Below are 72089 nucleotides of genomic sequence, written 5' to 3' on the forward strand. Positions count from 1 at the left end.
GGTATTCTTGCCATTGCTTATATGGACAAACTCGAAAGACACACCCTTAGTACCTGCTATTCTTATCTCCTTTTTACTAGATATATCGATGACATTTTAATTATCACATACTCCCGCGAAGAAGCTATTAACATTTTCCACAAATTCAATAACGCCGACCCAAACTTAAAATTTACTATAGAACACCCAGACTCTTCGGAATCTCTTTCTCTACTTGATTTTAAAATACAAATAAAAAAAAAATGGTGCCATATGCACTGAATTCTACAGAAAACCCGCCAGCAAACGCCTTTTCGTACATTTCAAATCTGCGCTACCTCTCAAGGACAAACTAAACTACGCACATGCCGAAATCTCACGCATACAAGACAAATGCACTAACATCTCCGACAAACATACACACACTAACAATTTCCTACAGACCCTCTCACTAAACGGCTACCCTAATACGATCCTATCCTCACTTAAAAAGAAAAAACGCAACACCCGACCCTTCTCTAACAATTGTTTTCTAAAACTACCCTTCCTCAGTGACAAAATCTCATCTTCAATCCGAAAAGCCATCCGCAGCGAGGGGCTCAACATTCAACTCATCCACACTGGATCTACTTTAAGACAACAGCTCAACCGAAAACATCCATCGCATACACCTTCCCCTTGTTCACTCTCTAATTGCCCAATATCACACACAGGTTTATGCTTTAAGAACCACGTTGTTTACGACCTACAATGCGCTAAATGCAGTGCATCTTACATCGGAAGCACTACCAGATTGCTTCATCACCGCATTAAAGAGCACTTAAACACTACTGCTTCGTCGTTCTATAAACATATTCGCACTTGCATTACTTCAGAACCAGATTTTCACATCAACATTCTTGCTTCTTCAAGAAACGTAGGTCAACTTCGTATCCTCGAATCTTTAATTATTTCAAAAAATACTCGCACACTAAACAATAGACTGGAATTGAGCTCCGCTTTTATAATATAAGTTTAAAACATAAGAAAAACAATAATTAAAAAAAAATTTAAAAAAAAAGAAAAAACCTTGCTTGAATAGTCATCTCCCTTGATTCACAAACGCAACAAGTATTTCAAACATCAACTGATTTATTTTAACGTTCTCCTAACGTCATTTTTTGTTCTATATTTCGCGGTATCACGTGGCAAACTCTGCGGCTACTTTTCCAATTTTGAACACTCTTCCGCTGTCTTCTCTTGAAAATGGACTAATAAGTCTGAAATATATTGAGATTTATATCACCATTGAATACAACAGAAAAAAAAATTACTGTTGCTTAGAGTTAAAATTTGTGTGAAAAAGAAAAAACAAACAACAAAAAAAAGAACTTTATTTCTTTTGTTTGCATTTAATTTTACTCTATATAAAAAAAAAAATCTCGCATTGTTCTTGGCTTTTAATTTTACCTTATAATATATATATATATATATATATATATATATATATATATATATATATGAATTATATTTCTTTTGTATATAATAGTTTGATTGCAGAAATTCCCAGTGTACCAAAATACTGTAGGTTTTCTATAACAGATGCCATATGCATGTGTATTATGTCTAAACTATTACCAATCATGTTATGTAACTTGTGCACACCTTTACAGGTACATTCAGTCGTGATATTAAAATACTACATACCATCCGTGGAGAACAGCCATCGCAATCGCAACATTGTAAGAGGAAGGCATACCCGCTTTTCTCTATATATTTAGTCCTAGCACTGCTGCCAGTTGTCACCCGGTACTATTCTGCATTTTTTACTACAGTGAAGTTACACCTTCCATAACTGGATGCTTACATACATGGTACTGGAATATTCCTTCCGATTATCCGAATCGAAATTAATAACTTCTCCCTGACAATGTTCCGGCGATTACTATTAGCTGAAATCGGATATTCTCATATTCCAGAATGAACCGAATTCCTACATAAACGAACACTTCTAAAAGTAGCCAAACATGGAGTCTCCCTCCACACGAGACACTAATGCTAAAAAGAACAACACTTAACCAATACTAACCACTCAGAAACCGACATTTACATATTGTTTGCCTCATATAACGTAACAGTCAATCGCGTGTAATAACTTACATAACTACGGTCTGACTTTCCTACATAGAATACCTTCGCTTCTGTCGCTTTCCACAGGACACACTAGCGAGCGCTAAAAAAAATAAAACTATTAACCGTTCATAAAACATTCATCAACTCCTGATAACCTTGTTACATTGAACTGACGCGCGCAAGTAAAATTATTTATATACACTCACAGTCTTTTCTGTCTATGCTTCAATGTCAGGAAATCTCGAAACAAATTTGCATGGTTTACAAATGTAAACATGTAAAAGTATCCTGGACCGGTGCATCTATCACTTGTCTCTCCCTCTTGTATAGCGCCCAAAAAAGATTCTTCAATCTAATAGGTCCCACTTAGTCAACTAATAATAGAGTGTGTTCTGGGAAACTTTATGCACGTTTGCCCAATATTCCTGACAAACGTGCATGACTGAAAATATTGTTAGAAGAACGCAGTCACATATGAAACTGATAAGACAAATTTATTTGAATTTGAGTGTAAATGTGTGTGCATATGTATATGTATACATATGCATACGTCAATTATGTACGATCATGTTAAATGAATTCTGCATAGAGTCTTAACCAGTTATTAATTTGTGAGTTGAGTCTTACTATAAGTATCACCTCTTTAATTCTTAGATTACCAATGGTTGATATTCAACTCAGATACTTAATTCTGTCTTCCTTTACATTTGAATGTTTCCTAAAAGAGGATGTTTATGCATTAGGATGTTGTTTTATATAGTCGTGGAATAATTTAACAGTGCTATGAATGAAGATTTTTACTTGTTGCACTGCATGCAGTATATTGAATATGTATGCAGGTTGTATGCGCCTTGGATTTAGATAGCTTAGTTTTCCTTTATGCAGATGCTGTTGAGGTCTCTTTCTATTTAATAATTTCTTCCTTCGAACAGCCAAACTTTGGAATTCCTTTCTTGCTACTGGCTTTCCTGACTGTACTGGTATGCAGAAGTTTAAATGTAATGTAAACCAACATCTTGTTTTTTCTAGGCATGGTCTCAAATAGGAGGCTCTTACGTCTAAGTGGCGATATGTCTTTTTGGAGGCAAACGTGTATAAATTGTAAAAAAAAAAAAACTTGACAGATAGATAAAAAGATTTAAAATTAAACCACTTCTTTGAATTTGCGCATGCGTAAAATTAATAGAAATATCTCGGCAAGTTCAAATGAACATTTTTCATTTCAACTTGACATATTATTGTTATTCATTCGTTTAAGCAAGGATTTTATTTGTTATAAACCTTCCTCTGTGTATGATTCTTATTTTCTGTTAATTGCAGAGTTATATGACCAGTAGTTTAAGCGCTTGTCGGTTAAATATTTTCACACACATATACTGTTTTATTTATATAGATATAGTAACAAACATAACGCAAAATAAAAAGGATAAGATTAATGTTGCAATTGCTATAGATTAACTACAACAATTGCAACATTAATGCTGTTCTATTAATTTTGCGTTGGCTTTTTTTAATTATTCATTAAGAGCAAGACGATCGATACATTTTCTCATTGATCTGTATGATTTAATTATTATTGAAATAATTCAATAAAAGGCTTTAATTTTATACAATCATATTATGAATGAAATTAATGATTAGCTGTATTCAATAATAATAATAATAATAATAATAATAATAATAATAATAATAATAATAATAATAATTAAAAGGAAGAGTAGGAGGAAGAGGAAGATTGAACTACTAAAAAAGGAAACATTTAAACCTACGGAAACTAAGATTTAAACCTAAGAGCCTGAAAGTTGTTGCGATAATGCAAATATTATAGAAAAAAAACTTTCCGCCATGACCTTCATCGGAATAGTGCGTTGATTATTAATCACATAAAATACCTATACTCGTTGCCAGAAAGAAATTAATGGTAACGGCTGTTGCGATAAAGAAAAATAATTTTCAATGTTTATTGAATGAGGTGGAGAATGCTAGAAATTTTAGGAGATCGTCACTCGGGCTCTAGGCTTACACTATTGGCTATTGTCAATGGGTAAGCATTGATAATAACCTGTGTGTATGCTTGTAGTGAATACTACTACTACTACTACTACTACTACTACTAATACTACTACTACTACTAATAATAATAATAATAACGTGAACGGAGGAAAAACAAAAAACGGAACGAACAAACGCAACAGAATCGAAACTCTATTGAGAAGAGCTCTATAAGAAGAGCTACAACACATCGAAGAAGAAACAGTGAATGAAATCAACAACGAAGCCATAAAGAAAACAATAGGAAAAATGGCAAACTGAAGAGCACCAAAACACATCGGTTCAAGAAATTCACAACACTACACGAAAGACTAGCCCAAAACCTGAGAAGATGTATACAGGAAACAAACGTGCCAGCTTGGAGGATAAAAGGCAAAACTAGACTGATACAGAAGGAAACGAGAGAAAGGAATCCCTCCAACAATTCATTACGTGCTTACCAACTGTGGAAAATATTAACAGCACAACTGAGGAAACAAATCTACCACTCCCTAAATAATCGTGGATTTCTCCCCGGGGAACAGAAAGGACGCCAGAAAGGAAAGAGAAGAACACATGATCTGCTATATATAAATCAAAAGATCCAAAAAGGCGTACGAGAGGATCCCACAAACATGAATAATAGAATGTTTAAAAATGTATAAAATACCAAGCAGGACCATCAACGTAATAGAAAATGCAATGAGAACGCGGAGACTGCAATTGACAGCTGATGGACAACACATAGCAGAAATAAACATACAAAGAGACATCTTCCAAGAAGATTCACTATCACCATTGCTGTTTATAATAGCTATGATTCCCTTGAACAATATACTGGTAATTCTGGGAGCAGAAACTATCAAAGCCACAGGAATGAAATGGAGAATTGGAATGCAATACTTCAGGAGAACAAGAAAACTTCTAGAAGCTAAATTATATGGCAGAAACCTAATAAAAGATAGTAAATACATGGGCAGTATCACTAAGATACTCAGGACCGATCATGCAACTGAGACAGCTCGATCAGAAGACCAGGAAACTCATGACCATGCACAATGCACTGCACTCAAAGGACGATGTTGAACGACTCTACGTGAAAAGAAAAGAATGCGGGAGAGGACTAGTTTGCATAGAAGACTGTGTGCATGACATCCAAAAAGAATTTGAAAACTACATTACACAAAACACGAAAAGGATAATCATAGCAGTGAAGGACACTAAGAAAATCGATTAAACAGAAAACAGATAGATAAAGAATAAGACGAGAAAATAAAAATGGAGAGAAAAACGTCATAAGGATGATAAAAGATGAGAATAACGAAAACACTTGGACATGGATGCGAAATGACACATGAGCTGAGAAACTGAATCCCCAATGACCGCAACACAAGATAACTCGATTAGAACCAACCACATCAAAGCAAAGATCGATAAACCACGAGAAAACAGTAAATGCATACTCTGTAGACAAAGAAACGAAACGATAAACCATATAATAAATGAATGCAGCAAACTGGCCCAAAAGGAATACAAGAACAGACACGATCAAGTGGGAAAGGAAGTACACTGGGAATTATGCAAACAATTGCATCTCGAACGCACAGACAAGTGGTAAAAACATAAGCCGGCAAAAGTACTTGAAAACGAGAATCACAAAATCCTATGAGACATGGACATGCAAACTGATAAAATCATCCAAGCAAGAAGACCAGATGTCGTAATAATTAGGGCTATGAGAACAGAATATTCTTATCGTTGTTTTGATACTCGAGTATATATCCGACACAGTTAGACACAGTTAATCGACCGAAAACCACATCACTCTACATAAAAGTATATAAGATATAAACAGATACACACTCGAGAGTCAAAACAATGAAACGCGTATGCTGTTGTCCTAGCCCTAGTAATAATTAACAAGAAACCCCCTGTCAAATCGTAGACTTTGCTGTTCCAGCTGACCACGGGGTGAATATAAAAGAAAAGAAGAAAGTGAGAAATACACAGAGCTAGCCAGAGAGTTGAAAGGAATATGGAAGATAAAGAAAATTAAAATAATACCTATAATAGTAGGAGCACTAGGAACAATACCGAAAAAAATTGAAAAAAATGGGAGAAATTGGAATCAGAGGAATGATTGGAAAATTGCAACGAACAAGAATAATAAAAACAGCTGAAATATTAAGGAAAATCTTTGAATGTGGAAACTAACACACACGAACCACAAGCGCAAACCAGACAAACTGCTACAAAGACAAAATATTAAGCGCTATATGAAACCAAGAACATTGAAACTGCATAACTATAGGTTCTATAACCCCACCCCCATTACCACATCACTGTCCCCCCCAAAGAGTGAGACCGAATAGCCAAGTAGTCAAAGAGGAAGGAAAGACCGAGAAGTGAGCACTGACCAGACCTCCACTATATAAGTGCAAAAACAACCGGGACCTTGGGGAGGTTTATTGCCACTCAAATTCCTGTAAAGACCAATGACCGCTGCCAAGGAGAAATCAATGGGAAGCAGCTGTTGCGATCATGCAAATTTATTTGCAAATGTTATCGAAAGAGGTGGAGAGTACTGGAAAATCTGAGAAGACTTGTTGTCACTCGGCTTCGAGGGAACACCACAGCTTCGTGTGAGCTAATCTAAGGATCGACAATACACAAAAGACAGCAAATGCAGACTCTTTCGACAAAGAGACGAAACAATAAACTACATAATTAGCGAATGCAGCAAACTAGTTCCAAAAGAATATAAAAATAAACATGATCATATAGAGAAGACAGTAAACTGGATATTATGAAGTCAACTGCATTTTCAACATTCAGACATATGATACAAGCACAATCCAGTAGAAGTACTTGAAAACTACATTTACAGAATGCTATAGGACATGGATATACAAACAGATAAATCCATCCAAGCAAAACGGATGCCATAATAGTTAACAAGAAGGAAAAGTCCTGCCAGATCACAGAGTTTGCCGTCCCAGCAGTCAACAGAGTGTAGATCACAAAGACGGAAATGGGACAAATATCCGGAACTGCGCAGAGAGTTAAAAGAGATATAGGAGAAGAAAGCCAAGAAAACATCAATAGTAGTAGGAGCACTAGGAACAATCCCACAAAAAAAATTGAAAAAAATAATGGGAGAGATTGAAATTAGAGGGATGGCTGAGACGGTACAACGGATAACACTAATGAAAACAACTAAAATATTAAGAAAAACCCTAGAATGTAGACTACAACGCATGAGCTACATGCGCAAGCTGGACATATACAAACTGCTACAAATGTAAAACAAAAAAAATATTACCTATAATCATAGTTGTAGGACTTCCTACCGTCAACTAGAGTAGTAGTAGGTTCGATCCCTGACCTGTGATACAACGGATATATATATATATATATATATATATATATATATATATATATATATATATATGTGTGTGTGTGTGTGTGTGTGTGTGTGTGTGTGTGTGTGTGTGTATTAAATAAAGCTAAAAAGAATATATATTTAACAAAGCACACCGATCAAGATACAAAAAGCTCAGCACGGTTAAGAGGAGCTATTAAATATATTTAACCTAGAGCTAAAAAATAAAAGGTACAAATAATAAGTTTTTTTTTTTAAATATTTCTTTCTATTCGGTTTTCTTTTTCATTAAAGGACTGGCCTCGATTAAAGCTTACGTTTCTCGCCTGACGATGTCTTTTTAGACTGAAAAAGTAGATTTATTGTAACGACTTATGGTAATTTCGTTTGCCTAAATAATATTCCGCTTTTTATTGAACAATATCAACAATCTCATTGAAATTTAATAGTTTTCACTTTTTAATATGCTGATCCCCGACAATATATATATATATATATATATATATATATATATATATATATATATATATATATATATATATATATAACACTCGGTAACACGTAAAACATTCGGTAACACGTAATCAATATATGTATACTTAATGTTAAGTGTTGCTAATATATGGCAAGGCTTCTCTCAAACAAAAGTTGGGCTGACCTTTTCCTTTTGTTTGTATAGAATGATGCACCCTTTTGTGTATCTATTGAATTAATAGATAATCTTATTTTAATACGTTTTTTTTTTCAATTAAGTTACCACATATCAAAGCCCGAAGCCCACTCGAGGATACCTATAACTGAGTGATGATCAGGACAACAGTGGATGTTTCAAGTAGTTTTTCTATTTCTATTATATTATATTATTTATTTATTTATTTTGTTGTTGCATTTTTCTAATACATTGTTAACCGTAAAGTTTAATGTATGAACACAATTTTTTGCTATTTTACTTCTATAGTTAGTAATTTGTGAGGGTCTTTAAAATTAAAAATATCGAATTTCTCATTTAAACATAATCTACATAGTTTGTCAGAATGTCTACATGTACTGGCCTGCCATACTATTTTCCAATCGATTTTGGTCGAACGTTCGCTTTTGTTGAGCTTCTAGGAATTAGTTGTTGATACTAATGTATACGGAGATGAAACACGGACATCTCCGTGTAGCTTGATTGAAATATATATTTTCATAAGTTTCTACATATTGAGCACTATTGAATTCACGTATTGAGCACTATTGAAGTAAAAATTGAAATTATATAAGTAAAATATTATATCGCCTCAGAAAAATTCATGTGGATACATAAAACAATATATACGTGTGTGGGAGGGTTGTGTGGGGGGGCGTACAGGAATTTTCTGAAACAGAGGACTTTTAGAATAGATATTCTCGGTAATCCAGACAGCAACATATTTTATTTATTTATTTTATTACTTATGTTATATATGTATTTTTTTAAAACGCGACTATTTAGGAGACGTGCCCACTCAAACTAGAACCTTAAATAATTTTTTTTTAAATTTAATTGTTTGGATAAAGAGTTCCTCTACATCAAATGTGGAGCCATATAAAGACTTATATTGTTTTTAAACGATTATAACGTTAAAAAGTATGTGCTTAGTAAAAGCTTATGTTTTCATTGTGTATTATTGATAATAGATCGCAGGCAACAGGATGAGTAACGTGTGCATATTATTATTATTATTATTATTATTATTAGTAGTAGTAGTAGTAGTAGTAGTAGTAGTTTATTTTTGTAAACTTTATAATTGAGAAAGAAAAATATCATTAAATAAGTATATAATGCTATATTTATTGCTTCGGCTCAATATATATATATATATATATATATATATATATATATATATATATATATATATATATATATATATACTAGCAAAAGTACCCGTCGTTGACTGGGTTCAAAAACAGCCTACAGAAAATGGAGTCTGATTTATGAAAGTATGATAGGTTATGAAAAGGAAGGGTAGTAATGAGATAGCTTCGAATTTGGGGGTATCAAAACCAAAGCAAAATATGATGAAAGTAAAAATAAAATAGATAAACCCAATAATTTATTATACCATACCTATTCACACTGAAACACTTATCACAATATTCTGTTGATCTATATTAAAAAACCTTGTTAAACTTTGTGACATATTTCCATTTTATGGAGGTCAGGTGTGAACGAACATCCCATAATTTTATTATACCATATTTCTTTAAACTGAAACATAATTATCAAAGTATACTTACGCAGATAGATATGAAAAGTTTTTATTAAAGTTTGTGCCTATTTCCATTCTATGGAAGCCAGTCGCGAACGCAGACCCCACAATTTTATTATACCATCCTTATTTAAATTAAAACATACTTACCAAAGTATTCTTATGTACATCTATATCAAAAACACTTGTAAACGTTTTTTTTTTTTTTTTAATTTTTAAATTTTTTATTTCCATACTTTGTGGACCAGGCACGTACGCAGACCCCGCAATTTTGATAAATCATCATTATGCCAGATCAAACATACCCATTCCTGTGTCTCGACACATCTTCTATCATTATATGTAATCAGTTTTTTAAAATAGTCAACCATATAGGAAACTATTCGTGACCAAACACACACACACACACACATACACACACAGACATTCAGTTTTATATTATATGTATATATATATATATATATATATATATATATATATATATATATATATATATATATATATATATATATATATTAGACTAGCCGTGACCCTTGGGTTAGTGTATGTTATAGATAGCTCTGGAATAGTGAATATACAGAATTAATGTTTAAAAGTACGAGTGAGTATACATGATGTATAAACGCGCAAAAATTGAATCCACGCACGCGCGAAAACAAACATGGCGACCAGTGAAAACAATGTGTAATTAATTTGATAACGGTCTTAACATCATTTCCCTTAGATTAAATAAAAAATCCTTTATATAAGGGAGGTGTAATCTGTTGAAAAAATTGGAAAAGAAAAACGAAAAGAAAAATATAAGGAGAGAGTGTGCATTGTACAGCTTCACCCTAGTTTGTGTGTGTGTGTGTGTGTGTGTGTGTGTGTGTGTGTGTGTGTGTGTGTGTGTGTGTGTGTTAAAAATAGCAGCAAATAATAATTAACTAATTAAGTAAAAGGGTCGCCTTTTTTCTTTCTTGGTCTTCGCGCCAAGATCAAAGTGTAGTATCCGTTTGATGCTGCACTTCATTTTTTGGTCTCGGTTAATGGAGGAGAAATCCTTCATGACTGATAGATTTTTTTTTAAATTTTTGAGTGCCCCTTTTTTGAGATTTGACCCCCCCCCCCACAAAGAAAGGCGATCTTGTGTCTAACTCTGCCCTCGTAGGGAGGCAAGTAAACAAAAATAAATAAATAATATATTTAACGGTGAGACATTTTCAAAGCAAATCTTTAAAAAAAAAAAAATGAAAAGTCACCCACGGACACGTTTTGAAATGTTTCTACAAATTTGAAACATAACCCCCCCTCCCACCTTCCGCCACCAAACTTGAAAAACATGCTAACGATTACATGTCTTGTTACAGCTTGTTGGTCAAAACTGGGCGCTCATTTTACGTTAAATTAATATAGGAAAATGATACCTATCTTTTAAATGTAAAATTTTTTACAAATTCCTTTTTTTAGATAATCTTTGACGGCCGTTAAGCCTTATTAGCAAAAAAACAGATTTTGATTCGTTATTTTTTTTTTTAAAGAGGTAAACTCCGCTGGGTTAGGGTTATAAAAAAACAAATATATATTTTTTAAATGTAAATTGACCAAGTAGGTTTTTTTTTACATTGGAAAACATATTTGCATTGATTTTTGTTGTTGTTGTTGTTGTTGTTGTGTGTGTGTGTGTGTGTGTGTGTGTGTTTTATTATTTTAAATAAAAAAAAGTAAAACACTTAAACAGAACTACTTTTTTTATTTGTAACGCAAGCAAACTAGAAATAAAAATTATTTTGCGTTATAGGAGTGTAGAAAAATAAAATGTATGAATCTATTTTTAAAAAATAAAATAAAATAAGACAATTTTGTAAACTGTCAACTTAAAAACGCTTTTATGACTTTGTTTTCATTAAAACGGGAAGTCATAAACCGGAACCAGTTTCGACGCGCAAACAAAACTATCTGAGTTATATATATATAATTTAAAGGGGGTTATAACAGTAGTCTAAAGAGCAGAGTGTATTTTATTGTGATAGTAAAATTACTAATTTAATTAAAATACAAGAAAAGAACAGTGCTCGTTGTAATTCAGATATATAATAAGCTTGATCCTAGAGCTACTTTAATATTTAGTAATGTGATTGATAATTTAAAATTCAAATTACTATATATATATATATATATATATATATATATATATATATATATATATGTATATTTATGTACATGTATATATATATATATATATATATATATATATACATGTATATATATATATATATATGCATAGATCATCGTATAACGATTAGATCACTCTCTGACTGCCGTAAATGAACATTTAAAATTAAAATGTTTAAATTCAACGTTACTTCACGCGGTTAATGATAGCCGAATGGATTAGGTCTTCGCTAAACAGAGCCAGAAATGTCTCGTGATGCGGGGTTCGAATCGTCCGACTGGTATTAATCGTGACACCCTCCTGCACTGAAGATTCCCACAAGGATGAAACACTAGTGTCTGTAGGTATTTAATTATTATAGTAAAAAAATAATTATATATATTTATATGTATGGAACTCTGTGTGTGTGTGAACGTGCGAGTTTGTTCACTATTGATTTCTAAACGGATAGGCCGATTTTTTTTGAAATTTCACGCAAATGTACTTTATGTATCTGGCAGTGTTCTTAGATAAGTTTAGTATCGTAATATCTTCGATAAGTATCGATAATCGATAAAAGCCGATGAAAAACAGGAACATGCGATTTTCACTGAAGTTAACGCCTTATACAACCTTAGATCTCAAGTGCACTGGCGAAGTTTTATAACCGCATTAGCAGAAAGGTTCAGCGCATGAAATCAACAGCAGGTTCTTTGATATGACAGAGGCGCGTTCGAAATAAGCGTTACTGTTCAGAGCACAATTGAACCATGGCAATTGGTATTTGCATTTTAAACTCATTCAAGCCGTTATTTTAACATAATTTTATAAAATCACCAGTAGGTTCTCTATAGTGCAATGTATACTACAATGTATTGTGGATTAAGTAACTCCGATGAGGATTGAAAGTAGACGATTTCACCGATTTCGATTCGTTGAGCTTCATTAACTCCTGGCTAACATCGGGTCTACCCTCTCATATAGTTCCACATTTCCAATACCCACTACCTCTTTCGATATCCTTTGCAAATTAGTTTGCGTTATCGCAGTAGCCGTTTACCACGTTTACATAATAAGTGTAATTATTAGACTATCAAAATATAGATGAAAACTAGGCAACTTCTGGCATCTTTAGCTCTGCGGGCTGTATTCTAAGTGGTTCTCGGAAACCGAAAGTATCGATGGATGAGCAAACTACTGCATGGATTTCTTATTACCGTCATCATTGCTTTTCTTTCTTATTGGAGGTTTTCGAAAAACTACTTTATTTAAAAAAAAAAAAAATTTTCCACCGGAAAACAATAACAACCCCTTTCATTCATTTATGTATTTTTTCCCGTTCTGTAAAAGCATTCACTTAAAAATTTACAAATGGACGTCTTTCTTTCTCGCGCTCTCTTTTTCTTTTGTGCATCTTTATTGTGAACGTCCGTCACTTTCTTTTCGGTCAAAACAAGCCTCAACATATTCGGTTTCATTTGAACGTTTCCAAAAGCTGAAGATGACGCAAGCCCCGCCCATCCGTCAAGCATCTACGACTCAGCCCCGCCTCTTTTATCAGATTTCCTCGTGTTTTCATCCATTTTATTCAACCTCCATTTTCGTCGCTACAGCAGATTCGTGTTCTTTTTTTTTTCTTTTTTTTTTTTTTTTTTTTTACAAGGCATATTACCACTGTAAGATTCTACTGTAATGAGGGGTCGGATTTGTAAGGGCCATACTTAGTGAGAAATTGTGCGTCCACATAAGATTTATATTTTTACATGTTGGTACAGTTGTGGAAACGGGTAACAGGGAGGAAATTTCAAGCGGCTCACGGACAAAAACTATTACAGTGGAAAGTTTTCCGGCATCTGAAGACTTTACAGTGAGGAGGTGGGATTTTGCTAGGATCTTCTTATTTACTCGCTCCCTCGCAAGGAAAAAGTTGTTAATGTAGAAGTTATCTATCTAGAAACTCCGGATGGTATAAAAATAAAAATTGCCTTAGTCAAGAACAAACTGTTTATGAATTAAGAGAACAGATACTACACTTTGTTCCTCGCCCGAAGACCAAGATATTTTTTAGGTTAAGACAAAAATAATGACTTCTCGGTTATATTTGTCATTATTTTCATAAATAGAAATTATGTCCGTGTGTTACGGAGTCATAATACTTAATCTAATTTATAAAAAAAAAACACCTATGTCTGTCTGTCTGTCTGTCTGTCTCTATATTTTCAAACTCTATCTCTTCCGAAACTAAAAGTTGCAGAGCAGCGCTAAGGGGCCTCAAATTATTGGATTTTTTTTTTAACGTTCCTTTATGAGTTTTAGCTGATTAAAATAGTTTTTAAGGGGGTCAAAAAGGGGTTAAAAATTTTTTAAATCCTTATCATTTTGTACATTCATTTATAATTTTTAATCAGTTCATATGCGTGTCACGTTGGTATAGTGGTAACGTCACCAGCTTTGAATGCTAGTTTTTATTTCGTTTTCAATTCTAGCTGATGGCACCCAAATACGTTTTCTTTTCTTTTTCCTTTTTTTTTTCTTTTTTTCTTTTTTACACTTTTGACATCACGACTATAATAATATATTCGATATCTGGACAAATTAAGATATTGTATTTAAGCATATTTTACGACCGGGCAAAGCCAGCCCCCCCCTAGCTAGTGTTACAGAATGTTTCATTTCTAAATATCAGATTTTAACTAGTTTTAGAAATGAAAAATATTACATTAATCTGTGTAATTTTGTTGCGCATTCCTTCCTCCGTGCGTTAATCTTTGGAAAAAGCCAAATACAATTTTTGAAGGCCAAAATGCTTTCTTTTTTTTTTTTTTTTTAAAGGCCAAATGCACGAAATTTGGGTTTAAAAAGGCCAAAATCGGTCAACACTGGACAAGAAATCGAAATTAAAGTTCGTAAGTTTAGAAAGCTAAAACAATGCAGAGTTTTTTGTTGTTTTTTTCATTGTTTTGTTGTTTTTTCATTGTTTTGTTGTTTTTAATTGTTTTGTTGTTTTTAATTGTTTTGTTATTTTTATTCTTTTGTTGTTTTTAATTCTTTTGTTGTTTTTAATTGTTTTGTTGTTTTTTAATTGTTTTGTTGTTTTTTAATTGTTTTATTATTTTTAATTGTTTTGTTGTTTTTAATTGTTTTTTTTTTTTTTTTAATTGTTTTTTGTTTTTTAATTGTTTTGTTGTTTTTAATTGTTTTGTTGTTTTTAATTGTTTTTTTTGTTTTTTAATTGTTTTTTGTTTTTATTGTTTTTTTGTTTTTTAATTGATTTTGTTTTTATTGTTTTGTTGTTTTTTAATTGTTTTGTCCTTTTTAATTGTTTTTTTTTTTGCTTTAATTGTTTTGCTGTTTTTAATTGTTTTGCTGTTTTTAATTGTTTTGTTGTTTTTTAATTGTTTTGTTGTTTTTAATGATTTTGTTGTTTTTAATTGTTTTGTTCTTTTTTAATTGTTTTTAATTGTTTTGTTCTTTTTTAATTGTTTTTAATTGTTTTGTTCTTTTTAAATTGTATTTTGGTTTTAATTGTTTTGTTGTTTTTTAATAAGCACACATTTATTTGTTTATCACGTGTGGCACTTCATGTTATTGCAACGACATAAACATTATTTTCTTCAGAAATATTATTTATTGTATCCTACGCCAATAAAAAATAATCAATAAAACAATCACTATAATGAATAAAAAATTAAAATTATACAGTCCTACTTACATATCTAGATTGAAACAACATTGGGTTGCCTCAGTCTATAACGATTTCCCCCTTCACGGATCCTTCTAATTTATATTATTTGAATTACTCTAACTACTCTTCTCACCTTGCGTGATTTTTTTTTCACAACGTTTTCGTCAAAGTAAACTCGGATTTTCATCAGGTTCTTCTTTTCGAACTCGGGAATTTTTACGTCGACCTCTGAAAACTGTTTAGAAATTCGAACGGCCCCAGTAGTTCCTATTTACAATGCCTCTCACGGGACAGAGTTAGACACCAGGGTCGTTTTTTTTTTTAACGTGGAGAAAAGGAACAAAAATAAAAATTGTCTCAGTCATGAAGGATTTCTCCTCCACTGACAGAGAACAAGAAATTGAAGTGTAGCATCTGAAGAACAGATCCTACATTTTGATCTTGATCCGAACCGTGTTAGCCTGTCTTCTGATCTCTCAGTAGGGACCCGTTGCGAAACGAAGGACAATGCTAATTTATATTCAGTCTTAGTGACAGTTTTCTGATGTTTCAGGTTCAGTCCTTAGCGGGCGATACTAATGATACAGTTACGTATTATTTAAACTTTCTTTCGGCTCATAGCTGGCGGGATGAGAAGAATCTTCCCCTTGATTGAATAAAAGGTTTAATTAGAAATTTCATGATTCGAAACACGTCTTAATATTTCATTTATTCGAGATGACGAATCTCCTTGACTACCCTTGATGCTATTTTTCTTGCTTGTTTCCCTTTGCAAAACTCAATCATGTTCTGCAATTTTCAAAACAGAACAACCGTTATATTTTGTGTCTTTAAAATTCTTTGGAATAAGGTTTTATAATTTGTGTATTGATCTTTATTTTCCGGACGGTTATCCTCTTTATTTTTGTTGGTATTTCACCACCACAATAATAAGTATAAAGATGAGGGTAACAATCTGCAAAAAAAAAAAAAAATATGAATACGAAAATCATAAAACATTATCTCAAATGATTCCATATATATATATATATATATATATATATATATATATATATATATATATATATATATATATATATAGATATATTTAGTGGAGATGGTAATTAATAAAAACTGAAGAAAGTGCTCAATACTGTTGTAGAGCAAATATGCGTTTTATTTTTTATTACCGTATCTTTCTGTTAAGTTACATTATTGTTTCAGCTACTCGGTCGTTTTTATGGCCGTCTGTAGCTTCCTCAGACTTCTGTAAAAGTCAGAGGAAGCTACAGACGGCAAAAAAAAAACGGCCGAGTAGTTGAAATAATAATGTAACTAAACAGAAAGATATGGTAATAAAAAATAAAACGTATATATATATATATATATATATATATATATATATATATATATATATATATAAAGCTGAACGTCTGTGTGTGTATCTGGTCACGAATAGGCGCCTATATGGTTGACTATTATAGAAAACTGATCACATATAATGATAGAAGATGTATCGGGACACGGGAATGGGTATGTTTGATCTGGCATAATGATGATTCATTAAAATTGTGGGGTCTGCGTTCGCTCCTGGTCCACAAAGTAAGGAAATAAAAAAGTTAAAAATTAAAAAAAAAACGTTTACAAGTGTTTTTGATATAGATGTACATAATAATACTTTGATAAGTATGTTTTAACTTAAATAGGGATGGTATAATAAAATTGTGGGGTCTGCGTGCGCGACTGGCCTCCATAGAATGGAAATAGGCACACATTTTAATAAAGACTTTTCATATCTATCTGCGTAAGTATACTTTGATAATTATGTTTCAGTTTGAAGAAATATGGTATAATAAAATTATGGGATGTTCGTTCGCACCTGACCGCCATAGAATGGAAATATGTCACAAAGTTTAACAAGGTTTTTTTAATATAGATCCACAGAATATTGTGATAAGTGTTTCAGTGTGAACAGGTATGGTATAATAAATTATGGGATTTATCTATTTTATTTTTACTTTTATCATATTTTGCTTTGGTTTTGATACTCCCAAATTCGAAGTTATCTCTTTACAACCTTTTCTTTTCATAACCTATCATACTTTCATAAATCAGAGTCCATTTTCTGTAGGCTGTTTTTGAACCCAGTAAACGACGGGTACTTTTGCTAGTATATATATATATATACACTTGTGCCCGATATTATTCATACCCCTCGGATCTTTGAGATTTCTATAAGAATATTGCTCAAACCAGAAGGTAGACAATATTAAAGGGATTTCAAACAATAAATCAAGCATAAGCATTTAATTTAAACTCAACAAATAAATAAATTATGCAAGTTTGAAACATTATACAAAGAAAAACAATAATGGCACTAGTTCAAAATTATTCATACCTCTCTTACTAATAGTCAATAGCATGCCCTTTATTCTTAATAACTGCCTGTAACCGTTTTGGATATTTATCAACACGGTTTTTACAAGCATCAACACTGATTTTTGACCATTCTTCAATGCAGTAGTTCTCCAAATCCCTCAAATTTCTAGGTTTCCGCTTTTTAACCTCAGTTTTCAATATGTGCCAGAGGTTTTCGATAGGGTTCAGGTCGGGACTCTGGCTAGGCCATTCCAAAACATTAATTTGATTATCCTCAAACCATTTCTTGACTATTTTGGCAGTATGTTTTGGATTATTATCCTGTTGAAGGACCCAGTTTGGTCCCAAATGGAGCTTCTCTGCATCCTGTCTAATGTTTTTCTGGAGTATCTCCAAATATTGCTCCTTCTTCATGGTTCCATCTATCTTGACCAAACTACCTGGACCACTAGCCGAAAAGGAGCCCCAAAACATTAGGCTACCACCACCATGTTTCACCGTGGGCATGGTGTTCTTTGGGTTGTAAGCTTCTCCTTTCTTCCTCCAAACGTAAGAAGCATCCATATGGCCAAACAATTCAATTTTTGTTGCGTCAGTCCACAAAATACTTGAGAAAATGGACTCTGAAGAATTCACATGGGTCCTAGCAAACTTTAGACGTGCTGCAAGGTGTTTTCCTGTGTGCAATGGAGTCCTTCTTGGTCTTCTTCCTTTCAGACCATTTTCATGCAGAGTCCTTTGCAATGTTTGCCTTGATATTTTTATGCCAGAAGACTCCAGATTTTCTAAAATGTCCTTAGTAGTGGTGGTTGGATTTGCATTAACACTTCTTACAATATTCCGGGTGGCTCTAGCAGACAGTTTCCTTTTCCTTCCTCTACCAATCAAGTTGTTTGTTGTGTGGTGGCTCTGGAATTTTTTGATGATGCTCTGTACTGTTGCTGTAGGGACCTCAAATTTCTTGGAAATTGACTTGTAACCTAAACCATCCTTATGTGAATTCACAATTTTAGTCCTAAGATCATTACTAAGCTCTTTTTTCTTCCCCATTCTAATAATTTTTATTCTTTTATTGGTTTTCAGTTGATATCATTTTAATTTCTGAAAAAATGCAAAAAACGCAATGAAATTAATCAAAGGTTGTATAAAAGCATTCAAAATAAGAATCAAACAGGAAACAAACAGTCAGAAACTCGATTAATACTGAAAAAATAAGGGGGTATGATTATTTTTTAACATTGCAGATTTTATAAATAGCTGTATATTTCTTTTATTACAAGTATCCCGAGATTTTAAAATGACGAAAATGATCAAAAGAGGTTTATTAAGAATATGTATCAATATGGACGTGAACAATAAATTCTTACAAAGTTACACCTAATAAACTCAATTTTCAAGGGGGGGTATGAATAATATCGGGCACAAGTGTATATATATATATATATATATATATATATATATATATATAATAGCGTCCAAAAGTTAAGGAACGGTCGATCATTTTTTTATGACTTCTAACTTTATCTAAGAAAAAGGAAAACAAAATTTGGTGAATTTTCCAATGTTTAATAATGGTAGTTAATAAAAAAAATTTTTATTTGAATACATATAGTTTTTTTACATATAAATAAATTTAATTAAATTACAGTCGTCCAAAAGTTAAGGAACGCGGAAAAATGAATACATACTTTAACAATGTTAATAACAACTTTAAAAAATGTCGACTCCGAATATTCGGAAAAAAAAACTACACAAGAAACACAGCTTATTTATGACCATTATGATGAGAAAAAAAGAGATTGCTTAAATATCGAAAAGGTCTAAAAGCGTTGTTTTTCGAGTTATTGAAAATAGAAAAAAAGGTTTACTATTGACTGAAAAGAAACAACTAAGAGGGGGGATAGAAAAATCACTCGATCATCTCGTTCTGATCGCTATAAAACTGTGACTTCAATATCCCGGGATTTTATATCTAAAACTGGACAAAAAATTCATGAAAATTAAACGAAGTTGGATTATTTTCAAAAAGTCCACGCTCCAAACCTTTAATTTCTATTAAAAAAATAAAAAGGTCAGCTTGTTATTCGCCGAAAAACATTTGTTTTTGGGAAGAAAACAAATGAGAAAATGTTCATTTTAGTGTGGATATAAATTCAATCTTTTTGGGGATCCAACAAAAGACCACATGTTAGAAGAAAAAATGGAAAAGGCCTGTTAAAAGTAAAGTAAAATTTGGAGGGTGCAGTATCATGGTATGGGGCATGCCATCTTCAAAAGGAACTGACCCCCTTGTGATGATTCTTGGAAAATTTAATGCCCGAATGTACAGAGAATTGATTAGAAAACATGTGGTTCCTAATCTGTCTGATTCTGATATCTTTATGCAAGACAACGCACCGTGCCATAAAGACAAAAATAGTTTTAGAAGAGCTAAATAGATTTGCGTTATGGATTGGCCAGCTCAGAGCCCCGACCTGAATCCAAAGTGAAACAATGTCTGTGGATGACTATTTAAGCCTCACCTTCTCTGGTTGATCCAATGAAACTAGGGTGTTCATAAAATAATGCTCAAGAATACAAATAGCTCTGTATTTTTGTATAATTTCCTTTGTTTATACAAACATTTTTGGCTACATATGTGCATATATTTTTCATTTGTCGTTTCTTTCGAGCGTAATCATTTAAACCCAGTTCAGACCAGTGGCTGTATGACGATGTATTTCGAAAGAATTCAAAGCTGGAACATATATGCACATGTGTAATTTTTAGTGCTTGTACAAGCAAAGAAAATTAAACAACTATATATAGAAATGAAAAGTTCAAGTTAAAGAATTCTTCTTTTTTTTTAAATTCAATTTTCACCCCAAACAAGGCACAGTGCCACTTTGAAGCAGGGGGCTACTATCAGGGACTTAATTAGCGGGGTCATTATGAAGGGAGATGAGTAGAAAGATGATTGTTAACATTACACTTGAACTTCTGCATACCAGTGCAGTTGGGAAAGCAGAATCCCGGAAGGGAGTTCCAAAGACCCGCAGTTCTGGGGAAGAAACTATTGGAGTAAAAGACTTTCTTGCATCTAGGGATTTCTACTGTAAAGGGATGAGACTTAGTAGCTTGTCGGGTTTGTCGGGGGTAGTTACGTCGGGGAGGTACAAGTGTTTGCCGTTCGTCAGAGCATTCACCATTAAAGTATTTGTAGAACAGGCAGAGGGATGCAACATCTCGTCGATGGGATAGAGGCTGAAGCCTAGATGACAGTTCAGGACCTATCAGGTTGGCGACTCTCTTTTGAACCCTGTCCAGGACCGAGAGACAAGCAGCAGATGCACCAGCCCAGATGTGACAACAGTATACCATACATGGGCGAATGGTGGCCTTATAGAGGTATAGGATACTGGCAGGCGTAAGTAGTTTTCTAGCACGGTAGAGGGAGCCAACCTTCATTTCAGCAGCCTTGGCAATGCTCTCAATGTATCTATTCCAGTTCATATGCCCTGTAAACGTTAGGCCGAGGAGTTTAAAAGAAGTACTTTCAGGCAGTGTGTTCTTGGCCATTGCTATTGGTGGTAGAGAAGGTTTCTTGTAGTTATTGAAGGAAACAAGCTTAGTCTTAGCAGCATTGAATGTGACCAACCATTTTTGTCCCCATTCCACTACAGATTGGAGGTCATCCTCTAGTGTTTCTGCCATTTCCTTGGATATGTGTTCATTTGTTTTCCCCTTATATCTGTTATAGAGAGTGGTGTCATCGGCAAATATACCCATCTCCGAAACAATTTTATCAGGGAGGTCATTTATGAATATCAGGAATAATAGAGGTCCAAGGATAGACCCCTGAGGTACTCCCCTCATTTATGTCATATTGTTTAGATGTACGACCGTCGAGGACAATTTTGATTCTTCTATTACTTAAGAAGGATTTAATTACATTATGAATTCTTCTAAAGATTCCATATGATATATCAAGGGCCACCGCTCTACCCTCCCCTGTTTTGTCCAATGAACGGTATATACGTTCAGAAACTACAGTTAAGATATCTGCTATTGAACGGGCTTGCCTGAATCCATATTGTTTGTCAGTCAGGAGTTTAGCAGCTGTTAGGTGCTGGACTAGGGCTTCAAATGAAGTAATTCGACTTGTTAATATTCTATCTAATTTATATGCATGTTTGTATTGTGTACAAACACGCTTTATAAAATAGATTTTTCTATCGTTATTTTCGGGCAAATACTCATATGAGGTGAAATTTATTATCCCACTTGCCAAACTTTCACAAAACACACTAGTCTTCCTACCACGACCATCAACAGTAGCCCCCACTCTTTATCTATGCCTAAATCTAAACGCAAATTTCATGTATAAAGCTTCTTTCCTAGAACTGCCCGCTAGTGGAACTAATCGCTGGCTTGCTTTCCTGCTGACTACATTATGGGTGTGTTCAAGTCACATGTAAACAAGTTCTTCTGTAGCCGTCCCTCTTAAATAATCCATTTCTACCTCATTTCCACGACTAACTATTAATGCGCTGTTGTCTCAGTACTACCGTACACTTATAAACCCGTATCCTCGAGTGGCGTTCAGGCCTTGATAAATGGTGACTTCCATGTAAAAGAAATGGCAAAAAATGCACTTAAGAGGCAATGAGGAAGAAGCGAGTCACTCTTTATCTAAATGCTCGGCGATTTAAAAATGACTATTAGAGATTTGTTGTATCAATATAATAGTGAGAGAAGATGGCAGAATGTCAATGAAAAGAAGGTAAATTATGAATGGAATAAAAGTTATTCATCTTTGGGCAAAACTGGCGGAGAATTCTCTGTTTTACGGTTGTTTTAAAAATGGAACGGAAATTTAAATTTCGTTCCGTTATAATTTTAGTTCAACTCACTGTTCACATTCAACAAGTAAAATTTTATAGGTTTTCGGGTATGCTGACAAGGTTGGGGTGTCTATTCCGAAAGCCGTTCTTAACATGGGGAGCTTGGAGGTGTTTAATCGTTGTAAGCATACCAAAAAAAAAAAACGTTAAAAGTCGACATTTCCAATGTGAACGGTGAGTTGGACTTATATAAAAAAAAAATTGACTTTTTTCGTTTAGAAATTAAACTATTTTGTTTTGTTAATAATTTTATTTTTAAATACATATATATATATATATAAAAGAAATCTTCCGTTTTTTATTTAAAAATAACAAATGGAACGAAATTTAAAGTTCCGTTGCATTTTTAAAACAACCGTAAAACATGGCGTTCTCCGCAAGTTTTACCATTTTTTTTTTAATATATAACTAGGGGAAGTCACCGCTTATCAAGACCCGGATGTTAGTGTAGGATAAGAGTTAAATGTTAAGTCGATGGTGAGACAATATGATCAGTAATGGTGTAAGATGATCATGCTATAGTCAGTCAGGAAGCAGCCACACGGTATTATGGAATTTTCGTTTGGTTTTATAGAGAGTAAAGGGATTTGGTGACATTTGTTGTAGCTAAACGAGTATTTGTTGCAAACATTTTACAATGTGGATTGGAACTCAGTCGATCATCTTTCTATAATATAAATCTCACCTGTCTGTTTAAATGTATGTATGTATGTATGTATGTATGTATGTATGCCTAGTCTGGTGGGGGAACCAGTTTAGTCTTGTTTGGTGAGGAGGGTGGCTAGTCTCCCTGAAGGATAAAAAACATGACCTTCCAAAGGGCGAATGAACTCTTTCTCTTGGTAAACGGCCAACTAGCACCGTGTATATTTGTGTGTGTGTGTGTGTGTGTGTGTGTGTGTGTGTGTGTGTGTGTGTGTGTGTGTGTGTGTGTGTATTGGGGTGGAGAGGGCTCCCGTAAGCCGTGGTGAAGGCAACCTTTCTTGGAGAAGCAAATCTCTGATTTAAAAAACCATAAAGCGGAAGACCATTACCCGCATTAAGCTGATCTGCAGTTTAATTTGTTGCTGGCTATCTTGCTCTTGCTTGTTGCTGGATCTCAACACTTTTAACCGAGAGAGAAACTTAGCTGTCGTACAAAGCTAAGACCTGTAACATCATATTTGTATAGATACTCCCTCAGGCATTTGGGTTCATGAATTTTAAATGTGTGAGGGAGTGGCACTCGTCTGACAAGACGTTGCAATCATCATCATGTATGCCTATGACTTTCGACAGAGGCGACGGATTTTCACGATTCGATATCATTTTGAAGCTCGAATCTTCGGACGATAAATATCGAAAAATTCGCCCAAAACATTTATCCCTTCATCCTAAACCGGACACTTTTCTACAAGGAGGGGTCGCTTGTTTCGCTGATGTTTTCGAAAGTCATCCCCCTCTTTTCGATTGTCTAGCCTTAATTTAGACCTACGTCACTTCCAGTCTGGCGATGGACGCAACAGCAAACACATTCTTTTCCTCCTTCACGGTACGGGTTCGAGCCTGCCTGCCTACTACAACGTTTTTTTGCACTCAACATACACCTCCAAACACCTGGGCAACGCCGGACACCCAGGCTAGTCTATGATATAAATCTCACCTTTCTGTTTCAGTGTGTGTATGTATGTATGTATGTATGTATGTATGTATGTATGTATGCCTGAAACTTTCGACAGCGGCAACGGATTTTCACAATATCCGTATCGTTTTGAAGCGCCGCCCTTCGGACGATAAATATCGAAAAATTTGCCCAAACCATTAATTCCTTCACAGTCAAGTGAGCATATTTCTACAAGGAGGAGTCGCTTTTTTTTCGCTGATATTTTCGAAAGCCATCCCCTTTTCGATTGACAATCCTTAATTAAACCTTCGCCACTTCCGGTTTGGCGATAGGCGCAACAGCAAAGACGTCAGTTTTTTTCACATTCTTTTCCTCCTTCGCCGTACGGGTTCGAGTCTGCCTGCCTACTACGATTTTTTTTTTTTGCTCAACACACACCTCCAAACACCCGGGCAACGCCGGGCACCCAGGCTTGTCTATGATATAAATCTTACCTGTCTGTTTAAATGTATGTACGTATGTATGTATGTATGTATGTATGTCTGCTTAAACTTTTACAGAGGCGACGGATTTTTACGAGATCGGTATCGTTTTGAAGCTCAACCCTTTGGACGACAAATATCGAAATTGGCTAAAAACATTCATTCCTTCACCAGCAACTGGGCACTTTTCTTTAAGGAGGGATCGCTTTTTCGCCGATATTTTCGAAAGTTATTCCCTTCTTTTCGATTGACTAGCCTTAATTTAAAACTTCGCCACTTCAAGTTTGGCGATGGATGCAACAGCAAAGACGTCACGTTTATTTTCACATTCTTTTCCTATTTCCTACTACAACTTTTTTTTCCAAACACCCGGTCTACGCCGGACACCCAGGCTAGCATATCAAAAAAGTAACGATAGTGCCAGTTTTGCAACGTATTTTCTGTAAAAAAGGGAAGATAGGAAGGCGAAAAGTTCTCGCCCAATAGATTTCGAAGACTGTTTTGTACCCTATCAAGGCAGGAAACGTATCCTTAGGGGCTCCTCTCCAAATTCGGCAACAATACTCCATCTTATGACGTATTTGAATTGTTTTACAGAAGTAGAGGATTGCGTTGGAATTGACATACTTTCTGGGGCGGTAGAACGATCCTACAATTTTTCCAGTAATTTTGGCAATAGGTCTAATGTAGGTATCCCATTTAAGGTCAGGGATGATGGTCAGTCCCGGAAATTTGTGGAAGCCGGATGTTTCCCCAAAACATGAGCCGTGCATTTCAGTTGGGGCCAAGTGAGAATACAAGTGTTGATGGCGAAAAGATAGTTTGGATTTAGATGCATTAAAGGTAAACTAGCCATTTTGTACGTCATTGTGCAACACATCCGAGGTCGGAAAGGTTTATCAGTGTTTATTGACATAGTGCTTTAAAATGACTATGTTGTAATCGTTATGGAAGCAATCTTGAAGCAACGTGTTCCACAGGTGGAACAAATCTTTGTTCAAGGAAATTTCGTTTGATGTACGGCACCCGGAAGTAAAAGAAAAGGATCGTTTTTAATGTAAAATATTTACACGGAAGAAATCAGACATTGGAGCTCGGTCGAGCACCTTCCATGGAAATAAGGACAGAATAGAGAACTACTAAAGCCATATATCGTGTGTTTTATATTTGTGTGTTTTTCTCGCTCCTACGTAATTTATTTGTTTGGTTTCTTTAGCTCACTGAAAGCAAGACATATTGCCACTGAAACATAGAGGAGCTACTATTGATAGGGGTATCCTAGTTATGGAAGTGTTTTACAATATAGTTGTTTACATTACATTTAAATGTCTGCATGTAGATACAGTTGGGGGAAACGGAAAATGATTCGAGGAAAGAAGTTATTAGAGTAAAAAGTTTTTCCTGAATCTGATGACGTCTAAACTGATGGGGTGTAATTTTGCTGCTAGTCTGATTCATCGGGAATATTCACGTTGAGGGAGTAAAAGTGCACCAAGTTCATTGAAGTACATTTCGTGAAAATCTTTCTAAAACAAGCAGAGGGTAGACAGTCTGTGGCCTTCTTTTTGTCTTGCACAAAAGGTAGAGACTATCACAGACTTTATTTTATTTTTCTTATTTCATTGAAATAAAATAGGTGATAGCCTAAAATACTACAACGAACTTTTTAAAAATCCATATTTAGAAAGGCAGTTTAATTATGAAATTAAAACACACCAGAAGTAATTTACTTTGTTCGTAAATAAGTTAGTTATTTGAATTTGTTAGGTTGGTCGGTTGGTTGTTTTTGTTTTACGGCATATCAACCCTTTTCGGGTTATTTAATGCCGAATCCAAAGATTTTGAAGAAATTTTTTTTTTAATAGAATATATTTGTTGTTTACAAGTCGGGTTCTATTTAACCCATAGTTGGGACCCTAACAAGTACTACCACTCCAGGTCAGAGTGGACCTGGGAGCAATGGCAATAAAAGGGTGGCTCCACACTCCCCAAAGCCCGCAAGCTGGCGCCTGACCTCCATAGAATGGAAATATGTCACAAAGTTTAGCAAGGTTTTTTAATATAGATCCACAGACTATTGTGGTAAGTGTTTCAGTGTGAACAGGTGTGGTATAATAAATTATGGGGGTTATCTATTTTATTTTTACTTTCATCATATTTTGCTTTGATTTTGATACCCCCAAATTCGAAGCTATCTCTTTACAACCCTTCCTTTTCATAACCTATCATACTTTCATAAATCAGCGTCCATTTTCTGTAGGCTGTTTTTGAACCCAGTCAAAGACGAGTACTTTTTCTAGTATATATATATATATATATATATATATATATATATATATATATATATATATATATATATATATCCCACTCTTTATATGTGCCCAACTCTAAACGTAGATTCCATGAAAAAAGCTTAATTCTTAGAACTGCCCACCTTTCGAACACTGTTCCATTGGTTTGCTTTCCGGCCAACTACAGCATGGTAACCTTCAAGTCTAATGTAAACATATTCCTGTTGAACCGCCTCTTTAATTTAAACGATTTACGATTATTACACTACCACCTTACATTCATTAATCCTTAACCTAAAGTGGCTTTCGGACCTTGATAAGTGGTGTCTCCCTTTGTATATATATATATATATATATATATATATATATATATATATATATATATATATATATATATATATTAGTGTGAATATGTACGTGTGAGTAATAGACCATTTGGCAGTGTATAAGTATGCGTTGTGTTGTCTTGTTTTTTTTTTAGTGCGTCAGTACATCTGCGCGACAGAATGTAGTTGCGTGTGAGTTTTGGAGTGTGAGTTTTGATTTCGCTTTCCTGGAAAAAGATTCGCTAATTAATACCAATTATCAATTTTTATATACAAAAACGATCTAGCTCGGAAAAGGAAGAGAATGATAAGGGAAGACAGAAAAAGAGAAAGAGAGAGAGAGAGGAGAGAGAGAGAAGAGAGAAGAGAGAGACAGAAAGAGCTTGATCACCAGGTTACTAAGATTAATGTATTTTACAAGCAATAGTCAGAGAATTTCCACATGGCTCGTTATTAATTGCAAAGATATTTGTTACAAATAAATTGATAAACATCAAAAAGATCGCTATTTTTTTATGAAGCGTTCGTGTCCCTGAATTCAGGTAATTGTCTGAAAGTTCAAAGGTAATTTATACAAAGATCGACTTCAACCGCGAATGTGTTCCCAATTAGTGACCATCCTTATTATACACTAAGAATGAAAGGGCCAGTCAGTGGTTGGCGCCGTCGACACTTGAGGTTGTGTGACATGAGACATTCATTCATCATTAATTCATCCCTGTGATCAACTCGACGCTGACTGGAAGCGATCCCACGTTCGTTGGTTTGACATTTGAACTTTATGTGTTTGCTAGTGGGGGGGGGGAATTGCCTTTTCAATCGAAATTTAGAAACAAATCGCAACTTGTTGAAAAGTAAGAAAAAGCTTCTGAAAATATATTGAAAAAAAAAACACTGATTTGCGTATTCATTATTTTGCCGACAGTTATCCTCATTCTTATAGTCGTTGTTGTTTTACCAATGTTTCCGTCAACTATTTCTCTGGCCTTTTTCAGGTGATTAACCGCGACTGGATGGGAATGCTGAGTCTTGTGACCTATCTCCAGTAATTACTGCCACAGCAATTATGAAAATGAGAATAACAATCTAACTGAAACAACTATCAATAATTTTCCCCACTCTTTACCTATGCCCAAACCTAAACGTAGATTCCATGAACAAAGTTTCTTTCTTAGAACTGAACGCTTGTGGAACTCTCTTCCGTTTCCCTGCTTTCCAGCTGACAAAAATTTGACCGTCTTCAAGTCCAATGTAAACAAATTCTTGATGAGCCGTCCCCGTAAGTAACCCAATTTACCAAATTTCCACTAGCAACGATTACTACGATATTGACTACTGTTAATTCATTAACCCTTATCCTCGAGTCGCCTTTGGGCCTAGATAAGTTGTGACTCCTATGTAATAAAAAATCTGCAAACAGAATGAATGCATAAATTACGAAGCCCCATCGCAAATGATTCTAAAAACAAATATTTTTAAAAATATATAACTATTAAGTATCTATCCAGGAAATAAAACGATATTCCCAAATAAAATAATTTACTGTTTAAAATCAAACGAATCATTAAATGTTTAAAAAAATAACAAATAATAATTCATAAAATTTCTGTTATAATAAATTTATTATTTTAAAGAACAAAAAAAACAATTATTAAATTAAAACCCAACAATAAATAATAGTCCTTTGTGGGAATCGCTCTAGACAATGTATTAAGCCACCTAATGTAAAGTAAAACTATGATTAATTCAGGTTAAAAACTAGTCAACAATACGTGTTTGATAGATTTTTTGCCAGGCAAACAGCAATTCTTCTTTCTTTGTCAGAATCATCACTTCTGCAGTATGGGGACTAAAGCACAGAATAAGCAAAGCGAGGTTGCCGGACCCCCCCCCCCAAAAAAAAAAAACAATCTTTTATTCTTTTGACATTGATTAATTAATAGAATGTTCTTTTTCAAAATTAATATGCAAATTAGTTAATATTTTAAGGAATTAATTTTAACCTTTTTAGTCTCTCTCCTTGTTAACAAACTTTCCTCTCCAATAAATCCTTTAAAACCGCAAACAGTTTTCATTGTTCCATGGGTGAGTTTTATTCGCCTGTGTTACAAAATCAGTTAACAGTGACTAGACAATGCAACTATGCAGGGAACGTCACACATGGAAAAGCAACAAAAAATGAAGACCACGCACGTATGTAAAAAAAAAAAACGACTTTTATTAATTGATTTGTTTCTTAATAGATAACACGCATATGCACAAGTCGGACCAAGATTACAGTGTAGTATCTGTTCTGATGCTACACTTTACCTTTTCTGTCCTTGGTTAGTGGATTACAAATCCTCCATGATTGAGACAATTTTTATTTTTGTTCATATCCAGAGTGCCCCTTTTGGGCGGAGCTGGATTTCCCCCACATTAAAAACCGACGTTGTGTCTAACTCTGCCCTCGTGGGGAGGCAAGTAAATTGGAACGCGCATATACACAAGTACGCGTTTATTATAAAAGATACGCGCGAGCTGTCCGTTTAATGTTCGGTGGACATTTTATTTGTTAATGAAATGTTACAACAATTACAAGTAAAACTGCACATATAAAAAAGGAACAAATTCTTACTATAGTTAAGACTGATATCGCATATACACAGGCAGGAAATTAAAAAAAAGATGGCACGTATTTTATTTAAAGCTGAATTAACTTGAATTAAAACGTTCTGATTTTATTGGTTAATGCGAGAAATGGGATCAACTTTAGAATCTATATATTTCGATTAAAATTCACAACTTTGGAGTTTAGTTGTCATTCATGACAAACCCAACAATCAGCAAAATCCCACCCCTACACAGTAGATATCTTCAGATGTAAGAAGGCCTTCTACTCTAATAGTTTCTTCGCCAGAGCTGCAAAACTCTGGAACTCCCTTCCGGGTACCTATTTTCTCAACTGTACTAACTTGCAGAAATTCAAGTGTAATGTGAACAGATATCTTGCTGCTCAACTCCCTACATAGCATCGCTGCAACTTATATCCCCGATGGTAGCCCTCTGCTTCAAAGTGGCTCTGTGCCTTGCTTGGGGTGAAAATCGAATTAAAAAAAAATATGAAGTCGACGGCATGTTATCGACAATCATTCCATTAGTGGACTTGCTTCTATTTGAGAAAAGGTTATCTTATTTTTAATCGCCTGGGGTTCCCCTACCAGCAAACACTAACCGGATTAGTCACAATTTTTTTTTTTGTAGACCAAAGTGAGCTTCCTCTAGTGAGCTGTTTTATCTCATGTCTAACTTTTTTAAGATAAAGAAGAATGAAATTTCGGTAAACAATTTTTTTTTCTGTATTTTTAAGATGACGCTTACTGACTTATATTATTTTGCATTATTTCAATTACTGCTCTCACCTTTGCGTGTTATCCATACAACGTTTCGGTCGATGTAACCTCTTCAGGTATATCTTGTCGAACACAGACCTCTTTCTGTATAACTCGAGAATATACACGGTATTGCATGCTACCCCATGAATTAAAAATCAAGGGTCTCGTTCGAAATTCGATTCAAATTCACAAGTTTGAGAAAGATTCTTTTGTTCGACAAGATACACCTGAAGAAGGTCGGAGGTTAAATAGTTCTAAACATTGCGAAAATTACAATCAAGTAGTCCAAATAATCCAAATAATATGCGAATCGAATATACGTCCTCGACAATCAGTTTCGCAGTGACCTTTCATCTGCTCATTCTTAGGAGGTTAATCCTTACAGGAATTACCTTCCGCTTTTCAGAAGACGTAATTTTATGAACAATCGCCTGATATACCATAACGTTCACGGAATCTCGAATGGGATTCGTTATTTTATAGAGGTAGCTTGCTCCCGCTCCGTTATCCCTAAGTAATTCATAATTATATTATAATATATTATTATTACCCGTACTGAGGACTGAACCTACAATTTCCGGATAACAGCCACTTACAACTGATTATTAATTAGCACTTATATATGCTGCAGACAATTCTAGTAAGAATTTGTGGAACCAATAAACTTATTTCTTTTGTACATGTGTACCCTTGCTGTTTATTCCTTTAAAATTTCTTTAACGAATAAAATGTTTAACGAACATTAAACGAACCGCTCACACACGTCTTTTGAACAAACGCACACTTATGCATACGTGCGTTATCGCTAGTGATAGAGCCAAAAAAAAAAAAATTAATGAAAGTCTCTTTTTACATACGTGCGTAGTCGGGGCAACATTTTTTTTTCATGTGTGACGTTTCGGTATAGTTGCACGTGGTGTTGATCGTTTGTTTAACTTAAGCGAATAAAACTCGAACATGAAACAATAAAGACGTTGCAGATTCAAAGGGTTTATTGTGGAGAGACGTTTTCCGTAAGGGGAAAGACTTAAAAGGCTAAAATAAATATATTTTTTTACTTAATATTCTTACTTCGCTATAAAAATGGTTGCCGAACGGATAGGTATTGAGGAAATTTGGATTTCAAAATTTTAGACACGTCTTGTCTGGCCACTTTATCGCCTCTGTCTCGTAACTACCTCGAAAACGTGATGTAAACTTTATCTAACGATTCGACATCTGCTTCTAGCATGTTTTACCTCGGAAGCTAATCTTTGACCCCGTTGGACTTACTAAAACTAGGTGCACTGGATCTATTCTGTTTGCTGCCGAGTTGTCATAACAAGTACTGAATGCAACACCCACCTCCCCAAATCCGTACTAGTTAGCATATAATCTCTACTTTCAAGCGTAGGGGGGGGGGGGCAATATATAACATAAACACTTATTACTATGCATACTCACTCGAATAAAGTCAGAATTTTCAATAAAATTCAAGTTAAGAACGGCAAAGCGCAAAAGCTAAATTTTGTAAATTTTAAAAATATTACAATACATCGCAAAATTTAGAGTTTTTTTTTAAATTGCGGATGATTCTAAAAGTTTTCTTCGGAATTTAATAAGATTTCAAAAGAAGAAAGCAGCTATAACTATATGCGACGAGGTGGATTTTTCAGTCCAATTGGTTACAGTGTCTGGCTTGATTAACCGTTTGGCTGCGCTGGTCGGTTTCATCTTTTACCTTTTTTTCATACTGATTCATTCAAATTTAATTGTACCCTACCATGCTTTGAACCAATGAAGGAATTGATAGAAACTTAAACTGTTTTTTATGCTAGAAATAGATTTGTGATTTACCTGGTTGTCATCTGAATATATCTGCACATTCTATAAATATCCATCTATTTTAAAGCATATATATATATATATATATATATATATATATATATATATATATTAGAGATTAAAGTAGTTTGCTTGAAGCATTGTTTAATGTGTATATGGTTGTCATCTGAATATATCTGCACATTCTATAAATATCCATCTATTTTAAAGCATATATATATATGTATATATATATATATACATACATATTAGAGATTAAAGTAGTTTGCTTGAAGCATTGTTTAATGTGTATATGAAAGAAATTTAGGTGTATAGAAGGTAGAACAATGCAGAGATGGGGGGCTTAATCTAAAGCAGCTTAAGATATAATGATGAAACAAGTTTTGCAGTTTCACCTTTGCCGACTCAATAATGTGTTTGTATATGTATAATTACACATATTTTTTATATACATATATATATATATATATGTTTGAAAGTCGAACACATGCCTGACGAAGGGAAGACGTCCTGAAATATAGCATCACAGATATGCCCCATGACCACTCGATGCAAGTAATATATTATATCTGAAATAAAATCTATAATATAAATCGCACCTGTCTGTTTAAATGTATATATGTATGTATGTTTGTATGTCTGCCCAAAACTCATGTTTAGGCTAGTAAGTCCTAAACAACAGTTGTATGGTGTTTCTGAAATAATGATTGAAGGGTCATTAGTAAGTGCTTAGCCATTTCTTTTCAGTTCAGGATTAATGGTTACAATTTGAAGTGTAGTAGGGCGAAAAGCATAATGTCCTATTTTACCTTTGTTCTTGTTTTTAGATGCCTAGATTTTATCAGAAAGTATTTACTTCCAAAAAGAGAAGATACAATGCTTTTTCAGAAGAATATATGGCCTGGGCAAAAACCGAAGTTGAAGCTGGAATGTCTCTTCAAAAAGCAACTGATAAGTATGCTGTAAAAAAGTCAACTTTGGAACGAGCCTTGCGTGGGAAACAGTCTTTACTGGGTTTGAAGAAAATACCTTCTGCAAATCTTTTACAGCAACCCGAGATTGGGGGTTTCCCTTCAGCCTTCTAGACTTGCGGCTTGTTGTGAAATCCTACTTGAAAAGAACTGGTAAAAATGTGACTCGGTTTAAAGACAATGTACCAGGAGGGGAATGCGCTATTAGCTTTGTCCGTCGAAACAAAGATCAAATTGGTAGACGTAGTTGCCAAAACATCAAATCATCTAGAGCAGGAGTGCCGAATGAGGAATTTATCAAGTAATTTGAGAATCTCAAAGATGTTGTTTATCTCATTTCTCCCCAAAACATCAAAAAATGATGAAACAAGCCTCTCGGATGATCCGGAAACAGAAAAATTGATTTTTAAGAGAGGGACTAAATATCCGGAACGCCTTCTAAATTATACGAAAGGAGCAACAAGCATTATGTTTGCTGGTACAACTGCAGGAGAATTGCTGCCGGTATGTGTTGTATACAGAGCAATAATATGTGGAACACTTGGACGAGAGGTGGACCTCAACGTGCACGATATAACCGTTCAAAAAGTGGTTTCGAACAGTGGTTATGCCATGGGCATTTAGTCGGGATGGCCCGAAAGTTGTTAGGGGAGATAATTTGTCAAGTCACTTTGACACAGATGTCTTAAAACTTTGTGAAGACAATAAAATTTCGTTTGTTTGTCTTGTACTTAACAGTATCCATATATCACAGCCGCTGGATGTAGCGTTTTATTGAAGAACAACATGGAGAAAGATCTTGAAGGAGTGGAAGCTAAAGAACTACACTATCAAAGCACATTTTTCCTGCCTTACTGAAACAGCTTGGAAGTCTGTTGGATACAGATAATCTGAAAACTAGCTTCAAGACCTGTGGAATGTATCCATTAAACCCAGAAGCGCTGTATTCAAAGTTGCCCGAGAATATCGATTCCACAGCAGAAAACGAGCACAACACGTTTGATTCTGTTCTTGAATATCTAAAAAAAAAAAAAAAATGCGCGGAGTCAGTTCAAAATCATCTAAGCTAAAGAGAAAGCGCATGTCAGTGGTCCCATTCAGTGGGGAAGAACGTGTCTCAGTCGATTTTGACAGCTCTTCAGGTGAAGGCCTTCGAAACTTAGTGGTACAGAAGGTTGGAATTGTCAGCAAAATTTTGGGGCAGTGGGTTATTCTGGAATACGAACAAGAGGTTTTTTTCACGGCATCGTCGATGTTGTGTCAGGAGGTGAAGCAAAAGTGTGCTGCCTGCAAAAGCCGCTAAAAGTTGGAGAGCCGTTGGAAATCGAGCCTAAAACCCATGCGGTGTTTTACGAGAAGGTGTTTAAATGTGAGAAGGCATCTTCTTCGCGTAAAATCGGATGGAAGTGGCTTTATGTAGTGGACTGGAGGGACTAAATGAAAAAGAAGAAAAACGGACAGGACTGACAGTAAAACTTGTGTGTTTTGATAAAATTGTTGGGCTCAGCATATTGTGCTCTTGTGTTTTAAAAGGCCTCAAATGCACCAATATACCCCTAATCCTTGTTAATTGGTAAAAAAGTAAAATGCTGAGGGAAATAAAATAAAAAAAATGCGCACTATCGCAAATAAACCCGAACCTGGGTGAATTGGGGCAACACAGGTTAAAAAAAAACAAAAAAAAACAACTCAAAACTGAAATTATACAGCAAACTCTTGCATTTGACATTTTAAAGTAACTACCCAGAAGGGATTTCCCACATATATTTTTAAGACACAGCACAAACAGTTTTTCGTAAAAATTCTACTTTGTCACAAAACTGTCCCAATTCACCCCATTCTATGGTATAATATTTATGCATTACACGTTAATATTTATTTGGTAAAAATGTTATTGTTAACAATGCATTGCTTTTTAAGTAATACACATATTTATGACTTGGTTTCCGTTCCTAATATTATAATTGCTACTGTATATCATTCGCTCGTGTATAAAGTATTTGAACCTGGTTACAAATTTCTAACTTTTTTTCTCTCTCTTGGGCAGGGCACAAAAAGAATATTGGACTGAATAGCTACCGTATTGTCTACGAGATTACATCCACCGCCGCATCGCTGCGGTGTTGTATCTCTGTGCTTGTTTTACAGGCACTTCTCCGGAATATGGTCCGATTAATTACAACTCTTTTTACACCACCCTCAACGTAAATACTTTTTAACTTAACTGACTAGCAGCAAGATCCCGCCCCTGACATTGGAGAGGTCTCTAGATACCGGAAGTTCCATAATCCTCGGACTGCTTGCTTTTAAAATCACCTCTTGGGCATTCTAATCGTATTTGCGTACATGCAAAAATGTTAGTGCGACGTGCGAACTTTTTGCTGTACAACTCTTCATCTAAATTGTCCTTTCTCATAAATCTGAGCCTCATCACAGTAGCTAATTTATGTTTCGGTAGCAATCAACCTTATTTGGGATAAACAAAAAGTAAAAGTTGAAGAGTAAAAGAAGAAGAAAAGATTAGTTTACAAACAGTAAATCATATACACTTAAACACATACAAGTAGCCCTCTATGGGGGGAGGCGGTAAGCCGCTAAGTAAATCCATTTAGGTTCAAAATTTGAAAATCAATAGATTGTCTTTAACTTGCCGCTTCGCTTTCTAAAGCTATTGATAATTGTTTAGGGAGATTTCAATAAAGAAATACGAATGTCACGATCAATGTCGCCCGATTAAAAAGTCGCTGGTTTATATATCGTTCTTCCTGTCCGTCTCCTGAATTCCCTAGCAGTATTCAGGTAAGGTGGTCTATTTTTCTCTTAAATTGTTAGGATTTCAATAGAAAAAGGGGTAAATTGTTAGTTTGGTCTTTCACTGAGGTTGCTAAATTTCACGGGTCACCGAATTCAAGCCGCCGTAATCGACCACCCTTTTGTGGGCGTCAAAAATGTTCATGGTTAAAATTAAATCCCCTGTTCGGTCAGTGAGCGTCAAACAAGTTGAAACGAAATAGTTGTATTCAACTATGTTTTATAACATCAAAGGAAATTTCTTTTTTCTAACAGTTTCAAAACTGGCGGTGAAACCGAAACTTTATATTCTTTTTTATTTTTATTTATTCATGCCGCCATCGACACATTATTCGAAAGATAAAGAAAATAAATATATTAAACAATTTCAACATTCAAAGAAAAGAGATTGAAAACTTTAATATTTTTATTTATAAAATAAACATTTCTGGTTCTTTCTCCATAGAATTGGGAAAAAGTTTATTATATTCAAGTGCGATTAAATATCTCTTCTATATATTTGAACCCTAGCAATATAAAAAACATTTTCCAAATTTACACGCGTATGATATATCTATCTATAAATATATATAAATAAACATATATAAATATATTTTTAAATTATTTTTTACTATATTAATTAAATACCTACAGACACTAGTGTTTCATCCTTTCGGGAATCTTCAGTGCAGGGTGTCACGATTAATACCAGTCGAACGATTCGAACCCCGCATCCCGAGACATCTCTGACTCGATTAGCGAAGACCTAATCCATTCGGCTACTCTATCTATCTATCTATCTATCTATATATATATATATGTGTATATATATATATATATATATATATATATATATATATATATATATATATATATATATATATATATATATATATAACAGATACAAAATAGATAATATACATAAAAAATACATAACATATATAATATATATATATACATAAATAGAAAAATAATATACATAGGATATACATGATATATAATATATATGTAAATAGATAGATAATATATATATGTACATAATATATAAATATAACTATATATATATATATATATATATATATATATATATATATATATATATATATATATTAATCCCGAAAAGAATAAACACTAGCGCCTGTAATTACTTAATAATTATTATAGTAAATATATATGATAAAATATGGTATTTTTGCCCTAAAACAGTTTGTAAAAGACACTGCAACAAAGCGAGGAAATATGGAAAATTCTTGATAATGAGTAAAATCTAATAACTTCGTAAATATCGTATGATTTGAATAACGTTTTGGGAAATAACTAACCTTAACCAGTCCTTTGATGATACAATTAAAGTGTTTGTGAAATATTTTGTGAAATATTGATATTTTACTAATCTGCTATAAAGCGATTGGCACAGTTTATATAAATATATATATATATATATATATATATATATATATATATATATATATATATATATATATGAACAAGTAGTTAATAAAATATGTTACAAACACTTTGAACAAGAGTTAAAAAAACATGTAATTTTAAAAAGGAAACACTTAATAAGTGGATGGTCTTTAATCCGTGGAATTTTGAAGAAATACTTTGCTTCTCATCAGAGGGTAGGGCTAGCAAAATGCGGGATCGGATTTTGCTTGCAAAAGTATTTAATGAAACTACAAGTAATCTTACTTGATCTTACTTGGTAACAAATAGCGAAGCAGAGGGAATAGGGTAAATGGATAATCTGGTGAAAGGTAAAATATCCAATACCACTAATAGCAATGGCCAACATGTATATATAGATACATGCATATGCATCTATATATATACATGCAGTACATGTATATATATATAATGCCCTACATGTACATATATACACATAAACATGTATATATACACATAAACATGTATATATATACATATACATGTATATATATAGAATATACATGTATATATATACACATATACATGTATATATAAAAGCATATATATATATATATACATAAGCATGTATATACATGTATACACATGCATATACATGTATATATACACATGCATATAAATGCATATATATACACATGTGTGTACATGTATATATATACATGTATATACATGCATATACGTGCATATATATGTATATACATGTATGTATATATATATATATATATATATATATATATATATATATATATGTATTCATCTACGTCTTATATATGTATGTACATGATCTCTTTAATCTTTCTCTAATCATTTTTTTATAGCGGCCACTTAAAAGTAGTCCGATCTCTCTAAACTTTTCTTTTAACGACCAACTGACACCACAAGACAAAATGCAATTTTTGTTTCAACAAGATGGCGCTGCATGCAACACGTCTCACAGATCTCTGACAGAAGTTTACGACATGTTTACGGAAGAGAGAACAATAAGCAAAGAGTTATGGTGACCTCGTTCCCCGGATTTTTCATCATGTGATTTTTATCGTTGTGGGGACTTTAAAACAAAATGTTTATGCAAATAATTCTCACATTCGAAATCAATTAAAAGAGAACATTACTAACGCTATCAGGAAAATCACAACAGAAGATCTACAGGGAGCATCTGCAAACGTTATTAAACGTTATTAAACGTGTCCAGGAATGCATAGATGTCAACGGGGGGGGGAGCACTTCCATCATCTTTTTTAACGCTACATGTAATTTAAACAATAAAAGAATGTTCTTCATCTCTACTACATTTTCTGGGCTACTTTTAAGTGGGACACCCTGTATCATTTGTAATTTTTCTCCGAGGCACCGCTGCTAGTTTTATTTAAACTATTTTGAAAATACAATGGCTTTTTATTTTTTTTAATTTTTTATTTTTTGCTCTTTGATGAATTAAATAACATTAAACAGAACACAATCGGAAATACAACAAACAAATAAAACGGAAACAAAGTTTAATTTTCAGTATTTTTTTAAACGTCTGATTTACATTATGATGGCGACAGGATTTGCCCTTTTTTTCTGATAACTCCAACAAATTTACAAAGTGCAACAACACATCAAACGCAAATTTAAAAATTAAACAAATGACAAAAAAAAAAACGTTCCCGCTACTTCGCAGAATGGGATCATAGCCCGCCATTATTGCTTTTCTGAACTTTGCTTTTGTGAAAAAAAAAAAAAAAAGCAAAAACATAAAAATATTTTTCCTGTTATTTCAATCCAAATAAGGCACTTTGTCGTAAGAGACTATTATTTGGGACCAACTTTATTGAAATACTAGCAGGACGCCCAGCGTTGCCGCCGTAAAATACGCATAGATATATTTTGAATTAATTGAGATTTCTGATTATAAATAGAAACACTTTTACTATTAAACATAACGTTGACTACCTTAAAAAAATGAAGTATACAAAAAAAGAAACCGAGACATGCGCATGCGATTATTAAAACAGTTCAATTGTAAGTAAAAAATACTTGAGCTGAAATCGAAACCAAGACTCAGCCAGTCAATTACGAACCTCACTAAGCCATCATGATACGATCTTTAAATAGTGTTTTCAAACCAACTTATTCTTAACATAAATAATCTGTCATGTGAACGATTCACGCATGTGCATTCGTAAAACAGTTGACAAACAGATACAAACTCGCCTACGTATCCAATTTTTTAGTTTTGATCCCCTTAATATCCCTTTTTTCGGATGAAAACCGATTAAAAAATTTTCCAATGTTTGAATACACTACCAAATTTAAAGTCTGTAGATAAAAATGTGTTGAGTATATAGGTTGAGAAGTGTTCTCACACGCATTTTCACTTTTATAGATATAGTAGATTATGTTGAGCAGCAAGATGCCTGTTCACATTATAATTGAACTTCTGCATGTCAGTGCAGTCAGGGAAACAAACCCAGGAGAGAATTGTAAGCTATAGAAGTTCGAGAGAAGAAAAAAAAACTATTTGAGTAGGAGACTTTTTGACGTCTATAGATTTGTGCAGTGAAAGGGTTGCATTTTACCGCTTGTCGGAGGTATTTACGTCCAAGGGGTGCTTGAAGTTCATCGGTGCATATTCCATTAAGATATTTGTAAGACAGGCTCGGGAATGCAACATTTCGGCGATGGGACAGAGGTTGGAATTTTGGTAGATAGTGCGAGACCTATAAAGTTGTTCAAATGGTTGAAGAATACGATTGCCCCCAAATATCCGCTAATAACAAATTTGCTACTGATTTGCGTCTAGGCAATCTTCGTACTTGTACAACCTGGTTAACACCATGCCGTTGCAAAGAATTAGCCAAATTATCTTCTGTTGAATATAACAGTGTTCTATGGCTTCGCTTCAATGCGGCTGTGATGCTTTTTCGAGATAGTTCTTGGTCAGCATCAATGTTGTAGTCTACAAGAGTCGTACCAAAAGTAAAGCCTCCTATTTCTTTGTACATAGGAGTCACCACGTATCGAGGCCTGAAGGCCACTCAAGGATAAGGGTTATTGAGTTTACAGTAGTCAATGGTATAATGTCGTAGTAATTGTTAGTAATGGACATTTGGTAGATTGAATTACTTAAGGGGGCGGTTTATCAGGAATTTGTTTATGTTGGACTTGAAGACAACCAAGTTGTAGTCAGCTGAAAAACAGGCAAACGGAAGAGAGTTCTACAGGCGTGCAGTTGTAAGAAAGAAGCTTTGTTCATGGAATCTACGTTTTGACTTAGACACAGTCAAACAGTGGGAAAAATTATTGACAGTGGTTTCAGCTAGACAGGTGTTTTTGGTGAAATATTGGCGAGTGGGGGGGGAACAGAAATTGGCGCTCAGACGAGCACTTGCCATGGAAATAACGATAAAACAAAGACAGGCTCGCAACATCCCTTCTGTGGGAAAGAGGTTGCAAGGAAGAGAAAAGCCAAGGAGTTAGACAATTACGAAGACAGGAGTGGTGCTCTGATTTGTGCTTACAATCTTCTCAGTGGTCATTATGACAGACCACAAAACTGTTTTTTATTCACTTCTGCATCTGAAAGAGGAATACGCGGACAGAGCATCATATTTTTTCATCGCCGATTTCGATTGAACCGCCGGAGGGCTGTGTTCTCAATCTGAATCCCTGGACCTTGAAATAGATTTCCAAGTCAAATAATAAATGAAACAACAACGAAACAATTTAAGCTAAATTCAGACAAGTGCTCGACTACTGTGTCCTCTTCTCTGTAATGTTTCATCACCTTTTCTCTACATCTCATTGAAACAGAATTGTCTTTTTTCCAAATAAATTGATTTAAATTAAAACGCTCGAACTTTTGTGCTCCAGAATTTATTTTTTCTACATAGTTACCAACATTCTTAATGTATTTTTTGTCAGGAATTCAATGACGCACCTCTGCTTCTGACGCATGTTACTGACAGCGGTTGATTCCTTAGTCTCACGCATTCAATATATGCAACAGAGATAAAACTTTCAAGTCATGTGTGCATACGGTCAGTCATTATAACGATGCAATTTTCAATCATCTCTGACCCATTCGAGAGGAATAAAAAACAGGAGGCATTACTTTTTGCACGCCCATCGTAGTATTTAGCTTCGCAGACACAGTTCCGAATTATATATATAAATTCTTCGACACTTGTCAATACTCTATGCTTCTTTGCATGCTTCTAAACAAGATCAATCTATTAACAGCATTTCTGTGCGAACAGTTAACTTCAAGAATATTAACTGTTTTTGGTCGTTTCTAAGATGGAAGCCCTATTGTAATGTGTGTCTGTATCTTTAATCGTTCTGAGGGATATTTCTCTTTATTGGATAGGATACATAAGAGTAACCAATATAATATGTCCTGCACCGTCAACCAGGCTCGAACCTTTATCCTATCGCCACAATGTTGCATCCCTATGTATTTTACAAATACTTTAATGAAATGTGCTCCGATGGATTCGTAACACCTATTTCCTTTCGACAAGATAAATCTGGAGAAGGTTGTAGATTAGATCGGCCGGCACAGTGTGAATTATACGCTAAATGAGAAGACAGTTCGATTAAAACAAATAATATAAATTATCAATCCTCATCTAAGTATTAAAAAAATATATCAGTAGTGTATCTCGTTTAATTGAACATACACATACATTATATATATATATATATATATATATATATATATATATATATATATATATATATATATATATATAGTAAGTTCTAAAATATATATGGTAATAAAGCTACACAGAATATTCCGCGTTTCATCCATGCTAGGATTCATCAAGTTTATGAATCCTAGCGTGGATGAAACGCGTAATATTCTGTGTAGCTTAATTGCCATATATATTTTATAACTTATATATTTTATAACTTACTACCTAGCTCTACCTACGTATTGAGCACTGTTGAAGTAAATACTTAAAGTTTACGCATAAGTTTATACTTTCGTATATTAATTTAAGTGATTAAATTAAGTAATCATATATATATATTATAATATATATATAATATATATAATATATATATATACATAATATATATATTATATATATGATATATATATTATATATAATATATATAATATATATAATATATATAATATATATAATATAATATATATATGATATATATATTATATATAATATATATAATATATATAATATATATATATAATATATAATATAATATATATATGTATAATATATATAACATATATAATATATATATAATATATATAATATATATAACATATATATGATATATATATAATATATATATAATATATATATAATATATATGATATATATATAAAATATATATAATATATATATATATCATATTTATATATATATCATATATATATAATATATATAATATATATATATAATATATATAATATATATATCATATATATATAATATATATATCATATATATATAATATATACATATCTCATATATATATATATATATATATATATATATATATATGAAACTCAGATTTTTCCCAACAAAATAATTTATTATAAACCCTATTACAGAAAATAATTAGCACATATTTATTCAAAACGTTTTCCTTAAGCTTTAACTACACTACGAAGGAAATCGTCTATAGCAGCACGCACAGATTCTTAGGGTATTCTCTCCCATTTGTTCAATTGTGTCTTTAAAACTTCAATGTTTTTATATAGAGTAGGGCAGGCTCAATTTTCCAGGATTGGCCGCAAAGAATAATTAAGGGCGTTAAGATCAGGTGATGAGGGAGGCCAGTCTTCTTTGCTTATCCAGGACTAAGAGTTGTCTCTACATCACTTTGGTGTTACATGAGCAGTGTGGCTTGTCGCATCATTTTGTTGGAGAGTCCAAACTTCATCACCGTACACAGAATTACACAATGGAGGCAGCATGTCCTCAATCTAACTTTGTTTATCTTGATTCCTTAAGAGGGAAAAACATTGGAGATTTCCCTACTTCAGAAATGACCGCCCACATCATCACTGATGCTAGTTTTTGCGTTTCCAACATCTTTCTTGTATTGCCAGGTACTGCCTTACGATTTTTTACAAGGACACTATCATTTTGATGATTGTGCAACTGTTGAAGTGAGAATATTATTGAGCGTGCCTTCCGTGATACGGTTTAGCAAGAGTCGACTTCTGATGAGTCGCTTTGCAATTGAGGGTACAGAAAGAAACTGTCACTATTGGGGCTTATAGTATGACATCTGTAGGTCACTTTGACATATCCTTCACACAGTGCTTGGCGATGTTTATGCTTCCTTTACAATTTCTCTCTGGATTTTATTGGATTTCGCCTGATTTTTTTCCTAACATTTTTAATGAGTTTAAGTTTTATAGTTTATCTTTGATCGACTAAGTTTCCAGGTAAGGATCAATCGTCCTTTTTATGGACATTTTTTTAAAATTTTCCCGTAACTTGAATATTTCTGGTCGACGCAGGCTCTTCTCATGCAGATCTATGATACATTCTCTTTTCAATTAAACAGCCATTATACTATATCCGATTGTTAAAACAAGTGCTTTGAAAAGTGTAGAGTGACTTCTTTTTTACCCTAACTTCAAAGAGGCACTTGGCCTTCGGGCCGGGATCAAAGTGTAGTATCTTTCCGGCAGATACTGCAAGCTATGACTAGCTAGGACTAGCAAAGACCAGATGTGGGGGCAACCCCACATGCCTGACCTTTAACCAGCTCCCATTTCCCACCTCTCGGGAGCTGGTCCCCTTTTCCCCTTCCCCCTCCCTTCACTCCTCACATTAAAAATCGGCCTTGTGCCTAATTTGCTCGGTGGGGGAGCAAATAAATACCATCTGTTCCGGCAGATGCTGCACTTAAGATAATTTGTACCAGTCAATGGAGGGGAAACCCTCTATACTGGGACAATTATTATTTTTGGTAACCAGAGTGCCCCCTTTTTGCCTACTTTTAGGGGAGCTGGTTTTTACCTCACATTAAAAACGGCCTTGTGCCTAATTTGCTCAGTGGGGGAGCAAATAAATACCATCTGTTTCAGCAGATACTGCAAGCAAAGACCAGATGTGGGGGCAACCCCACATGCCTGACCTTTAACCAGCTCCCATTTCCAACCTCTAGGGAGCTGGTCTCCCCTTTCCCTTCCCCCTCCCTTCACTCCTCACATTAAAAATTGGCCTTGTGCCTAATTTGCTCGGTGGGGGAGCAAATAAATACCATCTGTTCCGGCAGGTGCTGCAAGCTATGACTAGCTATGACTAGCAAAGACCAGATGTGGGGGCAACCTCACATGCATGACCTTTAACCAGCTCCCATTTCCCACCTCTCGGGAGCTGGTCCCCTTTTCCCCTTCCCCCTCCCTTCACTCCTCACATTAAAAATCGGCCTTGTGCCTAATTTGCTCGGTGGGGGAGCAAATAAATACCATCTGTTCCGGCAGGTGCTGCAAGCTATGACTAGCAAAGACCAGCTATGACTAGCAAAGACCAGATGTGGGGGCAACCCCACATGCCTGACCTTTAACCAGCTCCCATTTCCCACCTATCGGGAGCTGGTCCCCTTTTTCCCTTCCCCCTCCTTTCACTCCTCACATTAAAAATCGGCCTTGTGCCTAATTTGCTCGGTGGGGGAGCAAATAAATACCATCTGTTCCGACAGATACTGCAAGCTATGACTAGCAAAGACCAGATGTGGGGACAACCCCACATGCCTGACCTTTAACCAGCTCCCATTTCCCACCTCTCGGGAGCTGGTCCCCTTTTCCCTTTCCCCCTCCCTTCACTCCTCACATTAAAAATTGGCCTTGTGCCTAATTTGCTCGGTGGGGGAGCAAATAAATACCATCTGTTCCGACAGATGCTACAAGCAAAGACCAGCACAGACCATATGTGGGCGTAACCCCACATATCTGACCTTGGCCAATGTAGGGATCACCCTACAGACGAACAGTTACTATCCAGCTCCCATTTCCCACCTCTCGGGAGCTGGTCCCCCCTTTCCCTCCCCCTCCCTCTCTCTCCACATAAAAAACGGCCTTGTACCTAATTTGCTCTGTGGGGAAGCAAATAAATCCAATCAAAGTGTAGTATCTGTTCCGGCAGATACTGCAAGCAAAGACCATATGTGGGCGCGACCCCACATATAAGCCCTTGGTCAGTGTAGGCGCAACCCTACATACCAATTGTCACTATCCAGCTCCCCTACTCCCCGGGGAGTTGGTCCCCATTTCCCCTTCACTCCTCACATTAAAAATCGGCCTTGTGCCTGATTTGCTCAGTGGGGGAGCAAATAAATACCTCAAAGTGTAGTATCTGTTCTGCAGATGCTGCACTTCAATTTCTTGTTCTCTGTCAGTTGAGGAGAAATCTTTCACGACTGAGACAATTTTTTTGTTCCTTTTCTCCACGTTAAAAAACGACCCTGCTGTCTTAACTCTGTCCCGAGAGGGGGGCATTGTAAATAGGAACTTCAAAGTTGATTCTGACCTGTAAAATGGTAGTAGCTATCAAGATCCCATCTATGTGTTAAGTAAAATCCATCATTGATTTGTCAATTGTGTGCTTCAAAAATAAATCAATTTATAAATAAGTGAAAAAAGAAAGGCATAAAAACCACAAAAAAGAAAGGCATAAAAACCACAAAAAAGAAAGGCATAAAAACCACAAAAAAGAAAGGCATAAAAACCACAAGCTGTGAAACAGAACTGCCGACTGAATATGTGTGTATTCAAAAAATTAAAAGCAATAAAAAAGCCCTTTAAAGTCTTCCTGAATATTTCGACATAATAACCGCGTATAAAACTGTCGCTATGTATTTTATTACACCAATTTAAAATCAGCTTTGTAGATTCCTACACTTTTTAACGGTGACAATATTTTTTCACTGATGTGTGACAATTTTATTAAGAGAATAAAAGGACAAATATATAGGTGGTAGATCTGAAACTAAAACCTTTTTTCAACTCGCAAAATTGAACGGGCTACGAAGGCTGGAATGATACCATTAAAAAGAGGCACGTGTTGTGCTGCAGAATTTATTTTATCAATACAATTTTGCCAGAGATGAACAGAGGTGTCCGGAACGCGTTTTTTGTCATACTAAGGTTGTTCAAAAAGTAAAGCCTTCTATTTTTTAACTTAAAAAGTTAATGTGTTCTGCAATTCTCTGATTCAGTCTAGCGGAATAAAAAAACAGGAGGAAAAACTGTTGAAAAACTCTCAATTATTCGCTCTCTTTGATTGAGCACTATCAACGGCCTTTGTATGAATTCAATTACATTTCGTTTTTGGATATCTCCCGACCTGGAATATATACATGAATGGTATATACGTTCAGAGATTATATATATTTAATATATATATATATATATATATATATATATATATTTCATATATATATAATATATATATATATATACGAAATATATATATACATGAAATATATATATATGAAATATAAGAATATGAACTATATATATGAAATATATATATATAATATATATATATATGAAATATATATATAAAATATATATATTTCATATATATATATGAAATATATATATGAAATATACATATATGAAATATGTATAGGAAATATATATATGAAATATATATATATGAAATATATATATATGAAATATATATATATGTGGAATATATATATATGGAATATATATATATATGAAATATATATATATATATGAAACATATATATAGATATATGAAATATATATATATGGAATTTATATATATGAAATATATATATATATATATGAACTATATATATTTTATATATATATATATGAAATATATGTATATATATGATATATATGAAATATATATATGAAATATATATATATATATGAAATATATATATATGAAATCTATATATATGAAATATATATATATGAAATATATATATATATATGAAATATATATATATGAAATATATATATATGAAATATATATGAAATATATATGTATACATATGAAATATATATATATATGAAATATATTTATATGAAATATATAGATATGAAATATATATATATGAAATATATATGAAATATATATGTATACATATGAAATATATATATATATGAAATATATTTATATGAAATATATAGATATGAAATATATATATATGAAATATATATGAAATATATATATATGAAATATATATATATGAAATATATATATACGAAATATATATATATATGAAATATATATATATATATGAAATATATATATATGAAATATATATATGAAATATATATATATCAAATATATATACATGAAATATATATATATGAAATATATATACATGAAATATATATATATGAAATATATATATATGAAATATAAATATATAAATGAAATATATATGAAGTATATATATATATTAAATATATATATATATATGCAATATATATCTATATATATGAAATATGTATATAGATGAAATATGTATATATATGAAATATATATATATATATATATATATGAAATATATATATATACATGAATTTTAAATATATATTAAATATATGTATATATTTCATATATTTATATGAAATATATATTTTATATATATATATCATATACATATTTAATATATATATATGTAATATATATATGAAATATATATATATGATATATATATATGAATATATATATTAAATATATATCTATATATATATGAAATATATATATATATGAAATATATATATATATATGATATATATATGACATATACATATATATATATGAGAGATATATATGAAATATATATATATGAATATACCTATATGAAATATATATATATTTCATATATATATTATATATATATGTATATAATATATATATACGAAATATATATATATATGAGATATATATATGTGAAATATGTATATATATATATGTGTGTGTGTGTGTGTGTGTGTGTGTGTGTGTGTGTGTGTGTGTGTGTGTGTGTGTGTGTAAATGTAACTCTTGGTTCGTTCGTAATTAATAGTCTAAATAACTAAATAAATGATTACTTCGACATTTTCGTGTAATATGTTTACTGTACCAATGCGTGTTCTTATATATCTCTTTTTAATTATAACATTATAATAATTTTTCTATAATTAATAGGTGGTTTTCTTTGTACCGAAATGTCATTTTTTTTTAATTTATGGACAATTATTTATCACCACTTGCCGTGACCAGTGTTTGCAATTTAGCGGTTTTCCCGCTAGATCCGGGGATTTCGTTTGCAATCTAGCGGGGAATTCTGGAAAATCTGGAGATATTTTGTAACCCACACACCCTCAATTTTGGTTTAAATAATAAAGAAAAGCGCTTGAAAATACTTTAAAACATAAAATAAACTCATTCATGTAAGTAAGAAAGTAGCATTTATTGCCTTTGGTAACAATTATTTATTGATTATTTTTTTTGTTTTTCACCTTTATTTTCGGCTAACCATTCTTAAATCTCGCTATAAAATCGATTTTTCCAAGTACATTTTGGGGTGCATTCCAACCTCCGTAGTTTAGTTTAAAATACGATCTAAGCAACCCCCCTTTAGTCCAAAATTCTTAAAAGCAAGAAACAACAGCAAAAAACACTCATACCAAACACAGTAGAATTTAATTATCTTCCAACCTTAATACTTTTAACATGCTAAAAAAGTTTTTTTATTTTTATGTTTCTAATTACCAAATATGTTGTTGAAAGTGGGTTTTACACACTGAATAAAAAAAATAAACAAATGACCGTTTATCGCTTAAGGAGTAAGGAGGCTTAATTTCTCAAAAGTTGTAAACGAATGACTAGGTGTATCAGAATTTTTGTATGAATTTTTGACACCACTAACACGAAACTGTGATTAAATTATAAAAAACTCGTAATTTCTCTTTTAAAAGTGGGTTGTTTATTTTCTTTATGGATTATACTTCCAAAATAAACTATTAAAATTGTATAAAAATAATAGAAATATTATTTTTTTTTATTTTTTAAAAAACAGTAATGAAATTTATTAAATTTTACGAGCTCAGTATTTTCAATTTTTAAACTTTAAAAATCTATCAAAATTTTTCTATTGATTCAATTTTTACGATATTTTCAGGGTCAATATGAAATTTTATGCTCTTTCCAATAAACTGAATATAATATTTTAGACCAGCGTTTTTTTTATAAATTCAAGCCCCCCCCCATTTTCAAATGTCTATTAAAAGTAAATAATTTACTCACCAATGTTTTATATATCACAAATTGAAGATAAAAGATCAATAAATAATATATTCAAATTTAAAACAAAAAAGTAGTGTTTTTTAGAAATTTACCTGTAAAGTCCGAAGTTTAAAACCTTTTTTTTTTAGACCACGTTTTTGTTTGTTTTTTTTGTTGTTTTTTTTTTAATGAAACCTTGGTCCTTGCTCCTTTAATTGAAAAAATAATTAGGGCTTGAATTACATTTTTCGAGGAGTTATAAGCTGGAAAAACGGGGTGGAATTATTCAATATTTTTCACGAAATTTCTGACACACCTAACAAATGACTTATCTACCACTAACCCTAAATTCGAGTTGCACTCCCAAATTTAGAGTTAGTGATAGTCATAGATTTTTTATACAATTTTCCAAAAGTGAAGTCCCCAATGGTTAAACCACATGCAACCAGTTAATTGTTGGAAAGACAACTTTTAATAAAAGAAATGAAATAAAAATAACTTAAACAGAGTTTCAGCACGTATAAAAGATATTTTAATTTTACTGCATTTGGTATCAGGTATTTTTGTTATTGTTTACAATTTCTCGAATATTAATTATTTTACACAAATGATTGTGTTGTTCCTACTTACTTGCCCCCCCCCCAAGAGCCGTCATTCATGATTTAACTTATTTTTACTAATTTTTAGACGTTTATTTTATTTAATTGTCAGCAGGAACCAACTTTTTGAGATGCAGCATATGCTAACACTTCAGCGAAGTTTACTGTATTTATTTTTTAGCAAACATTAATAACAGAAATTTTCCACTTTATTTATTTTTTTGCATAATTAATTATGGAAGTATGGTTTCTGTTTTTCTTAACATCTGTTGAAAAAAAATAATTTGTACAGTCTCTTGAAAAAAAACTCAAACTTTTCTCTACTTTCACCTAACTATTTACAATGTTCATATAAAGCATTCATCTGTTCATTTTATAATAAAAATCCGTTTTAAAAAGACACGTTTACTGCAAAATTTCTTTTTTAAAAAAAGTGCAAGTTTTCCTGAAAAAAAACAAAAAAAAACTTTCACCTAACAATTTATGGTAAAAAACTAATTTTTAGGGGGAAAAAACAACAACTTTTATTGATAAAAAAGAATTGCAAAAAATAATAAACGTAAATAAACGAACAAAATGCAATTTGTCTTTACGAATGTGTTCCATTTTAACAAACTGAGCGACAGCAACGCGTGGCCGGGTACAGCTAGTATATATATATATATATATATATATATATATATATATATATATATATATATATATATATATATATATATTTAAATAAGGGAGTAGTCACCAACAATGTGTATTTTTTAACATTATTTTATTATTCCGTGGATTGGTGTTTCATTGAGAATTATGTTTGGATCATTGTAATAATGTTTTGAAGTCATTGAAATCGTTTACGCGCGTTTCAGACGGTCTGTGATGCGTCCTCGTCAGAAATTATTTTAAAATGTGTAAAAATGGCGATTTTCGTAGTTAGTTTGAAGTTTTTCCAAGGGGTGGATGCTTGTAGATGTTTATTATACATTGGTATGCTGAATTTTTATTGCTTTTTTATTTGGTTTGTCCAGGGAGGCGTTGACCTCGCTGTAGTCGCTATCTCTTTCTGCTAATGTTTTTTTCTTTTCCTTTAGGGTAGGGTAGGGTGTGTGTATGTGTGTGTGTGTGTGTGTGCGTGTGTGTGTGTGCGTGTGTGTTTATGTGTGTGTGTGCGCGTGTGTGTGCGTGTGTGTGTTTGCTTTTATTGGTTTGGGAATGTGTATATTGTTTTATAGTATTTTAGGGTTATTTGCTTCCTTAGGAAGGCGGCTCTGGTCCAAGGTCGTTACTAATGTGTATGTGTGGGGAGGGGGGACTGGCTCTTCTGAAGTAAGGGTAGGGGTGCTTTCATTCTATTTTGATATTTATTTTTTGGATTCTTGGATTTTAGTATTGTGATTTTTCGTTTTAGTCTTATATTATGTTTGTTTAGAAAGAGGGGTGTATTTAAAATAGGGGATTTTTTAATGTTTCTATTTATTTGTCTCCCCATGTGGGTATGGCCAGACCTAGGATCGGTTCCTAGTGTGGGGAAGATTTTGTTCCCCAGAGGGGGGCATTGGAGGGGTTGTAGGTATGGGAGGGGAATGATAGAAGGGATGATAGTCGTTTCAGTCATGAGGGGGTTCTCCTCCCCTGACTGAGGAGGGAGCGAGGTGTTGGAACAGATATTATACTATGGTTCTAGGTGTCTCCTAGTGTTGTTGGTTTCGAGGTTAAGTAGGGTTGGTATTGTTCAGTGTGTTGTATTAGAGATAGTGGTGTTATGTCTGTGTGTGGTTGTATGCGCGCACGTGTGTGTGTTTTAATGTGTCGGTTCTGATTTATGTGTGGGTGTGTATATGTGTATGTGTATGCGTGTGCATGCGAGTGTACCTTGCATTTCATGTTTTTGTGTGATGGTATTATATGAAATATATATATGAAATATGTATATATATGAAATATATATATATGAAATATATATATAAATATATATGAAATACATATATATGAAATATATATCTATATACATCTATAATATAAAGCTGAATGTCTGTATGGGTGTGTGTGTGTGTGTGTGTGTGTGTGTGTGTGTGTGTGTGTGTGTGTGTGTCTGTGTGTGTGTGTGTGTGTGTGTGTGAATGTGGTCACAAATAGGCTCCTATACGGTTGACTAGTTTAAAAAACTGATTACATATAATGATAGAAGATGTATCGGGACACAGTAATGGGTATGTTTGATCTGGTAGAACGGTGGTTCATTAAAATTGTGGGGCCTGCGTTCGCGCTTGGTCCACAAAGTATGGAAATAAAAAAAAATCGTTTACAAGTGCTTTTAATATAGATGTACAAGAATACTTTCATTAGTATGTTTTAACTTAAATAGGGATGGTATAATAAAACTGTGGGGTCTGCGTTCTCGCCTGGCCTCCATAGAATAGAAATAAGCACAAACTTTAATAAAGACTTTTCATATCTATCTGCGTAAGTATACTTTGATAATTATGTTTCAGTTTGAAGAAATATGGTATAATAAAATTATGGGGTGTTCGTTCGCGCCTGACCTCCATAGAATGGAAATATGTCACAAAGTTTAACAAGTTTTTTTTATATAGATCCACAGAATATTGTGATAAGTGTTTCACTGTGAACAGGTATGGTATAATAAATGATGGGGGCTATCTATTTTATTTTTACTCTCATCATATTTTATCTATTTTATTTTTACTTTCATCATATTTTGCTTTGGTTTTAATACCCCCAAATTCGAAGCTATCTCCTTACAACCCTTCCTTTTCATAACCTATCATACTTTCATAAATCAGAGTCCATTTTCTGTACGCTGTTTTTGAACCCAGTCAAAGACGGGTACTTTTGCTAGTGAAATATGTATATATATATATATATATATATATATATATATATATATAATACAAACGAGTCACCACGTATCAAGTATTTTTTACGGAATCTCTTTTCAAAAATCTAAAAAAATCAAGTAATTTTCTAATCAATACAAAATTTTCACTGTGAAGAATTTGTACTGATATAAAATGTTATCTTGATTTTGTACTGATATAAAATGCTATTTTGATTTTGTACTGATATAAAATGCTATTTTGATTTTGTACTGATATAAAATGCTATTTTGATTTTGTACTGATATAAAATGCTATTTTGATTTTGTACTGATATGAAATGCTATCTTGATTTTGTACTGATATGAAATGCTATCTTGATTTTGTACTGATATAAAATGCTATTTTGATTTTGTACTGATATAAAATGCTATCTTGATTTTGTACTGATATAAAATGCTATTTTGATTTTGTACTGATATGAAATGCTATCTTGATTTTGTACTGATATAAAATGCTATTTTGATTTTGTACTGATATAAAATGCTATCTTGATTTTGTACTGATATAAAATGCTATCTTGATTTTGTACTGATATGAAATGCTATCTTGATTTTGTACTGATATAAAATGTTATCTTGATTTTGTACTGATATAAAATGCTATCTTGATTTTGTACTGATATGAAATGCTATCTTGATTTTGTACTGATATGAAATGCTATCTTGATTTTGTACTGATATGAAATGCTATCTTGATTTTGTACTGATATAAAATGCTATCTTGATTTTGTACTGATATGAAATGCTATCTTGATTTTGTACTGATATAAAATGCTATCTTGATTTTGTACTGATATAAAATGCTATCTTGATTTTGTACTGATATGAAATGCTATCTTGATTTTGTACTGATATGAAATGCTATCTTGATTTTGTACTGATATAAAATGCTATCTTGATTTTGTACTGATATAAAATGCTATCTTGATTTTGTACTGATATAAAATGCTATCTTGATTTTGTACTGATATGAAATGCTATCTTGATTTTGTACTGATATAAAATGCTATCTTGATTTTGTACTGATATAAAATGCTATCTTGATTTTGTACTGATATGAAATGCTATCTTGATTTTGTACTGATATGAAATGCTATCTTGATTTTGTACTGATATAAAATGCTATCTTGATTTTGTACTGATATGAAATGCTATCTTGATTTTGTACTGATATAAAATGCTATCTTGATTTTGTACTGATATGAAATGCTATTTTGATTTTGTACTGATATAAAATGCTATCTTGATTTTGTACTGATATAAAATGCTATCTTGATTTTGTACTGATATAAAATGCTATTTTGATTTTGTACTGGTATAAAATGTTATCTTGATTTTGTACTGATATAAAATGCTATCTTGATTTTGTACTGATATGAAATGCTATCTTGATTTTGTACTGATATAAAATGCTATCTTGATTTTGTACTGATATAAAATGCTATCTTGATTTTGTACTGATATAAAATGCTATCTTGATTTTGTACTGATATGAAATGCTATCTTGATTTTGTACTGATATAAAATGCTATCTTGATTTTGTACTGATATAAAATGCTATCTTGATTTTGTACTGATATGAAATGCTATCTTGATTTTGTACTGATATGAAATGCTATCTTGATTTTGTACTGATATAAAATGCTATCTTGATTTTGTACTGATATGAAATGCTATCTTGATTTTGTACTGATATAAAATGCTATCTTGATTTTGTACTGATATGAAATGCTATCTTGATTTTGTACTGATATAAAATGCTATCTTGATTTTGTACTGATATAAAATGCTATCTTGATTTTGTACTGATATGAAATGCTATCTTGATTTTGTACTGATATGAAATGCTATCTTGATTTTGTACTGATATAAAATGCTATCTTGATTTTGTACTGATATAAAATGCTATCTTGATTTTGTACTGATATAAAATGCTATCTTGATTTTGTACTGATATGAAATGCTATCTTGATTTTGTACTGATATAAAATGCTATCTTGATTTTGTACTGATATAAAATGCTATCTTGATTTTGTACTGATATGAAATGCTATCTTGATTTTGTACTGATATGAAATGCTATCTTGATTTTGTACTGATATAAAATGCTATCTTGATTTTGTACTGATATGAAATGCTATCTTGATTTTGTACTGATATAAAATGCTATCTTGATTTTGTACTGATATGAAATGTTATCTTGATTTTGTACTGATATAAAATGCTATTTTGATTTTGTACTGATATGAAATGCTATCTTGATTTTGTACTGATATAAAATGCTATCTTGATTTTGTACTGATATAAAATGCTATCTTGATTTTGTACTGATATAAAATGCTATCTTGATTTTGTACTGATATGAAATGTTATCTTGATTTTGTACTGGTATAAAATGCTATTTTGATTTTGTACTGGTATAAAATGCTATCTTGATTTTGTACTGATATGAAATGCTATCTTGATTTTGTACTGATATAAAATGCTATCTTGATTTTGTACTGATATAAAATGCTATCTTGATTTTGTACTGGTATAAAATGCTATCTTGATTTTGTACTGATATAAAATGCTATCTTGATTTTGTACTGATATAAAATGCTATCTTGATTTTGTACTGATATAAAATGCTATCTTGATTTTGTACTGATATGAAATGCTATCTTGATTTTGTACTGATATAAAATGCTATCTTGATTTTGTACTGATATAAAATGCTATCTTGATTTTGTACTGATATGAAATGCTATCTTGATTTTGTACTGATATGAAATGCTATCTTGATTTTGTACTGATATAAAATGCTATCTTGATTTTGTACTGATATGAAATGCTATCTTGATTTTGTACTGATATAAAATGCTATCTTGATTTTGTACTGATATGAAATGTTATCTTGATTTTGTACTGGTATAAAATGCTATTTTGATTTTGTACTGATATAAAATGCTATCTTGATTTTGTACTGATATAAAATGCTATCTTGATTTTGTACTGATATAAAATGCTATTTTGATTTTGTACTGGTATAAAATGTTATCTTGATTTTGTACTGATATAAAATGCTATCTTGATTTTGTACTGATATGAAATGCTATCTTGATTTTGTACTGATATGAAATGCTATCTTGATTTTGTACTGATATAAAATGCTATCTTGATTTTGTACTGATATAAAATGCTATCTTGATTTTGTACTGATATAAAATGCTATCTTGATTTTGTACTGGTATAAAATGCTATCTTGATTTTGTACTGATATAAAATGCTATTTTGATTTTGTACTGATATAAAATGCTATCTTGATTTTGTACTGGTATAAAATGCTATCTTGATTTTGTACTGATATGAAATGCTATCTTGATTTTGTACTGGTATAAAATGTTATCTTGATTTTGTACTGATATAAAATGCTATCTTGATTTTGTACTGATATAAAATGTTATCTTGATTTTGTACTGATATAAAATGTTATCTTGATTGTGTACTGATATAAAATGCTATCTTGATTTTGTACTGATATGAAATGCTATCTTGATTTTGTACTGATATAAAATGCTATCTTGATTTTGTACTGATATAAAATGCTATCTTGATTTTGTACTGATATGAAATGCTATCTTGATTTTGTACTGATATAAAATGCTATCTTGATTTTGTACTGATATAAAATGCTATCTTGATTTTGTACTGATATAAAATGTTATCTTGATTTTGTACTGATATAAAATGTTATCTTGATTTTGTACTGATATAAAATGCTATCTTGATTTTGTACTGATATAAAATGCTATTTTGATTTTGTACTGATATAAAATGCTATCTTGATTTTGTACTGATATGAAATGCTATCTTGATTTTGTACTGATATAAAATGCTATCTTGATTTTGTACTGATATAAAATGCTATCTTGATTTTGTACTGATATAAAATGCTATTTTGATTTTGTACTGATATAAAATGCTATTTTGATTTTGTACTGATATAAAATGCTATCTTGATTTTGTACTGGTATAAAATGCTATTTTGATTTTGTACTGATATAAAATGCTATCTTGATTTTGTACTGGTATAAAATGCTATTTTGATTTTGTACTGATATAAAATGCTATTTTGATTTTGTACTGATATAAAATGTTATCTTGATTTTGTACTGATATAAAATGCTATTTTGATTTTGTACTGATATGAAATGCTATCTTGATTTTGTACTGGTATAAAATGCTATCTTGATTTTGTACTGATATGAAATGCTATCTTGATTTTGTACTGATATAAAATGCTATTTTGATTTTGTACTGATATAAAATGCTATCTTGATTTTGTACTGATATAAAATGCTATTTTGATTTTGTACTGATATGAAATGCTATCTTGATTTTGTACTGATATAAAATGCTATTTTGATTTTGTACTGATATAAAATGCTATTTTGATTTTGTACTGATATAAAATGCTATCTTGATTTTGTACTGATATAAAATGCTATCTTGATTTTGTACTGATATAAAATGCTATCTTGATTTTGTACTGATATGAAATGCTATCTTGATTTTGTACTGATATGAAATGCTATTTGTATTTTGTACTGATATAAAATGCTATTTTGATTTTGTACTGATATGAAATGCTATCTTGATTTTGTACTGATATAAAATGCTATCTTGATTTTGTACTGATATAAAATGCTATCTTGATTTTGTACTGATATAAAATGCTATTTTGATTTTGTACTGATATGAAATGCTATCTTGATTTTGTACTGATATAAAATGCTATCTTGATTTTGTACTGATATAAAATGCTATTTTGATTTTGTACTGATATGAAATGCTATCTTGATTTTGTACTGATATAAAATGCTATCTTGATTTTGTACTGGTATAAAATGCTATCTTGATTTTGTACTGATATAAAATGCTATTTTGATTTTGTACTGATATAAAATGCTATCTTGATTTTGTACTGATATAAAATGCTATTTTGATTTTGTACTGATATAAAATGCTATCTTGATTTTGTACTGATATAAAATGCTATCTTGATTTTGTACTGATATAAAATGCTATCTTGATTTTGTACTGATATGAAATGCTATCTTGATTTTGTACTGATATGAAATGCTATTTTGATTTTGTACTGATATAAAATGCTATCTTGATTTTGTACTGATATAAAATGCTATCTTGATTTTGTACTGATATAAAATGCTATCTTGATTTTGTACTGATATAAAATGCTATCTTGATTTTGTACTGATATAAAATGCTATTTTGATTTTGTACTGATATGAAATGCTATCTTGATTTTGTACTGATATAAAATGCTATCTTGATTTTGTACTGATATAAAATGCTATTTTGATTTTGTACTGATATGAAATGCTATCTTGATTTTGTACTGATATAAAATGCTATCTTGATTTTGTACTGGTATAAAATGCTATCTTGATTTTGTACTGATATAAAATGCTATCTTGATTTTGTACTGATATAAAATGCTATCTTGATTTTGTACTGATATAAAATGCTATTTTGATTTTGTACTGATATGAAATGCTATCTTGATTTTGTACTGATATAAAATGCTATCTTGATTTTGTACTGATATAAAATGCTATTTTGATTTTGTACTGATATGAAATGCTATCTTGATTTTGTACTGATATAAAATGCTATCTTGATTTTGTACTGGTATAAAATGCTATCTTGATTTTGTACTGATATGAAATGCTATCTTGATTTTGTACTGATATAAAATGCTATTTTGATTTTGTACTGATATAAAATGCTATCTTGATTTTGTACTGATATAAAATGCTATTTTGATTTTGTACTGATATGAAATGCTATCTTGATTTTGTACTGATATAAAATGCTATCTTGATTTTGTACTGATATAAAATGCTATTTTGATTTTGTACTGATATGAAATGCTATCTTGATTTTGTACTGATATAAAATGCTATCTTGATTTTGTACTGGTATAAAATGCTATCTTGATTTTGTACTGATATAAAATGCTATCTTGATTTGGTACTGATATAAAATGCTATTTTGATTTTGTACTGGTATAAAATGTTATCTTGATTTTGTACTGGTATAAAATGCTATCTTGATTTTGTACTGGTATAAAATGCTATCTTGATTTTGTACTGATATAAAATGTTATCTTGATTTTGTACTGATATAAAATGCTATCTTGATTTTGTACTGATATAAAATGCTATCTTGATTTTGTACTGATATAAAATGCTATCTTGATTTTGTACTGATATGAAATGCTATCTTGATTTTGTACTGATATAAAATGCTATCTTGATTTTGTACTGATATAAAATGCTATTTTGATTTTGTACTGATATAAAATGCTATCTTGATTTTGTACTGATATAAAATGCTATCTTGATTTTGTACTGGTATAAAATGCTATCTTGATTTTGTACTGATATAAAATGCTATCTTGATTTTGTACTGATATAAAATGTTATCTTGATTTTGTACTGATATAAAATGTTATCTTGATTTTGTACTGGTATAAAATGCTATCTTGATTTTGTACTGATATAAAATGCTATTTTGATTTTGTACTGGTATAAAATGTTATCTTGATTTTGTACTGGTATAAAATGCTATCTTGATTTTGTACTGATATGAAATGCTATTTTGATTTTGTACTGATATAAAATGCTATCTTGATTTTGTACTGATATAAAATGCTATTTTGATTTTGTACTGATATGAAATGCTATCTTGATTTTGTACTGATATAAAATGCTATCTTGATTTTGTACTGATATAAAATGCTATTTTGATTTTGTACTGGTATAAAATGCTATCTTGATTTTGTACTGATATGAAATGCTATCTTGATTTTGTACTGATATAAAATGCTATCTTGATTTTGAACTGGTATAAAATGCTATCTTGATTTTGTACTGATATAAAATGCTATCTTGATTTGGTACTGATATAAAATGCTATCTTGATTTTGTACTGGTATAAAATGCTATCTTGATTTTGTACTGATATAAAATGCTATCTTGATTTTGTACTGATATAAAATGCTATTTTGATTTTGTACTGGTATAAAATGCTATCTTGATTTTGTACTGGTATAAAATGCTATCTTGATTTTGTACTGATATAAAATGTTATCTTGATTTTGTACTGGTATAAAATGCTATCTTGATTTTGTACTGGTATAAAATGCTATCTTGATTTTGTACTGATATAAAATGTTATCTTGATTTTGTACTGATATAAAATGCTATCTTGATTTTGTACTGATATAAAATGCTATCTTGATTTTGTACTGATATAAAATGCTATTTTGATTTTGTACTGATATAAAATGCTATCTTGATTTTGTACTGATATAAAATGCTATCTTGATTTTGTACTGGTATAAAATGCTATCTTGATTTTGTACTGATATAAAATGCTATCTTGATTTTGTACTGATATAAAATGTTATCTTGATTTTGTACTGATATAAAATGTTATCTTGATTTTGTACTGGTATAAAATGCTATCTTGATTTTGTACTGATATAAAATGCTATTTTGATTTTGTACTGGTATAAAATGTTATCTTGATTTTGTACTGGTATAAAATGCTATCTTGATTTTGTACTGATATAAAATGCTATCTTGATTTTGTACTGATATAAAATGCTATCTTGATTTTGTACTGATATAAAATGCTATCTTGATTTGGTACTGGTATAAAATGCTATCTTGATTTTGTACTGATATAAAATGCTATCTTGATTTTGTACTGGTATAAAATGCTATCTTGATTTTGTACTGATATAAAATGCTATCTTGATTTTGTACTGATATAAAATGTTATCTTGATTTTGTACTGGTATAAAATGCTATCTTGATTTTGTACTGGTATAAAATGCTATCTTGATTTTGTACTGGTATAAAATGCTATCTTGATTTTGTACTGGTATAAAATGTTATCTTGATTTTGTACTGATATAAAATGTTATCTTGATTTTGTACTGATATGAAATGCTATTTTGATTTTGTACTGGTATAAAATGCTATCTTGATTTTGTACTGATATAAAATGCTATCTTGATTTTGTACTGATATAAAATGTTATCTTGATTTTGTACTGGTATAAAATGCTATCTTGATTTTGTACTGGTATAAAATGCTATCTTGATTTTGTACTGGTATAAAATGCTATCTTGATTTTGTACTGGTATAAAATGTTATCTTGATTTTGTACTGATATAAAATGTTATCTTGATTTTGTACTGATATGAAATGCTATTTTGATTTTGTACTGGTATAAAATGCTATCTTGATTTTGTACTGATATAAAATGCTATCTTGATTTTGTACTGATATAAAATGCTATCTTGATTTTGTACTGATATAAAATGCTATCTTGATTTTGTACTGGTATAAAATGCTATCTTGATTTTGTACTGGTATAAAATGCTATCTTGATTTTGTACTGATATAAAATGTTATCTTGATTTTGTACTGGTATAAAATGCTATCTTGATTTTGTACTGGTATAAAATGCTATCTTGATTTTGTACTGGTATAAAATGCTATCTTGATTTTGTACTGGTATAAAATGTTATCTTGATTTTGTACTGATATAAAATGTTATCTTGATTTTGTACTGATATGAAATGCTATTTTGATTTTGTACTGGTATAAAATGCTATCTTGATTTTGTACTGATATAAAATGCTATCTTGATTTTGTACTGATATAAAATGTTATCTTGATTTTGTACTGGTATAAAATGCTATCTTGATTTTGTACTGGTATAAAATGCTATCTTGATTTTGTACTGGTATAAAATGCTATCTTGATTTTGTACTGGTATAAAATGTTATCTTGATTTTGTACTGATATAAAATGCTATCTTGATTTTGTACTGATATAAAATGCTATTTTGATTTTGTACTGATATAAAATGCTATCTTGATTTTGTACTGATATAAAATGCTATCTTGATTTTGTACTGATATAAAATGCTATCTTGATTTTGTACTGATATGAAATGCTATCTTGATTTTGTACTGATATGAAATGCTATTTTGATTTTGTACTGATATAAAATGCTATCTTGATTTTGTACTGATATAAAATGCTATCTTGATTTTGTACTGATATAAAATGCTATCTTGATTTTGTACTGATATAAAATGCTATCTTGATTTTGTACTGATATAAAATGCTATTTTGATTTTGTACTGATATGAAATGCTATCTTGATTTTGTACTGATATAAAATGCTATCTTGATTTTGTACTGATATAAAATGCTATTTTGATTTTGTACTGATATGAAATGCTATCTTGATTTTGTACTGATATAAAATGCTATCTTGATTTTGTACTGGTATAAAATGCTATCTTGATTTTGTACTGATATAAAATGCTATCTTGATTTTGTACTGATATAAAATGCTATCTTGATTTTGTACTGATATAAAATGCTATTTTGATTTTGTACTGATATGAAATGCTATCTTGATTTTGTACTGATATAAAATGCTATCTTGATTTTGTACTGATATAAAATGCTATTTTGATTTTGTACTGATATGAAATGCTATCTTGATTTTGTACTGATATAAAATGCTATCTTGATTTTGTACTGGTATAAAATGCTATCTTGATTTTGTACTGATATGAAATGCTATCTTGATTTTGTACTGATATAAAATGCTATTTTGATTTTGTACTGATATAAAATGCTATCTTGATTTTGTACTGATATAAAATGCTATTTTGATTTTGTACTGATATGAAATGCTATCTTGATTTTGTACTGATATAAAATGCTATCTTGATTTTGTACTGATATAAAATGCTATTTTGATTTTGTACTGATATGAAATGCTATCTTGATTTTGTACTGATATAAAATGCTATCTTGATTTTGTACTGGTATAAAATGCTATCTTGATTTTGTACTGATATAAAATGCTATCTTGATTTGGTACTGATATAAAATGCTATTTTGATTTTGTACTGGTATAAAATGTTATCTTGATTTTGTACTGGTATAAAATGCTATCTTGATTTTGTACTGGTATAAAATGCTATCTTGATTTTGTACTGATATAAAATGTTATCTTGATTTTGTACTGATATAAAATGCTATCTTGATTTTGTACTGATATAAAATGCTATCTTGATTTTGTACTGATATAAAATGCTATCTTGATTTTGTACTGATATGAAATGCTATCTTGATTTTGTACTGATATAAAATGCTATCTTGATTTTGTACTGATATAAAATGCTATTTTGATTTTGTACTGATATAAAATGCTATCTTGATTTTGTACTGATATAAAATGCTATCTTGATTTTGTACTGGTATAAAATGCTATCTTGATTTTGTACTGATATAAAATGCTATCTTGATTTTGTACTGATATAAAATGTTATCTTGATTTTGTACTGATATAAAATGTTATCTTGATTTTGTACTGGTATAAAATGCTATCTTGATTTTGTACTGATATAAAATGCTATTTTGATTTTGTACTGGTATAAAATGTTATCTTGATTTTGTACTGGTATAAAATGCTATCTTGATTTTGTACTGATATGAAATGCTATTTTGATTTTGTACTGATATAAAATGCTATCTTGATTTTGTACTGATATAAAATGCTATTTTGATTTTGTACTGATATGAAATGCTATCTTGATTTTGTACTGATATAAAATGCTATCTTGATTTTGTACTGATATAAAATGCTATTTTGATTTTGTACTGGTATAAAATGCTATCTTGATTTTGTACTGATATAAAATGTTATCTTGATTTTGTACTGATATAAAATGCTATCTTGATTTTGTACTGGTATAAAATGCTATCTTGATTTTGTACTGATATAAAATGCTATCTTGATTTGGTACTGATATAAAATGCTATCTTGATTTTGTACTGGTATAAAATGCTATCTTGATTTTGTACTGATATAAAATGCTATCTTGATTTTGTACTGATATAAAATGCTATTTTGATTTTGTACTGGTATAAAATGCTATCTTGATTTTGTACTGGTATAAAATGCTATCTTGATTTTGTACTGATATAAAATGTTATCTTGATTTTGTACTGGTATAAAATGCTATCTTGATTTTGTACTGGTATAAAATGCTATCTTGATTTTGTACTGATATAAAATGTTATCTTGATTTTGTACTGATATAAAATGCTATCTTGATTTTGTACTGATATAAAATGCTATCTTGATTTTGTACTGATATAAAATGCTATTTTGATTTTGTACTGATATAAAATGCTATCTTGATTTTGTACTGATATAAAATGCTATCTTGATTTTGTACTGGTATAAAATGCTATCTTGATTTTGTACTGATATAAAATGCTATCTTGATTTTGTACTGATATAAAATGTTATCTTGATTTTGTACTGATATAAAATGTTATCTTGATTTTGTACTGGTATAAAATGCTATCTTGATTTTGTACTGATATAAAATGCTATTTTGATTTTGTACTGGTATAAAATGTTATCTTGATTTTGTACTGGTATAAAATGCTATCTTGATTTTGTACTGGTATAAAATGCTATCTTGATTTTGTACTGATATAAAATGTTATCTTGATTTTGTACTGATATAAAATGCTATCTTGATTTTGTACTGATATAAAATGCTATCTTGATTTGGTACTGGTATAAAATGCTATCTTGATTTTGTACTGATATAAAATGCTATCTTGATTTTGTACTGGTATAAAATGCTATCTTGATTTTGTACTGATATAAAATGCTATCTTGATTTTGTACTGATATAAAATGTTATCTTGATTTTGTACTGGTATAAAATGCTATCTTGATTTTGTACTGGTATAAAATGCTATCTTGATTTTGTACTGGTATAAAATGCTACTTTGATTTTGTACTGGTATAAAATGTTATCTTGATTTTGTACTGATATAAAATGTTATCTTGATTTTGTACTGATATGAAATGCTATTTTGATTTTGTACTGGTATAAAATGCTATCTTGATTTTGTACTGATATAAAATGCTATCTTGATTTTGTACTGATATAAAATGTTATCTTGATTTTGTACTGGTATAAAATGCTATCTTGATTTTGTACTGGTATAAAATGCTATCTTGATTTTGTACTGGTATAAAATGCTATCTTGATTTTGTACTGGTATAAAATGTTATCTTGATTTTGTACTGATATAAAATGTTATCTTGATTTTGTACTGATATGAAATGCTATTTTGATTTTGTACTGGTATAAAATGCTATCTTGATTTTGTACTGATATAAAATGCTATCTTGATTTTGTACTGATATAAAATGCTATCTTGATTTTGTACTGATATAAAATGCTATCTTGATTTTGTACTGGTATAAAATGCTATCTTGATTTTGTACTGGTATAAAATGCTATCTTGATTTTGTACTGATATAAAATGTTATCTTGATTTTGTACTGGTATAAAATGCTATCTTGATTTTGTACTGGTATAAAATGCTATCTTGATTTTGTACTGGTATAAAATGCTATCTTGATTTTGTACTGGTATAAAATGTTATCTTGATTTTGTACTGATATAAAATGTTATCTTGATTTTGTACTGATATAAAATGCTATCTTGATTTTGTACTGGTATAAAATGCTATCTTGATTTTGTACTGATATAAAATGCTATCTTGATTTTGTACTGATATGAAATGTTATCTTGATTTTGTACTGATATAAAATGCTATTTTGTTAATATTACTTTAAATAATTTTAATCGGTTTATGCATTTTTTTTTGTTTTTTTTTTTTTACTTAATTGTATTTTTAGTATCTTACTACATAGAAAAAGTGGCGATACTGGGCACACTTATGTTTCGGACAAATTGTAGGTTAAAACTAAAAGTGCTGGCGAGGCGACTTAATAAATGGTTGCTTTCCACAGCAAGCTTTTCTGAGCAATGGTTTCTTCTACAGAAAGCAACCATTTAAGTCGCCTAACGAGGACTTCTAGTTTTAACCGACCATTTTTCCGAAACATTACGTACAGTGTCGCGACCATGTGAATTTGTTTGTACTAATAAAAAATATATTTTTTCTTTTATTTAGCATTCTTAATAACTTCGTGAAATTCATTAGTTATAACTAGGGCTGTGACAGCAGGATATTCTTTTCATTCTTTTGACTCTCAAGTATATATCCGACACAGACTATCAACCGAGAACCACATCAGTCTATATGAAAAACAAAGACATTAACGGATATATACTCAAGAGTCAAAATAACAAAAAGAATATGCTGTTGTCAAAGACCTAGTCATTACTCTTGAACACTTTAACCAAGTATATATATATATATATATATATACTTGGTTAAATATATATATATATACATATATATATATATATGAACACTTTAACCAATTATATATATATATATGTGTGTGTGTGTGTGTGTGTGTGTATATATATATATATATATATATATATATATATATATATATATATATATACTTGATTAAAGTGTTCAAGAGTAATGACTAGGGCTGTGACAACAGATATATACTAACAGGACGCCCGGCATCGCCCGATCGTAAAATACGCTTAAATATGATATTTTGATGAATGCAAATTTCGTATTTATTATTATATTATATTAAACCCAATATATGGTACTGATTTCAAAAGTGCGTGCGCCACAACCGAACATTGAAACCGAAACGTTTAGTTTACGATTTATTTTGTCCGCTTCCGTTAATGGAAGACATATTTGCAAGGCTAAAAATGAAGACATATTTGCAAGGCTAAAAATGAAGACATATTTGCAAGGCTAAAAATGAAGACATATTTGCAAGGTTAAAAATGAAGACATATTTGCAAGGCTAAAAATTAAAACATGAACCAGTAGCTGCTATGTTATGCATGTATATTCGTAATGCCGTCGTTCAATCTTCACCTGGCAATTTTCATTGTTTTAAATTTTCACTTTTATATCCATTTTGCTTGGGCTGAAACTCAAATATAAAGTTTCGCATATATATGAAGTTCATGTCTCTAGACTAAAAACTCTAGGAGTTTGGTTAGCCAAATTCTTTAAACAAATATACATAAATATATATATATATATATATATATATAGAAAGAGTTTTCTGCTTACTATAATCTTTTTACGTAAATATTAGACAAGTATAAATCATGTAGAATATCTGCATGAATATAATTACACGTAATAGTTAACTAAAAATGATCGTGCCACAAGAGAAACGAAAAAAAAAACTAATAGGGAATTAATTAAAATGAATGTTTAAAAGAATATACAAATTAGCAAGATTTTTTGCTAGTAAATGCAATTACACGACCCACATATAACAAGGTTGTATTTTCTTTTTAAATAAATAGAAAAAAGTATTTTTAATATGAATATTATGACAAAAAAAAAACAATTTTAAAGGAGCATAGATTTCAAAATATCCTTTATAAAATATATATGGCGATTTTTTGAGCAAAAAAAAAAAAGCTCCCCCCCCCAAAAAAAAAAATGGTAGTAGGAAAGCAGGCTCGAAACCGTACCGCGAAGGAGGAAAAGAACAGGAAACAAAGAATGACTTTCAAAAATATCGGCGAAATGAGCGACCCCCTCCCCTGTAGAAAAGTTCCCAGTTGAAGGTGAAGATATTAATGTTTGTAGCCAATTTTTCGATATTTGTCGTCTGAAAGGTCGGACTTTAAAACAAAACTGATCTTGGTAAAATTCAAAGCAAGTTCTTAAGTTAGATCCATGTCGAAGGAACCTATGTCTAAAATTTTAAGTGTTTAGACCCAAAATTGTCGGAAGAGTTTGGTAGAGTTCTCAAAGGTCAAATCGTTGAACTTTGACCTTACGAGCCAAATTTCTGGCCGAAAACGGATCACGATGATTTTCCCAAATCTCAGTACCTTGTATATCAAATTTCGAGTCTGTAGACTGAAAATTGACAGAGTTATTGCGTAGGGAAATGTACACAAACACACAGACACACACAGACACGTTCACTTTTATAGATATACTAGCATGGGTGCTCGGCGTTGCCCGGGTATTTGAAGGTATATGTTGAACAAAAAAAAAGAAGCGGACAATTTTTTTAAAACTTTGACCCCTTTTATGACCTTTTAAAATTTATTGTTTTGGGCGCAAATCAAGTTATTAAGTTAGATCCATGTCCAAGGAACCTATATCTAAAATTTCAAGTGTGTAGACCCAAAATTGTCGGAGGAGTTTGGAAGAGATCTTAAAGGTCAAATCGTTGAACTTTGGCCGCTAAATCACCAAATCTCTGGCCTAAAACGGATCACATCGATTTTGCTAAATCTCAGTACCCTGTATATCAAATTTCGAGTCTGTAGACTAAAAATTGACAGAGTTATTGCGTAGGAAAATGTACACACAGACAGACACTTTCACTTTTATAGCTATATAGACTAGCCTGAGAGCCCGGCATTGCCCGGGGGTTCGGAGGTTTATGTTGAGCAAACACAAAAAACACAAAAAGAGGTCAATTTTTTTACTTTGACCCCCTATTATGACCTCTTAATATTCATTGTTTTGAGCTCAAATCCAGTTATCAAGTTAGATCCATGTCCAAGAACAGCCAAATTTCTGGCCTAAAACCGATCACATTGATTTTACCAAATCTCAGTACCCTGTATATCAAATTTCCAGTTTGTAGACTAAAAATTGGCAGAGTTATTGCGTAGGGAAATGTACACAGACAGACACAGACACACAGACACATTCACTTTTATAGATATATAGATATATATGTGTATTTTATTACCGTTTTTATCTGCTTAGTTACACATGTTTCAACTATCAGAATCAAGTTAATGATCCGATAATTTCGCCAGACCTTGCAGATTTGAAAGTTTATTGTGGGGAAGAAGAAATAAAAAGTACAAATTAAAAAAACAACTTCAACTGTAATTTCATGAAAAGAAGAAGAAATATAAAAATAAAGGAAATAAAAAAGTGACAGATGACAGAGGTAGAAAAGAAGGGGGTTAAATGAGAAAAACAGAGGCAGAGAAGAAGAGAAAGAGTGGGGAAGAGAAGGGAGGGATAGGGATGCGGGCGGGGGAAGATATTGAACTATTATCTAAACTCAAATGTAAATTAATACAAAATTAAGCTGACTTCACAAATTGATAACTATTCATTATTGGATTTTAATTATAAGGTGAAGCTCGAATGATTCAAACTCGAGATAGATAACGCCAAAAACATCCCCACATTAATATGGGAGGGGAGATTATCTTCAAACAGCGTCCTTAATTGATAATGAGCACCGGACTTATACTAAGTAGATATTAATAAGTCCCTCGTACGTATTCCCCCCTTTTTTAATGAAGAGTAGATAATGCAGTGGATGTGTTATCGGAAGCTCCAGTAACTCTCGCTTCTCCTTTTTTGTCCTTCAGTCCTCATTACAACGAGTGATTTTTCTGACAAAGCGTGTTTTTCAGGTCGGTAGTACTTGGTGAACAATAGTCTGAGATGTCGGAAAATTTTCTCTCTCTATGTCTATGCTTGTGGCCATATCACTAGTAAGGGTGCTGGAGGTAAACGTTTCGTCTGGGCTGACGTTATCCGCCTGATAGTCAGGGACCCGAACCCTGGATTAACCACTAAGGAGGCTGTCCTATGAGCAGGTGCAAAGCACTGGGGCTACTGTATTGCCATTTGGTGAATGGATGCTGGACCATGCTGTAGTCTCCGGTGGGGCCTCTCGATGCCATACTAGTGGGTAATTGTTACGTCTTTACTTTATCATGTGCTACATAAAAAATTCTGTCCTTTTCACTCTTACTTTCCCTCTCCACCCTGCTCTAACCAAGTATGCCGACCAGTTCCACAAATCCCAAAACCTCAACATGAAATATCTCCAGAAAAAAAAATCGAATAAACCTAGAAGCCCATCTTCCAACGTAGACCCCTACTACCATGTCTCCTTCTCCAACATTAGGGGTCTACGTTCCAACCTTCCAGAGGTTGACACCCAATTACAGGAGACGAAACCGGACATATTCTTTCTAAGCGAAACTAGAATAAGGCCAACCATTCCCTAGAAGAGTTCATAATTAACGGATACTCTAACTTAACATCTAAATCTGATCCCCAAGATAGCCATGGGTATGGAATAGGTGCCTACATTAAAGATGGCTTCCCGTGTGGCAGGGATATCTCTAGAGATGATCCTAATTTACCTTATATGTGCTTCCGGGTTACTCTTGCTTACACCACTGCATTTATATTTGCCCTCTATCTGCCCAATAACAGCGGAGTTACTATCTTTAAGAGTATATCTGAGAAAAGAGACCACACCCTGTCTGCACATCCCTCGACTAGCATTCACATCTGTGGTGACTTTAACGTCCATAACATGGAATGGCTGACTGCTCAAATAAGACAGACGATGAGGGAAGGTTCTGTCATGATTTTGCCATTGCTTATGACCTCACACAGATTGTTCACGAACCCACCCGATACTACAGGTAAGTATGCAAGCCTTCTAGACCTTTTTCTCTCAACTTCCCCTGAGCTATGTTAATGTTCCCCAGACGTACTCCTCCACCGTAGTATATACCGATACTCCATGGCTGACTGGGATAGCTTCCGTAAATTAATATGTGATCTACCTCTGAATTCCATGTTTAAAAAGGATGTGTCCTCTATAGTATCAGACCTGACTAAATGGTTAATTGTAGACATAGACCGATTAATACCATCTAAAAAATTCCAACAAAACCTAACAAGCAGCCATGGTTCTCACCAGAATGTGCTGCTGCTATCACGCACAAAAATCACTTTTTCCATAGCTACCAACGTAATAGATGCACTGAGACTAAAGCTGCTTTCAGGAACGCCAGCAACCACAGTAAAAGAGTAATAAAAAATGCAAGAGAGCTATATGCTCAGTCCGTTAAATCCAAACTAGCTGATCAGCGGCTTGGTTCCCACCAGTTTTTGGCAAACACCAAATAAGATCCTGAACAGAAGTGTGCGTTCTATCTTAACCATTGTCAATGGACCAGAGGTCATCTCGTCAGCATCAGACTAGGCCAAACTATTTGCAAAGAACTTTGCAGCTAATTCTACCCCATGCGACAAAGGCATCAACTTCCCATGTTTCCTCCTATAACACAGAACACGCTAGGTAACATACAAATAGCTGTGCATGAGGTCGCCAAGCTAATCAAGAACCTTGATTCCAGTAAAGCAACTGGCCCTGACGGCATCCCAATTATAGTATTAAAACGCTTCAACCAGAACTTGCTCCCATACTTACAAAACTGTTTAAGGGTTGCCTTACGGAGAAGTGCTTTCCAACACCCTGGAAAATCTCGTCAGCATGCTCTGTATTTAAGAATTCAGGTGATAAGTCATCTCCCTCTCAGTACAGACCAATAAGTCTCCTGTGTATCAT

This window comes from Euprymna scolopes, chromosome 32, assembly GCF_053919585.1.
Source record: "Euprymna scolopes isolate OS-2025 chromosome 32, ASM5391958v1, whole genome shotgun sequence".
Lineage (NCBI taxonomy): Eukaryota > Metazoa > Mollusca > Cephalopoda > Sepiida > Sepiolidae > Euprymna > Euprymna scolopes.